This window comes from Helianthus annuus, chromosome 6 (genome assembly GCF_002127325.2).
Source record: "Helianthus annuus cultivar XRQ/B chromosome 6, HanXRQr2.0-SUNRISE, whole genome shotgun sequence".
Lineage (NCBI taxonomy): Eukaryota > Viridiplantae > Streptophyta > Magnoliopsida > Asterales > Asteraceae > Helianthus > Helianthus annuus.
In genome coordinates this window covers 94,639,925-94,712,013 of record NC_035438.2, presented here as the reverse complement: position 1 = coordinate 94,712,013, position 72,089 = coordinate 94,639,925, and the positions used below count along the sequence as shown (strand labels likewise).

The 72,089-nt window shown below is 37.1% G+C and overlaps 3 long non-coding RNA genes across 3 annotated transcripts; 2 read left to right on the top strand and 1 right to left on the bottom strand.

The window, feature by feature from the left end:
- Window positions 1-50,861: 50,861 nt before the first annotated feature.
- On the bottom strand, window positions 50,862-56,406 carry LOC110940774. Its single transcript, XR_002593532.2, has 7 exons — window positions 56,093-56,406; window positions 55,164-55,750; window positions 52,756-52,800; window positions 52,441-52,635; window positions 51,789-52,369; window positions 51,635-51,703; window positions 50,862-50,993 (listed from the first exon to the last, which is right to left on the bottom strand). It is a non-coding gene; the product is annotated as an uncharacterized LOC110940774 (long non-coding RNA).
- Window positions 56,407-64,630: 8,224 nt separating this feature from the next.
- LOC110882905 lies at window positions 64,631-67,181 on the top strand. Its single transcript, XR_004860866.1, has 5 exons — window positions 64,631-64,747; window positions 64,823-64,937; window positions 65,287-65,354; window positions 66,555-66,592; window positions 66,780-67,181. It is a non-coding gene; the product is annotated as an uncharacterized LOC110882905 (long non-coding RNA).
- An 84-nt stretch (window positions 67,182-67,265) lies between these two features.
- Window positions 67,266-68,799, top strand: LOC118479653. The gene is made up of 5 exons (XR_004859803.1): window positions 67,266-67,369; window positions 67,508-67,594; window positions 67,811-67,881; window positions 67,968-68,106; window positions 68,606-68,799. It is a non-coding gene; the product is annotated as an uncharacterized LOC118479653 (long non-coding RNA).
- The last annotated feature ends 3,290 nt before the right edge of the window (window positions 68,800-72,089 follow it).

Here is a 72,089-nt window from a genome sequence, read left to right as displayed (position 1 = left end):
AAACCAAATCATTGAAATATTGGGTTTCATACTTGGGATTTTTGTAAACATGTGCATCGTTTGCACATGTCAATTCTTGTTCGATTTCGTGCCTTAAATCGCTTTCTGGAAGGTTATACGCGATCTGATGTGTAAATATAACCAGTTTAATGCAACAAACACTCCAGAATAGTGACATAGGCTTAACATACCTTAAATAACCTTTACATAACTTAGAAATAAGTTTTGGATGGTTTGGTATGCCGAAATCAAGTTTGTTCGCTTACATGGACTAAAACTGACAAACTGCGAAAGTATGCCAATTTGAACTGTAACGAACAATCCGGAACTTGATCATAAGTTAAATATGCCCTAAATATCCTTTACATAGCTTAGAAATAGGCTTTGAGGTGTTTTGTGCGCAAAAATAAACTTTATGTTCATTCAGGGACTAAAAGCGTCAAAAAGTGCATAAGTTTGCATTTTCGCGCATATCTTACGTTCTGAATACATCCGGACATCCAAAAATTTATGTAAGCATTAAAATATTTTATTTTAGTGTTTGGCATAAGAAAATTCCATTCGTTGCGTGATTTGGATCGTTTTTGCGTTCGTTACGACTTCCGTCGTAATTAACCGAACAACGCAACCGTACGACCAAAGGAACCGACATCCGACATATTTTTGAACATGTTTTGAGTTTCCTATACTTTAATTTGATTTTAGAGTCTTGAAATGAGGTTAACGGGGCTTAAACGTGTCAAAAATGAGCCGAAATGCAAGATTCTGAAGTTCAGGGACCAAAATCGACATTCTGCCATAGTTATCTTAGGATGGGACCAAAATGAAAAATCTAAATTCCAGCTTGTTCCAGTTATTCCCCTCATTTGCACATGGTTTTAATGAAAATATGGGCTCCCATGGTTTCACAAAACCATGGGCACATGTGTACGGATGAGATCGAAGCTCGTTTTACGATGAACGATCCTAACGGTTCTAGATTTCCTATATATACCCACCTCCTTTCACTTGCAAAACCCACAATGATCTGATTTTGGCTCTCTAAGTTGAAGTTTATGCTTCATACCTGAGAGTAAATCGGATCATAGCTTGCGGGGACCTTTTGTAAGTATTCTTTCGTTCTTTTCATTCGTTTTTATCGTTAAAGTCAAACTGCGTTTGACTTTCTGCTTTGACCAGTTTATGGTCAACGCGAAGTTCATTTGAACTTCATAACGTGAGCGTAATCACGATGGTTATAGTCCCTAGTGACTATACCTACTGATTACCACGTTATCTAGGCTCAGTGACGAGTCGTAGTTTCGGCCAAAATGCGTATTCTTGCGTATTTTGTAACCAAACTACCTTCGGGTATCAAGACCCTTTGTCTTGATATCAAACCTGTTTTTAAACTTCGTTAAACATGTTTTAACATGTTTAACTCGTCACTTTTAGATTTGTGCTTGTCTAGGGTCGTAAAGATAAGCGATCTTAACAATCGCTTATACTTTCGAACCCGACCCATTTGGTCCATCACTAGGATCCGACCAAACATATTAGGTGACCATAGTTGTATAGGAATAACCTTCCGAGGTTAGACCTTATGGTCACGTCGTTTAAGTAGTTGTATGATAAGTAGTTCCTATGCCTTAGGAAAATTACCAAATGCCCTTTTCACGCTAAAATTCATTTTAAGCATATGTAACCTAAATTTTGACATCTAAACTGATTAGAAAATAATATTAGACATGTTAAGGCATATATTACTTGTCATAGGACTAGTTAGGCGTTCCGAACGCGTTTTACGCGAACGACGCGTTAAAGTAGCGTAGGCTACCTAAACGGGTCATATCGGGTCGTAAGAACTTAGGTTAGGTTTCATTTTAGTATGTAGGCTTTGTTAGACCATATCATATGAGTTCCAATACTCATTTGGTTTACGAACCCTCATACTATCCGATCTTCCGAGTTAGGTCCGGTTATTAATGTAGTTACCTATATTAGGTGTCGTTTGATTTCCGTGTTCCCTCTAGATTTGCTTGGTTATTGTTCAAGACTTCTAAGCACCCTCAAGTGAGTACATAGACCCCTCTTTTACCGTTTTTCAAACGTTTTGGGGTGAAACACATGTGCCTACTTGTTACTTTCATGCTTTCCATGTTTTCATATCATATACTTGCTATGTTCATTAGTACACTATTAGTACATGATCTCATTATGTTTTTATGCTATGTATGTCCATTGTGTGCATACTTAGTACATTTTTTTAAATTACATTTTGCTGCATATGCTCATCCAGCATATGGATACATTGAATTACATTTTGAACCGTTGTAACTATTTGACTATGTGAACCGTTGTAACCATTTGATTATGTGAACCGTTTGTAACCATTGAATTATGTGAACCGTTTGTAACTGTTGAACCGTGTGAACCATTTGTATCTGTTGATTGACATGAACCGTTTGAAATCTGTTTGAACCGTTGGGTTAGGGAAGCGATTAGGTAACGGGGCGGGTGTAATGTGCTAAAAGCATGGTGGATACGCCGCTGGTACTTTCTATAAATAAGTGCTTTTAACACATTATATATCGTTGCGTTATCTGGATCACTTGGGCAAGGTTATCAAAAACAAAGTTATACTATAAGGTTTTTCTAACAATATATATATACTATTCGAGTTTTTATTTCAAAAATGATTTCCAATCTGGGTTTAATTAAACAAATGTTTTTGGAGTTAAGAAGCATGGCTACGAGATTTTATAAATTATAATCAAATTGATTTGAGTTGGTTAATTATGTTTTGTTTCAATTTCTAATGTAATGTAATACATTTGATTTAATAAAACGAAACTATTTATTCCATGGTTGTGAAACAATGATTCTGTTACAACACTCCCTGACGTTTCCGCCACGTTTTGTTGTTTTACGTGGTCAGGGTGTGACAGAATGCTCTAGTATAGAGAATCCTGAGTATACGATACCCCGTTGTGTGTTGTTAGTAGTCGTTTTTGGAGCACGAGTAGGAGCAGGAGTAGGGAAACTCTACATCAACGTGCCGTAGATAGTTTTGAGGTATACTCTCGTTTAAGTTTATGTTTAGTTATTTATTATTTTTTTTAGTAGTTAATATTAGTTTTATTATTAGTAATAATATAATAGTAGTAGTAGTGTTAGTATTATTTTTAGGTACTAGGGTTATTGTCAGGGGCGGGTATTGGGTAGCCTAGCCTTAGTTAGGCATGGACTGATCACCCATGCTTAAACAAGGTAGGGTTAACCAATATCCAACCATGATAATGACTAGTTAGGTGTACCATTACCTAACCGAGGATTATGTAATTATGTCAGGACCTTGAGACATAACCCAGTATTACTAGCGGCTGTTAAGCAATTGCTAATCAGGTGAGTCATCATACTTGTCTTTTAAACTGTGATAGTATACTCGTCCATAACTGGTAATAATGAGAATGCTGCAGTATGCATGTGTCAATAGGGGTATATGGGATCCTATTATGCTTAATGAGGTGTGTCACTCTGGGAAGGGTAATAAGGTGTTGTACCCACAGGCACTTCGTGCTTATAAGGTCCAACGACACACACTCATACCTATGTGACGGCCGTAGGGGGACACAGCTGGAGGACTAGTATGTCTCTTGTACGGTGGTTTGTGACAAGTCAAATGTGACCTATAAGGTTCAATGAGGCCCAACCTGACTATAATGTGGTCACATGCCCATATTATGTATGCATATAATGTAAACTGTGGTCTGTCTTTATAAAAATTGTATAGTATGAGCTCACCAGTATATATCTGACGTCGTTTTGAGTATACTTATCTTAGGTGAGTCGTGAGGAAAGCTATAGGAACTACTTGACAGTTATGGAGTTTTAGAAAATCAAGGAGTTCTTAGTTGCCAAGTTTGTAAATAAATAAAGTGTTGTACTCAGACTAGTATAAGTTTTAATGAAAGTTTAGTTTGTTTCCGCTGTAAGTGTATCAATTGTGCATAATCACCCGGGTTACGGGGTGGGTGTTACAGTTGGTATCAGAGCCCGAGGTTTTGGCGAATTAGGTATTGTAGGAATGCCTAAGCTTTAACCAGTAGTTCTCTAAAGATTAAATAGCACACTCAGACTAGGCCAAATAACATGTTCTCAGGAAGAGTACTTGCATAGTCAATTGAGTGACGCTAGAAGAAGTAAAATATCTTGTGCCTTTTTATGTGCTATATATATATGTATATGTATATATATATATATATCTCTATGTGACGTATATAGTTGTTATATTATAATGATGTATCATACATAATAGTAACTCTTTATACTCATATTCCTATAGGAAGGAGACAATGTCTGAATATAGAGATGAACAAGGGTCTAGAAATAATCAGAATAACAGAAGGAGAGAGGAAGATTCTTATAGGACTCAAACTCCCTCTCACAGTGTCAGGTCCCGGTCTAGTACAAGCATGCGTCTAAATACTGAGGATATCCACAATATAGCTATAGAAGTGGCTAAGGTAATGAAGAATGCACAAACCGGTAATGTTAACCAATCTGGAGAACGACATGAAGAAAGCTCAGCAGCCTCCACGCCAGTACGAAGGGAAGGAATGGGCGAAAGGAAAAACACTATTGCAACCATGCCACTAGAAGGAAAAGGTGAATATTCCAAATCAAAGGAATGTACTTATAAGCACTTCATGTCCTATAAACCTCAGTCCTTTGACGGAAGAAAGGGAGCACTAGAAGCTCAAGACTGGCTGAACAGAATGGAGTCAGTATTAGACATATGTGAGTGTGATGACCGCAATAAAGTACGGTTCGCCGTACATATGTTTGAAGCTGAAGCCCTTCACTGGTGGAAAATTGTGGTCCGAACAGAGGAAAAGAAATGGTTAAGGAGATGAAGTGGGAGGAGTTTATTCATAAGTTTCTTGCTAAGTATTGTCCTCCCAGTGAAACCAAGCAACTGGAAGTGGAATTCTTTCAGTTAAAAATGGGAAATAAAACCTATCGAGAGTATGTTTCTCGTTTCAACGACATATCTCGACTGGTTTCTTATTTAGCATTGACCGAGGAACAACTGATCAATAGGTTTATTTGGGGTCTACCCTCTGAAATGAGGGTGTTTATCAAATCCAAATCCCCCAAGACTTTTGCAGAAACTGTTGAGGCTGGCGCCGTCATGGCTGCCGAGATGATTCTGCGGCAGGCTGAATCTCCCGCACCAAAAAGAAAGTGGGAAGAAAGAAAGGGGGACACCCAGAATAACAACTTTAAAAGGCCTAAAACATTTCCTCAATGTCAAATTTGCAAACTCTTTCATACAGGGGAATGTCGTTTTCCTTGTCCAAATTGTAAAAAGACGGGTCATGCTCTTCAGGAATGCAAGGAAAAGAAGAAGTGTTTCAAATGTGGAGACCCTAACCACATGAGATCTGAATGTCCCGAACTCAAAAGAAATGATAGGATACAACCAAATCAGACAAAAGGGCGGGCATTTGTGCTCACCACGGAAGAAGCCAAGACCAATACAGACGTTATCACGGGTACGTATCTCGTAAATGATGTATATGCGCGTGTGTTATTTGATACCGGTGCAAATAGAAGTCTAGTGTCGACTACCTTTAGACCTTACTTGAACCAGGCGTCCCAAACCCTAGATCATACCTTTACAGTAGAAATGGCTGATGGAAGTCAAAGAGAGATAGTTGACATAGTTAAGAATTGTAAAATAAGCTTAAACAACCATGTTATCCCTATAGACCTAATGCCTATGGGACTTGGAGAATTCGACATAGTCATAGGAATGGACTGGTTGACACCATATCATGCGGAAGTTATATGTGACAAAAGGATCGTCTGACTCCGATTACCCAACGGCAAACAAATAACAGTATCGGGAGACCACACTGACAAGACTAAGAACCTCATCACGATAGCACAAGCACATAAATGCCTAAGGAAAGGGTATGTTGCCTTTTTGGCATATGTTGTAAACACTATAGAAAAGCAGAAGGTCGAGGACGTGCCAGTAGTACAAGAATACCCCGAAGTGTTTCCCGATGAGCTCCCGGGACTACCATCGGATAGACAGGTTGAGTTTCGCATTGACCTAGTTCCCGGTACATCACCGATTGCTAAGTCGTCGTACAGACTAGCCCCGACAGAAATGCAAGAACTCAAGAAGCAACTACAAGAGTTGCTTGACAAGGGGTTTATCCAACCTAGTTCGTCACTATGGGGGGCACCCATCTTGTTTGTCAAGAAGAAAGATGGGATGATGCGCATGTGCATCGATTATAGAGACTTGAATAAAGCTACTATAAAGAATAAATACCCTTTGCCCAGGATCGACGACTTGTGTGATCAATTACAATGGGCAAGCTATTTCTCTAAAATAGACTTGAGGTCTGGATACCACCAAGTGAAAGTTGCACTATGTGACACCTCGAAAATTCCTGTCCAATTAAATAAAGACACGTGTCCTCTGTGACAGACGTGTCAGAGAAACCGGATTTAATAAAGAGATATGTGGTAGGACTTATTTAAAAAGGGGCGTCATGTATTTTAATTACCGCTGAACGACCCAAGGGCGACATGTTATTAAATCACCTCTGAGCGACCCGACATTTTATAAATCCCAAGATCCTTAAATCAGTTTATGATCATCTCGTACAAATACCGGTTGTTCTCAATAAATAAAGTTCATCTTTATTAAGGACTATGGAAATGAAGGTTGTTACTACTCCTAAATTTAATAAGATCCTTGTGATTAACATTAGTTATATAGTGGCCAACTTCTATAAAAACTTCAAGACCCATTCCTTTGAAATATCCGTCAATTTGTCAAGACCTTTGTGAATAAATGAAATAGGGGACATGTAAGAGTCTTCTCCTCATGCAAAGGTTGGTCAGATGGTCCCACAAGTTGCAAAAGATAGGCATGTTTCGGTTTTGTAAATGCATGGTCAAGACTTTAAAGTTGCAAAGTTTTTGTCTTCTGGTCATCTCTTACGGACCGCAAGGCCCTTGGCTTACGGTCCGTAAGCAGGGTATATAGATTCTGTTCCGCATGAACGGTTACGGACCGCAAAGCCCTAGACTTACGGTCCGTAAAGAAGGCACCTGAACTATGTTTCAGTAAAGTTGGTTACGGACCGCAAGGCATGTAGCATACGGTCCGCAAGAGGTCCTTACGGACCGTAAGGCCTCAAGCTTACGGTCCGTAAGACCGTCGCTGGCAGTATGTTTTGGACAGCTGCCTGTCCATTGCTTGTAACCGACTTAAATCGTAAATTTTGGTTTCTATGGGCTGCATAGGCTGTTTTTAGACCCTTAGGGACAAATGTAATGATCTTGTATCAACATTAGACTTGCTTGGCTTGATCCAAGAGTCTTGGGTTCACTATAAATAGAGCTTGAGTTTGATCATTTGAACTTGCTCATCTTGGAACCTTGGCTAAACATTCTCTGGAGCTCCTCTGGTCACCAAGTCAAATTCTTAGGCTCTCTAATCCATCTTAGGACTCTTGTAAGTGTCCTTAACCCTCTTTAATCCTTTCTAGCTTAGTTAATTAAGCAAAAGTCAAACCGTCGTAATTAAGGTTTGACTTCGTGATTAAGCATAATGTACTTTGTCTAATCACGAATTAAAAGTACCTTTAGGAAGGTAATTAAGTGGGTAACAAACCTTTAAAAGGGTATTTCCAGATTCCCACTCTAAGCATGTTAATTGTCGAGTCAAAGCTAATTAGAAAAAGTCAACAGAATGCTTATCTTTGAATTAACGCATAATTAGCAATGTAGGTTGTATGTAACCTGTTTGAAAATTTATATAACTTGGTAATAAGTGTAAGAACATGTTCCAACATGTTCAACTCGACAATTTTCTGTTTAGATCCGGTTCGGAACCGAAAGTCGCATAGTTTGACTTTCGCTTTGACTTTCAGTTCTGACCCGTTTTAGGCAAGTTTGAATCTGCCTTAGAGCTTCTTTTGGACCTATTAACATGTTAGTATATCCTCCTGTGATTACACAATATGGTTCATTAGATATTTAGTTCGTATGCATGTTTCCGCTAAAAGCCCATATGTTGACCATTATGCCCGAATGTCCAAGAATCATAATTTTTGAAAAATGTAAAAGGGTAGACGCCTTAGTTACTGAAATATAAAGTTGTCCCCAAAATTTGACATCAATTTGAGGTCTAGATTAAGAGTTATGCTTATTAGCGTAAATAGAGGCTTTCTTAGTAAATTATTAGCGTATTTGACGCATAGCCTATCTAAACCCGAATTTTTATGCCAAAACTTTATACCCACTGTTATAAAATAATATTTTGAGAATTTTAAAGATTTTTATTTATTTTTAGGCTGAGCATAACTAGAGGTTCTAAGCTTCTTTCGGCTTATGCCGGTTTTACCCTTTTCGGTCATAAAATGAGTTTTACATAACCTTTTGACCCGAAGCCTTTTTCCAACTGATTTGTTATATTAAATATCATACTTTGAGCCTTCTGGAAATATAAAAATATCAGCATTTCTTTTAAAACCCGGAAATGGCTCCAAACCGCCTTTTTAGGCAGTTTTACGACATAGTATATGTCAAAATAAGATTTTATATAAAAGGCCTAAAACCTACTGATATATTTTATAAAAAAAATATACATTATAACAGTAGCCTAAAGTTGGAAACTCAGATTTCCCATTTTACCCTTTTTAGCCTATGTAAAATTACTAAAATGCCCTTATGAGGCGTAATTGGCATATAAAAACATTTGGGGCATATTTGGGCATACCTTTCTGATATTACAACATATTTGGTGCATATAATCTCAGGAAACTTGCATATGACTTATATGGTTACTCGTTACGCACTTTCGCGTTCGGATCGGCTTATGTGACTAGTTCACACATATTAGCCGAAGCGGGTCAAACCATATCATCTAAGTCTCAAAATTCAGGATGTATTTAGTTTACCCATATTATACAAGTATCCAAGCTTGTAGGGTCTAAATCACATTCCTCCCCGGTTTTCGCATTCCTCGCGATTAAACCATAATTACTCTTTGAAACTAACCGGTCTAAGCTTAGGCTATGTTAAAAGACCCGTTAGGATTCTAATAGGTTATTATAACCTTCGTTCCAGAATAGGAGCCCAGTAAAAGACACGTGCATTTTTGAAATTGTGGTTATACTTGCTCAGGTAAATACTTTTAACTTATTTTCCCTATACGGGCTTGGGGGTACGGTATGTAATATACCGCTTGGTCGGGCGGTTGGTTCCATCTCATTAGTAGATGGGTATTACCAATGGGACCCGTTTGAAAATCTGGTGTTGTTTGTTTCTTGTACCTTTGGGAGCTTAATGACCATGTCCCGGATATCCTTGGCATCATTTTTGGCCACAACCTCGACAGTCGGGTGTAGGCGTACACCCGGTTTTATGTCTATTATTTTAAGGTATTAACGTTGGCTTCCCGCCGCGGACTTATACCATGTGGTGTGTCATTTAACCTTAAACCCGACACGACTCGGGCGACTGAACGGTCAACAAACATGTAAATCTTTTACAAGTTTAACTCTGCTTAATTATTCCCAAGTTATAAAATGTTTTGTGCCCTGTGCATTTAAAACCAATATTTTTAAAATGAGTCAGTTAAATTGTATTTACCAGTGCAAACTGACGTATTTTCCCCAAAAAGATTAAGTGCAGGTGCTATACGGAATAGGCTGGTTTCTCCTTAGCATCGTAGAGTCTCGCAAGCTTTTGGGATGCGTAATCTGTTGAACAATAACTTTCTTTTTACTTCGATCCGCCTGTGGATCTATTTTGACTGGTTGTGATACTTGATATTACAATTAATAGTTGAAATAAATCTATTTTCAATTGCTTCCGCTGTGCATTATAATTTGTGTTGTTTGACATATGATGATATCAACTACGTCATGGAATCCCCCACCGGGCCCACCGGTGACACGTGGAAATTAGGGGTGTGACAGGTTGGTATCAGAGCCAACACTGAGTGAATTAAACACTAGCCTTTTGTGTTTAATCTCAGTGCACAAATTTGCACATTCTTCGAGTTCCAAGTCTAGACATTGAACATAGGACAACTCTGCTTTGTTTTATTTTTGAGTCTTTTATAACTATATTGTTGTGGTTATCTAAATATTGTATGCAGGTCGTTATGCCACCCAGATTCCTTCGAGGTAGAGGCAAAGGACCCGTGACAGGTCATGATCACGAAGCCGGGCCTTCGCACCGGCGAACCCCATCCATTACTATGAGCACCAGCCCGCAAGAGCCCTGGAGACTCTATGTCGAACCAGGAAGGCGATCAGTATCCCTTAGCTCCTCTCCTTCGTACCAACATTCATTTGGGCCCAATTCTGAAAACGAACCCAATAACCAGCCTCCAGCTTTCATACCTCTCCAAAGATCCAATTCTCACCATTCTTTTGGCAGCCCAACACCCGTCTTCCAAAGCCGGTTTAACCCGGCTAACCTTTTGCCTGAACCCATGGGTTTTAACCCACTCGGACCGGGAGACCACTTTCCAGAGGAGAACGACATGGATGAGGATACTGACCCCGTGGAGCCAGCATCAGGAACGCCGAACCATCCCATCGAGATATCAGATGGGTCATCATTTCATGGATCGCCATATCGTGGTCCAGACAGCTACGAAGAAAGGTTCCGAAACATTGACTGGTACTTCACACCGTCTGAACATTCGCATCATGAGCAGCAACAGGATCCTTCAGTGGGTCATCAATTTGTGGCAGTCACGCCACCGCCGCCACCGCCAGTAGAGCCGCAGCAGCCGCCTCCGGAGCCACCAAGGCGAAGAAGGTCTAATGCACGGATGTCCGTGCGAGGTGGAGTTCGGATTGCTACTCCCCAGCCATCTAGTGGCAGCCATTATCCCCCACTTCAGGAGGAAGAAGACCCCTATGATGGTGGTCCGTCAAGCCCCATACCAGATGTCAACTCAGTACCTGTGGTACCACCTCTGGGTTTCGATAACCCGATTCCTGCATATGCTGGGTCAGCGGCGTACAACCCATTTGAGCAGCCGGCACACACCCACTACAACTACAACTACGGTTATGCAGAGGTAGATCCATACCTAGTAGCTCGGGATTACAATGCTCTTCATCCTGAAGGACCATATGGAGGGCCATGGACTACTGGTTACCCGACTTATGGGTACCAGCATCAGCCACCTCCTCCGCCGGTGTATCAGCCGCCTCAGCCACCGATTCAACAGGAAGTCCTTGAGAGGCTGAGCCAAGTCGAACAAGAAGTTCATGAAGACCGCAAAGAGCGGCAAGGATTCTTCAAGGGGCTGTCAGATTTGCTTAAGGGGAAATCGAAGAGGAGGGGTCATTGAAAACCCTTGTTACTTATTCGTATTGTAATTCAGTCCCTGCGTGGACTTGTTATTCCAGTATTCAGCTCCTGCGTGAGCTTGTGGTTTGTATTCCGCTCCTGCGTGAGCAAGTTTGGTTAGTTAACCCCTGCGTGGGTTTGTTCTTGTTTCCCGCCCCTGCGTGGGCATTTTCATTTATTTTAGTAGAAGTCCCGTTTGGGCAATTGTAGTACTGTCTTAAAACTATGTGTGAGATGTTTTAATTAAGTTTCTTTAATTATTGCATGCATAAATTACGAAAATAAATGAAATATTTAAAAAGGATCTGCCATTATAATTAATTGGTAAAATCTAAAGTGAACCAAGACCTAGCTTTGTAAAACAAAGCCAAGATGGTAGTTCCATAATTAGGTTAAGATCTATAATTAACATCTCAATTTAGGACTGTTATGCGTTAATTATTAAAAGAATCTTAGAGGTAAAACCTAGCCCTTGTGTTATTAAAACCTGGCCAAGATGGTATAACCCACATAATAGATTCCAAATTATTAACATCTAGTATGTTAAAGCTCTTGGCAAACTGTGAATCAGTAAAGTCACACAGGCCATGTATATTTGGGTTAATTTTAAAATTCCCTTAAATTAATTAACCACTTCTTCGAAAGTGAAGTGCCTGCGGGCAATAATTAAATGTCCTCCGTGACTAAGGACAGTGGTAGCTCATGACTCCCTGTTAATTAATGGTATAGAACTATGATTCGACCTAAAACACCTAGATATTGTAAAATCTTGGTTATTGAAATATCTTTATTGTCCTTGTGACTAGGCCTATGTGCTAATGATTAAAGTATTGTAGGATAATAACATCCTAATGTTTCAATAAATTAACCTAAAATGGCAATTTAAAACCTTGGTTAATAGAACATAAAATACTATAAAAGAGCCTTTAAGTAAAACCTTGTCTATTAATTATATGTAGTGTTGAAGCTACATGACTAGATCAGAGGAAGCCAATAGCCATCCGGTTGAGAACCGTGATGATGTAAAGTTTCTAGTAACCAGTGCCGAATTAAAAGCAATTGTAAATGAAGCAGTTGACAAAGCCTTAGCGCGACAGTATAGTGAATTCAGTGAAACCCACAGTAGAACCCTGTCTGCACCTCATGCTAAGCCAAAGAACCATTCTGAGGTTCGCAACAAGCCGCCACCTGCTTCTCCCAAACCTAAGAAAGATGAGGATCGTCATTCCTCCAATGAAAACAGTGTTCACCCTAAAAAGCTTGTGGTTGATGAAACCCCACGTGCTAAAGGCTGCACGTATAAGTATTTTGTGTCATGTAAACCTCGAGAGTTTACAGGGGAGAAAGGGGCAGTTGATTGTATGACATGGCTCGATGAGATTGAGACGGTGGTAGACATTAGTGGATGTGCTGAGAGGGACATGGTGAAGTTTGCATCACAATCCTTCAAAGGTGAGGCGTTGGCTTGGTGGGGAGCATTGATCCAGGCATCTGGGAAAGCTACCTTGTATAGTATGTCATGGGAGCAGTTTGTTGCTCTTATCAAGGAAAACTATTGCCCTCAACATGAGGTTGAGCGTATTGAATCTGAATTCCTATCCTTGGTTATGAAGAACCTTGATTGTCAAGCATACCTCACCAGTTTTAACACCTTATCCAGATTAGTACCTTACCTGGTAACCCCTGAACCAAAAAGGATCGCGCGTTTTATTGGGGGTTTGGCCCCTGAAATCAAGGCCAGTGTTAAGGCCTCGCGACCAGTTACGTTTCGATCTGTCACCGACTTATCTCTGTCACTCACCCAAGATGCAGCAAGACAGAGGGCTCTAAAAAGTTCGGAATCTGACAAAAGGAAACGGGAAGATGATAACTCTCACAGATCAAGCAAGAGGCATAGGGGAAACCGTGATGGTAAGAAGGGCTCCGATGCCAGGAAGAATGAGAATCGATCGGGCGATAGGCCCAAGTGCAAAACCTGTCAAAAGCACCATTTTGGGAGGTGCCGGTTTGAACAGGGGTCCCAATCCAAAAAGTGTGGGATATGCAAGTCCTCTGAGCATAGGACTCTTGAATGCAAGAAGTTAAAGGATGCAACTTGTTTTAATTGCAATGAGAAGGGGCATATCAAGACTAACTGCCCAAAGAACGCCAAGAAGGCTGAAGAAGGAAAGAAGACCAATGCTAGGGTCTTTCAAATGAATGTCCAAGAAGCCATCCAGAACGACAACGTCATAACTGGTACGTTTCTCATTAATGACGTTTTCGCAAGAGTATTATTTGATTCGGGCGCGGATAAATCTTTTGTGGATAGTAAATTCTGTGAACTGTTAAGATTGCCTGTTAAAACCCTTGGTGCTAAGTATGAGGTAGAGTTAGCAGATAGTACCTTAGAAACAGTCTCGACTGTGTTAGATGGATGTGCTATATCCATTAGGAACCACTCTTTTCCTCTATCCTTGCTACCCTTCAAGTTAGCTGGTTTCGATGTAGTATTGGGTATGGATTGGTTATCGCATAACCAAGCCCAGATTGTATGCAGTAGAAGGCAAGTAATAATCAAGACTCCATCTGGTGAATCACTCACCATTCAGGGAGATACTCGTCATGGATTGCCTAAGCAGTTGTCTATGCTCAAGGCATCCCAATGTTTGAAGAATGGCTGTGTCATCTATATGGCACAGGTAACCATTGATGAACAAAAGCCGAAGATTGAAGATATCCCCGTTATATCTGAATACCCTGAAGTATTTTCAGAAGAACTGCCTGGGTTGCCACCAGACCGGCAAGTGGAGTTTAGAATCGATATTATTCCTGGAGCCGCACCGATTGCTAGGGCACCGTATAGACTAGCGCCAACGGAGATGAAGGAATTGAGAACACAGTTAGATGAATTATTGGCTAAAGGTTTCATTAGACCTAGTTCATCTCCTTGGGGAGCACCAATTCTATTTGTCAAAAAGAAAGATGGTTCGATGCGTCTATGTATCGACTATCGAGAACTCAACAAGGTTACCATTAAAAACAGGTATCCTCTACCCAGGATCGACGATCTATTCGATCAACTCCAAGGGGCAAGCTACTTCTCCAAGATAGATCTGAGATCAGGATATCATCAGTTGAAGGTCAAAGAAGAAGACGTTCATAAGACTGCGTTTAGGACTCGTTATGGCCACTACGAGTTCCTAGTGATGCCTTTCGGGCTCACAAACGCACCTGCCGCATTCATGGATCTCATGAATCGCGTTTGCAAACCTTACTTGGATAAATTCGTCATAGTCTTCATTGACGACATTCTCATTTATTCCAAGAGTAAAGCTGATCACGAGAAACACCTCCGCAGTATTCTAAAGCTGCTTCACCAAGAAAAGCTGTATGCCAAGTTTTCCAAATGTGAGTTTTGGTTGAGAGAAGTCCAATTTCTTGGACACATGGTCAGTGAGCGTGGTATTCAAGTGGATCCCGCTAAAGTTGAAGCCGTCATGAATTGGCAAGAACCAAAGACACCTACGGAAATTCGCAGTTTCCTAGGTTTAGCTGGATACTACAGGAGATTCATCGAGAATTTCTCAAGAATTGCAGCACCCCTAACTTTGCTGACTCGCAAGAATAGTAAATTCAATTGGGGGCCTAAGCAGCAAGAGTCATTCGATACTTTGAAGCAGAAATTAAGTAACGCTCCTGTGTTGACGTTACCTGATGGTATTGATGAATTTGTAGTCTATTGTGATGCATCACACACCGGGATGGGTTGTGTGTTAATGCAAAAAGGCAAGGTCATCGCCTACGCGTCACGACAATTGAAAGTGCATGAGAAAAATTACACCACTCATGATTTAGAATTGGGTGCTGTTGTATTTGCACTAAAGTTGTGGAGGCACTACCTATATGGCACGAAGTGTGTGATCTACTCTGATCACAAAAGCCTGCAACACCTGTTCAACCAGAAAGAATTGAATATGAGGCAGCGACGATGGATGGAAACTCTAAATGACTATGATTGTGAAATAAGATACCATCCAGGCAAGGCCAATGTAGTCGCAGATGCCCTCAGTAGAAAAGAAAGGATAAAGCCAATCCGAATCAACGCCAAAAGCATTGAGGTCAGGAATGGTCTGCATGAAAGGTTGTTAGCTGCACAGAAGGAAGCAGTGCTAGAAGCTAATTACCCCAATGAGAACCTAGGAGTGACTGAAGAACAGTTATCCTATGGCAAGGACGGAATCTTGAGATTGAATGGAAGAATATGGGTTCCTATTTATGGAGGTCTTCGTGACGTCATCCTTAAGGAAGCCCACAGTTCTAAATATTCCGTCCATCCTGGAGCGGATAAGATGTACCAGGATGTGAAGGCAAATTATTGGTGGATAGGCTTGAAGAAGTCTATAGCCACCCATGTGGCTAAATGTCTGACGTGCGCTCAAGTTAAAGCTGAGCATCAGAAACCGTCAGGTTTGCTGCAACAACCTGAGATTCCCACCTGGAAATGGGAGATGGTAACGATGGATTTTATAACCAAGTTGCCTAAAACACCAAAGGGAAATGATACCATTTGGGTGATAGTGGATCGACTGACTAAGTCAGCTCATTTCCTACCCATTAGAGAAACTTTCAGTTCTGACATGTTAGCCCAATTATATATGGATAAGATAGTAGCTCTGCATGGCGTACCGGTATCCATCATCTCTGATCGAGATACCAGATATACATCTCACTTCTGGAAAAGTTTCCAAAAGTCTCTAGGGTCGCAGCTAAATTTTAGTACGGCTTATCATCCTCAGACGGATGGGCAAAGTGAGCGTACTATTCAAACCCTAGAGGACATGCTTCGTGCATGTGGTATCCATCATCTCTGATCGAGATACCAGATATACATCTCACTTCTGGAAAAGTTTCCAAAAGTCTCTAGGGTCGCAGCTAAATTTTAGTACGGCTTATCATCCTCAGACGGATGGGCAAAGTGAGCGTACTATTCAAACCCTAGAGGACATGCTTCGTGCATGTGTGATAGACCTAGGAGGAAGTTGGGATAGACACCTGCCTCTAATAGAGTTCTCATACAATAATAGCTACCACTCCAGCATTAAGGCTGCGCCTTTTGAAGCCCTATATGGTAGGAAATGCAGAACGCCCATTTGCTGGGCCGAGGTCGGAGATGTTCAAGTATCAGGACCTGAGTTAGTCCTGGAGACGACTGACAAAGTTGCCCAAATCACTGAGCACCTAAAAGCTGCCCGTGATAGGCAGAAAAGCTATGCCGATGGTAAGCGGAAGTCCCTCAAATTCGAGGTTGGCGATAAAGTTTTGCTCAAAGTGTCTCCTTGGAAAGGGGTAATGAGATTTGGCAAGAAAGGTAAGTTGAGCCCAAGATACATTGGACCATTCGAAATCATCGAATGTGTAGGATCAGTGGCTTATAAGTTAAACTTACCAGAAGAGCTTAGTGGTATTCACAATGTGTTCCACATCTGCAATTTGAAGAAATGTCTGGCTGACGAATCGCTAGTCATCCCGCATACAGATGTGCATATTGATGAAAACTTGAAGTTTATAGAAAAACCTGTGTCGATTGAGGACCGACAGGTAAAGAAGCTTCGGAGGAAGCATGTGCCCATTGTTAAGGTCAAATGGGAGGGCCGCAGAGGTCCTGATTATACGTGGGAGTTAGAGTCCACGATGAAGGAAAAGTACCCTCAGTTATTTCAATAAAAATCTCGAGGTCGAGATTTCTTTTAAGGGGGTGAGGATGTGACACCTCGAAAATTCCTGTTCAATTAAATAAAGACACGTGTCCTCTGTGACAGACGTGTCAGAGAAACCGGATTTAATAAAGAGATATGTGGTAGGACTTATTTAAAAAGGGGCGTCATGTATTTTAATTACCGCTGAACGACCCAAGGGCGACATGTTATTAAATCACCTCTGAGCGACCCGACATTTTATAAATCCCAAGATCCTTAAATCAGTTTATGATCATCTCGTACAAATACCGGTTGTTCTCAATAAATAAAGTTCATCTTTATTAAGGACTATGGAAATGAAGGTTGTTACTACTCCTAAATTTAATAAGATCCTTGTGATTAACATTAGTTATATAGTGGCCAACTTCTATAAAAACTTCAAGACCCATTCCTTTGAAATATCCGTCAATTTGTCAAGACCTTTGTGAATAAATGAAATAGGGGACATGTAAGAGTCTTCTCCTCATGCAAAGGTTGGTCAGATGGTCCCACAAGCTGCAAAAGATAGGCATGTTTCGGTTTTGTAAATGCATGGTCAAGACTTTAAAGTTGCAAAATTTTTGTCTTCTGGTCATCTCTTACGGACCGCAAGGCCCTTGGCTTACGGTCCGTAAGCAGGGTATATAGATTCTGTTCCGCATGAACGGTTACGGACCGCAAAGCCCTAGACTTACGGTCCGTAAAGAAGGCACCTGAACTATGTTTCAGTAAAGTTGGTTACGGACCGCAAGGCATGTAGCATACGGTCCGTAAGACCGTCGCTGGCAGTATGTTTTGGACAGCTGCCTGTCCATTGCTTGTAACCGACTTAAATCGTAAATTTTGGTTTCTATGGGCTGCATAGGCTGTTTTTAGACCCTTAGGGACAAATGTAATGATCTTGTATCAACATTAGACTTGCTTGGCTTGATCCAAGAGTCTTGGGTTCACTATAAATAGAGCTTGAGTTTGATCATTTGAACTTGCTCATCTTGGAACCTTGGCTAAACATTCTCTGGAGCTCCTCTGGTCACCAAGTCAAATTCTTAGGCTCTCTAATCCATCTTAGGACTCTTGTAAGTGTCCTTAACCCTCTTTAATCCTTTCTAGCTTAGTTAATTAAGCAAAAGTCAAACCGTCGTAATTAAGGTTTGACTTCGTGATTAAGCATAATGTACTTTGTCTAATCACGAATTAAAAGTACCTTTAGGAAGGTAATTAAGTGGGTAACAAACCTTTAAAAGGGTATTTCCAGATTCCCACTCTAAGCATGTTAATTGTCGAGTCAAAGCTAATTAGAAAAAGTCAACAGAATGCTTATCTTTGAATTAACGCATAATTAGCAATGTAGGTTGTATGTAACCTGTTTGAAAATTTATATAACTTGGTAATAAGTGTAAGAACATGTTCCAACATGTTCAACTCGACAATTTTCTGTTTAGACCCGGTTCGGAACCGAAAGTCGCATAGTTTGACTTTCGCTTTGACTTTCAGTTCTGACCCGTTTTAGGCAAGTTTGAATCTGCCTTAGAGCTTCTTTTGGACCTATTAACATGTTAGTATATCCTCCTGTGATTACACAATATGGTTCATTAGATATTTAGTTCGTATGCATGTTTCCGCTAAAAGCCCATATGTTGACCATTATGCCCGAATGTCCAAGAATCATAATTTTTGAAAAATGTAAAAGGGTAGACGCCTTAGTTACTGAAATATAAAGTTGTCCCCAAAATTTGACATCAATTTGAGGTCTAGATTAAGAGTTATGCTTATTAGCGTAAATAGAGGCTTTCTTAGTAAATTATTAGCGTAATTAACGCATAGCCTATCTAAACCCGAATTTTTATGCCAAAACTTTATACCCACTGTTATAAAATAATATTTTGAGAATTTTAAAGATTTTTATTTATTTTTAGGCTGAGCATAACTAGAGGTTCTAAGCTTCTTTCGGCTTATGCCGGTTTTACCCTTTTCGGTCATAAAATGAGTTTTACATAACCTTTTGACCCGAAGCCTTTTTCCAACTGATTTGTTATATTAAATATCATACTTTGAGCCTTCTGGAAATATAAAAATATCAGCATTTCTTTTAAAACCCGGAAATGGCTCCAAACCGCCTTTTTAGGCAGTTTTACGACATAGTATATGTCAAAATAAGATTTTATATAAAAGGCCTAAAACCTACTGATATATTTTATAAAAAAAAAAATATACATTATAACAGTAGCCTAAAGTTGGAAACTCAGATTTCCCATTTTACCCTTTTTAGCCTATGTAAAATTACTAAAATGCCCTTATGAGGCGTAATTGGCATATAAAAACATTTGGGGCATATTTGGGCATACCTTTCTGATATTACAACATATTTGGTGCATATAATCTCAGGAAACTTGCATATGACTTATATGGTTACTCGTTACGCACTTTCGCGTTCGGATCGGCTTATGTGACTAGTTCACACATATTAGCCGAAGCGGGTCAAACCATATCATCTAAGTCTCAAAATTCAGGATGTATTTAGTTTACCCATATTATACAAGTATCCAAGCTTGTAGGGTCTAAATCACATTCCTCCCCGGTTTTCGCATTCCTCGCGATTAAACCATAATTACTCTTTGAAACTAACCGGTCTAAGCTTAGGCTATGTTAAAAGACCCGTTAGGATTCTAATAGGTTATTATAACCTTCGTTCCAGAATAGGAGCCCAGTAAAAGACACGTGCATTTTTGAAATTGTGGTTATACTTGCTCAGGTAAATACTTTTAACTTATTTTCCCTATACGGGCTTGGGGGTACGGTATGTAATATACCGCTTGGTCGGGCGGTTGGTTCCATCTCATTAGTAGATGGGTATTACCAATGGGACCCGTTTGAAAATCTGGTGTTGTTTGTTTCTTGTACCTTTGGGAGCTTAATGACCATGTCCCGGATATCCTTGGCATCATTTTTGGCCACAACCTCGACAGTCGGGTGTAGGCGTACACCCGGTTTTATGTCTATTATTTTAAGGTATTAACGTTGGCTTCCCGCCGCGGACTTATACCATGTGGTGTGTCATTTAACCTTAAACCCGACACGACTCGGGCGACTGAACGGTCAACAAACATGTAAATCTTTTACAAGTTTAACTCTGCTTAATTATTCCCAAGTTATAAAATGTTTTGTGCCCTGTGCATTTAAAACCAATATTTTTAAAATGAGTCAGTTAAATTGTATTTACCAGTGCAAACTGACGTATTTTCCCCAAAAAGATTAAGTGCAGGTGCTATACGGAATAGGCTGGTTTCTCCTTAGCATCGTAGAGTCTCGCAAGCTTTTGGGATGCGTAATCTGTTGAACAATAACTTTCTTTTTACTTCGATCCGCCTGTGGATCTATTTTGACTGGTTGTGATACTTGATATTACAATTAATAGTTGAAATAAATCTATTTTCAATTGCTTCCGCTGTGCATTATAATTTGTGTTGTTTGACATATGATGATATCAACTACGTCACGGAATCCCCCACCGGGCCCACCGGTGACACGTGGAAATTAGGGGTGTGACACACTAGAAGACATACCTAAGACTGCCTTCAGGACTAGGTATGGTCATTATGAATTTTTGGTAATGCCATTTGGATTAACCAACGCACCTACAGTGTTCATGGACCTCATGAACAGGGTTTGTAAACCTTACCTCGATAAGTTTGTGATCGTTTTTATTGACGATATCCTTATCTACTCTAAGAACGAGGTAGAACATGAACAACACCTGAGAGCAGTCCTTGAATTGCTCAAGAAAGAAAAACTCTATGCAAAGTTCTCTAAGTGCGAATTTTGGATACGTGAGGTGCAATTCCTAGGCCACGTGATAAATGAATGTGGAATACAAGTTGACCCTGCAAAGATCAAGGCCATCAAGAAATGGGAAGTACCGAAGAATCCCACTGAAATCAGAAGATTTCTGGGGTTAGGAGGATACTATAGAAGGTTTATTCAAGACTTCTCAAAGATTGCAACACCATTAACCACACTAACCCAGAAAGCCTCTAAGTTTAATTGGGGACCTAAACAAGAAGAAGCTTTTAACACGTTAAAGCATAAGTTATGTAGCGCCCCAATACTGTCACTTCCTGAGGGAATAAAAGATTTTGCCGTCTACTGTGATGCATCTCACTATGGTATGGGATGTGTACTCATGCAAAGAGGCAAAGTGATTGCCTACGCCTCTAGACAGTTGAAGATTCATGAACGGAACTACACAACCCATGATTTGGAACTTGGTGCCATAGTGTTCGCATTGAAAATTTGGAGGCACTATCTTTACGGTACAAAGTGCACTATCTATAGTGACCATAAAAGTTTAAAACATATATTTGAGCAGAAGGAGCTCAATATGCGTCAGAGACGATGGATGGAGTTATTAAGTGATTACGACTGTGAGATCCAATACCATCCAGGTAAGGCAAACATAGTAGCAGATGCTCTAAGTAGAAAAGAGAAACCTCAACCAATAAGAATTCGTGCAACCAGAACAGAAGTTAAAACTAGTCTCTTAGATCAAGTTAAGAATATACAACAAGAAGCCTTAAAAGAGAATCATATTGTAAAAGAAAGAATGATTGGGAGACTGAAGATACTGACAATGGGAAATGATAATATCTTTAGGTTCAACAATAGGATATGGGTTCCTAATTTTGGAGGACTGCAGGATACAATCTTAGAGGAAGCTCATAATTCTAAGTATTCCATTCACCCTGGCAGTGACAAGATGTATAAGGATTTAAGGAGAGATTATTGGTGGCCAGGAATGAAGAGATCTATTGCCCATTATGTGGAAAAGTGCCTTACATGCCTTAAGGTGAAGGCAGAACATCAAAAACCCTCTGGATACTTGCAACAACCAGAGATTCCAGAATGGAAATGGGAGAAAATCACCATGGATTTTATCACGAAGCTCCCAAGGTCAAGTCACAGTTATGATACTATTTGGGTAATAGTGGACAGACTGACCAAGTCTGCACACTTCGTGCCAATTCGTGAGGATTATAAGATGAACAAGCTAGCTCAAATTTACATCAAAGAAATAGTCTCGCGACATGGGGTGCCTGTATCGATCATATCAGACAGAGATAGTCATTTCACATCTAAATTATGGCAAAGTTTCCAACAAGAGTTGGGAACCAAGCTTAATCTAAGCACTGCATATCATCCTCAGACGGATGGGCAGAGTGAACGGACTATTTAGACATTAGAAGATATGCTTCGGGCTTGTGTAATTGATTTTGGTTGAAGTTGGGACACTCATCTACCACTCATCGAATTCGCCTACAATAATAGCTATCACGCCAGCATCAAAGCTGCACCTTATGAAGCTTTATACGGAAGAAGGTGCCGAACTCCTATCTGTTGGACGGAAGTAGGGGAAGTCAACTATCAGGACCAGAAATCATTGTGGAGACCACAGAAAAGATCCAGCAAATCAAAGAAAGGATGAAAAGTGCTCAAGATCGACAAAAGAGTTATGCAGATCAGAGGCGTAAACCCCTAGAGTTCCAACTAGGGGATAAAGTAATGCTTAAGGTATCACCTCTGAAAGGAGTGATTCGGTTTGGAAAGAAGGGAAAGTTGAAACCCCGATACATTGGGCCGTTTGAAGTAACAAGCAAAGTAGCACCAGTGGCTTATCGGCTAAAACTTCCTGAACAACTGGCAGGAATGCATAATAATTTTCATGTATCAAATTTAAGGAAGTGCCTAGTGGACGAAGCCCAACAAATACCCCTGGAAGACGTACAGGTTGATAACAAACTCAACTTCATTGAAGAACCACTACAAATCGAAGATAGGAAGGTTAAAAAGTTACGCAAGAAGGAAATCCCGTTAGTCAAAGTCAAGTGGAACGCATGTCATGGACCCAACTTTACATGGGAACTAGAAAACATAATGAAAGATAAGTACCCTCATCTTTTTAAGTAATGACAAATTTCGAGGACGAAATTTTGTAAGGAGGGAAGGATGTAATACCCCGAACCTTAATGTGCTGGTTATAAATGTTTGAAATATGTAATTTATATTTCATATATTGTTAAACGAGTAAGATGATTGTGTGAAAGGTGAAATATCTTGGCAAACCTTGGCTAATATAGGAGACCGTTAATATTAATAATTAAATATATTATTTTTTACCTTACTCCGTTTTTAATGAAACTTAGGTTAAAACGTAGATAAAAATATGCTCGTTCTAATGACATATTCGTCGTTTTATAAAACATCATATTTTAAAAGTTATACAAGAAAAACGAGTTAAGCAGCTGAATTAATGTATATAAGCAAGCAAGCTAGCAGGTCAAGCAGGTAGGTAGGCACATCAATTGAATCCCATATCGACCAGAAAGGGATTTGAGTTGCCTGCTTGCTTCCTTTAAATAAGAGTCTCAGTAGTTTGTTTAGGTACCAGTTTCTTTAATGGGAATGCTCTAGTATAGAGAATCCTGAGTATACGATACCCTGTTGGGTGTTGTTAGTAGTCGTTTTTGGAGCACGAGTAGGAGCAGGAGTAGGGAAACTCTACATCAACGTGTCGTAGATAGTTTTGAGGTATACTCTCGTTTAAGTTTATGTTTAGTTATTTATTATTTATTTTTAGTAGTTAATATTAGTTTTATTATTAGTAATAATATATTAGTAGTAGTAGTGTTAGTATTATTTTTAGGTACTAGGGTTATTGTCAGGGGCGGGTATTGGGTAGCCTAGCCTTAGTTAGGCATGGACTGATCACCCATGCTTAAACAAGGTAGGGTTAACCAATATCCAACCATGATAATGGCTAGTTAGGTGTACCATTACCTAACCTAGGATTATGTAATTGTGTCAGGACCTTGAGACATAACCCAGTATTACTAGCGGCTGTTAAGCAATTGCTAATCAGGCGAGTCATCATACTTGTCTTTTAAACTGTGGAAGTATACTCGTCCATAACTGGTAATAATGAGAATGCTGCAGTATGCATGTGTCAGTAGGGTTATATGGGATCCTATTATGCTTAATGAGGTGTGTCACTCTGGGAAGGGTAATAAGGTGTTGTACCCACAGGCACTTCGTGCTTATAAGGTCCAGCGACACACACTCATACCTATGTGACGGCCGTAGGGGGACACATTGGAGGACCAGTATGTCTCTTGTACGGTGGTTTGTGACAAGTCAAATGTGACCTATAAGGTTCAATGAGGCCCAACCTGACTATAATGTGGTCACATGCCCATATTGTGTATGCATATAATGTAAACTGTGGTATGTCTTTATATAAATTGTATATTATGAGCTAACCAGTATATATCTGACGTCGTTTTGAGTATACTTATCTCAGGTGAGTCGTGAGGAAAGCTATAGGAACTACTTGACAGTTATGGAGTTTTAGAAAATCAAGGAGTTCTTAGTTGCCAAGTTTGTAAATAAATAAAGTGTTGTACTCAGACTATTATAAGTTTTAATGAAAGTTTAGTTTGTTTCCGCTGTAACTGTATCAATTGTGCATAATCACCCGGGTTACGGGGTGGGTGTTACAGCGATCGAGTTAATACCCGGTATTGTGGCAGTACCTTACTATTGGAAATTATAATTTTGGACTGTAAGAAATCGTTTTTGGAACGATTCGTCGACACAGAATGAATGCCCCTGAGCTAGGCTATTTATAGCCTGAATTTGGGTTTTACGCGGCCCGCATAAACCCACACATATACTTTACGCGGCCCGCGAGGCCGCCTAGTCTAGGCGTAGATCTGGTTGGTCACTAGTAGGTCCTCAGATAGTCAACACATGGTCCCGGAATACTTACCCCGTCAAACCTGAGTTGACGCGGCCCGCGTAATTTCCCTTGACAGCTTATGCGGCCCGTCTGAAACCCTAAACTTATCCGGTTTGATCATCAAGTTGTAGCGGCCCGCGTAAGGTTAAGCTATCCTTTATGCTGCCCGCCTAAAACTCAATTTTCTTGGTTTTCTTGGTTTTTCATGTTCAGTAGGGTTTTAGGGGTCTATAGGTTAGTTAGGGACATTTTTGAAGGTCCTTACATCCTCCCCACCTTAATTAAAATCTCGTCCTCGAGATTTATTGAAATAAGTGTGGATATTTGCGCTTCATCTCTGATTCCAGCTCCCAGGTGTATTCGGGTCCTCTTTTCGAATTCCACTTGACTTTGACCAGCACCAGCCGTTTATGTTTAAGAAACTTGATCTTTCTATCTTCTATCTACAGAGGTTTCTCCACAAATTTCAACTTTTCATTTACCTCTATCTCTGGAAGAGGTACTACCAGGGATTCGTCTGATAAACATTTCTTGAGATTGGATACATGAAACACATCATGTACTCCGGCTAGTTCTTCTAGTAGTTGTAAATGATAAGCAACTGGTCCTATTCGTTGAATTACTGGAAATGGTCCTACGTACCTTGGACTCAGCTTTCCTTTCTTACCGAATCATACAATTCCTTTCCAAGGAGAAACTTTTAAAAGTACCTTGTCTCCGACTTGAAATTCGAGCGGCTTGCGGCAATTGTCTGCATAACTTTTCTGGCGATCTCGAGCCGTTTTTAATCTTTCTTTGATTTGAGTTATCTTGTCAGTGGTTTCTTGCACAATTTCAGGTCCTGATAATTGACTTTCTCCTATTTCTGCCAACAAACGGGAGTTCGGCACTTGCGTCCATATAGTGCTTCGAATGGGGCAGCTTCGATACTTGAATGATAACTATTGTTATAGGAGAATTCAATTAGGGGTAGGTGATCATCCCAATTTCCACCGAAATCTATCACACATGCCCGGAGCATGTCTTCCAGAGTTTGTATCGTTCTTTCACTTTGTCCGTCTGTTTGTGGATGATATGCAATACTTAAATTTAGTCGGGTTCCCATTGCTTTCTGAAAACTAGTCCAGAAATGGGAAGTGAAACGACTATCTTGATCCGATACAATGGAGAGTGGAACTCCATGTAAAGATACTACTTTGTCTACGTACAACTTGGCTAACCTTTCCATGCTAAAAGTTTCTTTCATGGGTAGAAAATGAGCAGATTTGGTTAATCGATCCACAATTACCCAAATTGCATCATTACCTTTTCTGGTTTTGGGTAACTTAGTAACAAAGTCCATTGTTATGACTTCAAATTTCCATATAGGCATTTCTAACTGCTGTAGTAGACCCAAAGGTTTCTGATGTTCTGCCTTTACTTGTGAACAAGTAAGACACTTAGACACATATTTAGCTATGTCCTTCTTCATACCTATCCACCAGAAATTATTTCTTAAATCTTGATACATTTTATTGTTACCGGGATGCATGGTATACCTAGATTTATGTGCTTCTTCTAAAATTTTATCTCTTAATTCTCCTTGCTTAGGTACCCAAACTCTTTTCTTATGGAATCTCCAAATTTCATCATTTCCTTGCTCCAGTTCCTTTGTATATCCTTTCATTCCTTCAGCATCGTCGTTGATTGCTGTTTCCTGAACTTTCTTCAATTGTTCCATTAAATCTAATTGCAGATTTAATCTAAGCATACGAACTCGTCGTTGCTTCTCATGATACTTACGACTTAAGGCATCTGCGACTACGTTCGCTTTTCCTTCATGATACTGAATATCACAGTCGTAATCAAATAGGATTTCCATCCATCTTCTTTGCCTCATGTTCAATTCTTTTTGCCCAAATATGTACCTTAAGCTTTGTGATCCGTATATATAGTAAACTTACTTCCATACAGATAATGCCTCTAAATCTTAAGGGCAAAAATTATTGATCCTAATTCTAAGTCATGAGTTGTATAGTTTTCTTCATGCTTTTTCAATTGCCTTGATGCATATGCAATTACTTTTTTGCGTTGCATTAATACACATCCTAATCCTAACTTAGAAGCATCGCAGTATACTTCAAAATCTTCCGTTCCTTCTGGAAAGGCCAGAATTGGAGCATTTGTTAACTTTTGCTTTAGAATCTTAAAAGCCTCTTCTTGCCTGGGTCCCCATTCAAACTTTACTGCTTTACAGGTTAGCTTAGTCAATGGCACAGCTATTTTGGAAAAATCTTTAATAAAGTGCTATAGTATCCAGCTAATCCTAGAAAGCTTCTAATTTCCATAGCTGTTTGCGGGACTTTCCATTTGGTGATTGCTTCTATCTTAGAAGGATCTACGTGAATACCTTCGTGATTTACCATATGTCCTAAAAATTGCACTTCTTGCTGCAAGAATTCACACTTCGAGAATTTGGCGTAAAGCTTTTCCTTTCTTAACAAAGTTAAGAGTGCATGCAAGTGCTCACGATGTTCTTCCTGACTTTTGGAATAAATAAGTATATCGTCAATAAAGACAATTACGAATTTATCCAAGTATGGTTTACAAATCCGATTCATCATGTCCATGAATGCTGCAGGAGTATTTGTTAATCCGAAGGGCATGACTGTGAACTCATAATGACCATACATAGTTCTGAAAGCAGTTTTAGGTATGTCTTCCTCTTGTACTTTCACTTGATGATATCCAGAGCGCAAATCTATCTTAGAAAAATACCTAGCTCCCTGTAGTTGATCAAAAAGATCATCGATCCTAGGTAATGGGTATCGATTCTTAATTGTAACCTTATTCAGTTCCCTATAATCGATACACATTCTCATCGATCCATCTTTCTTTTTCACAAACAACACTGGTGCTCCCCATGGGGATGAACTAGGTTGTATAAATCCTTTGCTTAGTAATTCATCTAACTGCTTTTTCAATTGAGCATTTCTGTGGGTGCTAACCGATAAGGTGCTTTGGCTATTGGTATAGTTCCAGGAATTAGATGAATCCTAAATTCTACTTCCCTGTCGGGTGGTAACCCGGGTAATTCTTCTGGAAATACATCGGAGTATTCTGAGACTACAGGAATTTCCTTGAGTTCCTTTCCTTATGTGGTAATGATTACTGAAATCATATACACCATTGCTTGTTTTCTTGAATAACTAGCCAACTTTATTGTTGAAATAAATTTCAATGGTTTTCGTGGCTTATCTCCTGTAATTAAAATTACTTCTCCTGTGGGGGTACGAATTTCTACGGAATTTTTATCACAAAGGATTCCAGCATGGTTGGCTACTAACCAATCCATTCCTAACACTACATCGAATCCTGCTAATTTCATAGGTAATAGTTTTGCAGAGAATTTATGACCTAAGAGTTCTATCTTCCCTTCTTGCAAAACCTTATCTATGTTAGCAGAATTTCCATCTGCCGTTTCGACTGTAAAAATCTGCCTAAGATTGGTTAAGGGTAACTTAAGAGCTTGGCAGAATGAAGTATTTATAAAACTTTGGTTTGCACCAGAGTTAAATAATACTTTGGCATATACGTTATGAACTAAGAACGTACCAGCTATCACATCCGTAATAAGTTCCGCCTCCTGAGTAGTCAATTGGAATGCTCGTGCATTCTTCTTGAGAGTTCCGCCGGTCGGTTTAGCTTTGTTGTCTGCTGGTTTAACTAGCTTAGGGCATTTTGTTTGAAAATGTCCAGTTTCTCCACAGTTGTAGCAGATTATTGTTTTTCTTCTACATTCTTCTTCCCGATGTCCTATAGCTTTGCAAAAGTTGCAGGTCACGTTGCACCTTCCAAAGTGTTTCTTCCTACAATTTCTGCAGAAAGGAGGATTTGAGGATTGCCCCTTTCCTCGTTTCTTAGTATTACCCACACGAAATCCTTGGGTAATCTTTTGAGCCAACTCCTTCTTTAGATCTTCTTCTCTTGTGCGCACCAATTCATCAGTTAGGGTATTAGCTAATTCCACAGCGTCGTCAATGGTGCGTGGTCTCACAGCTTTAACGATATTACGGATTTCGCTAATTATCCCCAAACATAGCAGGAAATAAGTACCGGTTCTGGCGAAGCCAGGGTTGGTACCACTCTCACATACTCGAAGAATGTAGAAGTATACCCCCGACAGTCTACACCCACCATACGATGGCTCAGGAACTTATTTGCCATTTGTTCCTTTTCATATTCGGGACAGAATTTTCTTTCCATTAACTGCTTAAATTCTTCCCAATTCATGGCATAAGCCACATTTCTTCCTTTGGCTTGAAGTACCGTATTCCACCATTCTAGCGCCCCTTCTTTGAAAAGGTGCGATGCATACATAACCTTATCCTCTTCGGCACATTTACTTATCGCAATTACTGCTTCAGTTTTCTCTAACCAACGCAGTGCCGCAGTTGCCCCTTCATTGCCTGCAAATTCTGCTGACTTACAAGCAAGAAATTATTTATAAGTGCAACCAGGCGTTGCAGCTTTCATTTTCTTAAGAAGTGGGGCTTGCCGTGGATCATTGTTATGATTATCATGATTGCCGCCTCCGTTTACGCTATTACTAAAATTATCTTCCTGAGTACGTTTACTAGGGATGATTTGTTGATGTTCAGCAGGTTTCTGGGCAGCTGCCAGAATTGCGGGAATATCATTGGCTATCCCTTGAGCAACAATATTCTCGATATCTTGCTTAGTCATAAATTGATTTTCCTGATTTTGCTCGGATTGGCTTACTTCATTAACTGGTTCATTACCAGCATTTTCCATCTGGTAATTATTATAGGTGTAAAGTATTAGTGTCAAATAATTGATAATATAACAAAACAATTGCACATAATCACATAAATCTTTCAACACACGTATAGTCAAAATTGTCGATTTCTCGACTTCCATTTTTATAGATTATATTTGGCATCTGTACACACTGTTATCTTACAGAAGTTTTATTTCTATTTTACAGAGTTATATTTTTGTTACTACGGTTATTATACACATACAACCTCCCAACCCCACTATTCTTTTGTCAGCTGTCATTTTAGTAGCGACGTTCTCTTTCGTCGTATTTCCAGGAAATTTGTTCTCCCATTTCCCGGATCCTATTCCCTGTGCCTATCAGCTCTTCACCAAACTGGCGGAGTTCGGATAAGTTTTTGTTACTCATCGGTGGGTTTGGCATAGGTTCTGGGTCGAACTGAGGGAGAAAGGTATAAGGGCTATTTAGTAGGTTTTGAAACTGCTAGTCGTTAGTCCACCATTCGTCCATTCCTCCTAAAGGTTGGGCGTGGATTAAAGGGTCTGGAATAGCTGGTTCCAAATTTATTGGAAGTTGGGTTTCATCAGAATAAGGCTAGAGGTTATTGTTAATAGGCCTGATGATGTCACAGCTTGCCAGTATACGATCTAATTCTTCCTGCAATGGAATTCCTCGATTTGCCTAGAACTTTCCCCAATTTCTTTTCCTGCTTGCCTATTCTCTTCCTCAATTTCTATTCCTGCTGGCCTAGAACTTTCCCCGATTTCTTTTCCTTTATCCAGAGGATCTTCTATTTTTGGAATTCTCCTAGTTGCTGGTTTCCTCCTACGTACTTTTCTCCAGCCTACATATCTTCTTCTTTTCTTAAGTTTTGCTTTCTCTGGAGGTGGAGCTTGAAATTCCATAGGTTCCTCCACATCGGCAAAGTAACCAGTGAAGTCGCTGGAAACTTCAATTGGCACAGGATAGAGATTGAGATTCTGAAGGGCTTCAGATAACTCATTCATGCTGTTCAGCATATATGCAAAATGCACAAAAATGCTAAGTTAAAATTTTATAACAAAATTTCACAAATAAACATTTAAGTATTATTGCATATCGTGTGATTAATTTAATACAAAAGACACTGAGACTTGAAGCACACTAGGGTTTATCGTGATTTATTTATTTACAGGATAACTTTTTAGAGTTTCTGGCTTGTAGGTAATATAGGTGCTACTAATGATTTAGAGTCCTGATAGTTTTAAAAGTTGGTATTTACTGCTACAGTTGCTAACATATAAAGATCTGCCCAATTTTCATCTAATTTGTCTTCCCAAGGTGGATTATTTCCTATTTCCTGGGTTTCCGGATTAAACCTCACTTTCTTTGGTTGGGATTTCTTTCCTTTCTCCTGACTTTTCCTAATAATCAAACTTCTTTTATTGGGAGAAAGTGGCTTTTCAAACTGGGCTTTACGAACAAATATTCTTTCATCCATATCTGCTGGGTATTTTGAGGAAGTTCCTTTTTCCTTAGGTGAAGTATCTAATTTATGATAGATAGCCGAAAGTCTTTGTTTACCCATACTGTAACTAATAAATAATCAGTTAATAAAACACATAATCACAGAATGGCAATCAGTAAAATTAAGTATTTTGTTAAATAATTAATTGGCTTAAATCAGTGGCTCTGATAGCACCTTTTCCTGTCACGGCCCTAGCCCCGGTTTGACCCGGTCAAGAGCCGCGGGACAGGAAACCCCGTGGTATTTAATTTAGACGACAGCGGAAGTCTTTAATACAGGATCTTTTAATACTAAAAATGCCCGTTTACTTTATTACATAATTTAGGGATGAAACCCTGTAATATACAATAACGTGATTTCACTGGGAAATCCTTATTTCACAAAACACGTTTCTTTATTTATTTATATTGAGCCACTTCCTTAAGCTTGTAGTGCTTCACGGCACTTTTCTTGGATCACAACAGATCACCTGAAACATGTTTGGAAAAGTTTTTGTCAGCGGGGAAATACTGAGTGAATCATTCAGTTTATTGAAAACGACACATTTGTTATAATTTACAGTATTAAGAGCGATTACAATTGTCCCTTTCTTATAGTTATCTGGTCCAGTTGTCACTCGACCGGATCTATGACTGTGGTCATATCATTATTGGGTCCTGTCACCCAAAAGTGACGTATATCACTATTTAGGCTCGCTCACCTAAAGTGATAAAACAACAGTAATGTGCACAATACCCCACTTACTGCCAGTAACTTAAGATTAACAAAGACTTAATCCCTGTAATTATAACTTTGAAAATAATTTGGAGTATTGTAAAACAGTTGATAAAAAGAGAATGACTCACATTGCAGATTTATGCGGGCGGAGTTTAATCTACTGATTAGCCTGTTTAACCTAATTTAAATAACAATGCACACGAACTGGGTTAGTAACTAATACAACATTTACGTCAATTCACGAGATTAAAACCCTCACAACAAATGACAAAGTGCGATACTTAAACATCCATCGGATTAACGACGAATGACAAAGTATAAACCCAATTTGAGCAGCACTTAAACATTCGTTGGATAGTTTCAGTGGATCGGATGTTGAATCGTAATAGCGATCAAGTTAATACCCGGTATTGTGGCAGTACCGTACTATAGGAAATTATAATTTTGGACCGTGAGAAATCGTTTTTGGAACGATTCGTCGACACAGAATGAAAGCCCCTGAGCTAGGCTATTTATAGCCTGAATTTGGGTTTTACGCGGCCCGCGTAAACCCACACATATACTTTACACGGCCCGTGAGGCCGCCTAGTCTAGGCGTAGATCTGGTTGGTCACTAGTAGGTCCTCAGATAGTCAACACGTGGTCCCGGAATACTTATCCGGTTAAACCTGAGTTGACGCGGCCCGCGTAAGTTTCCCTTTACAGCTTACGCGGCCCGTCTGAAACCCTAAACTTATCCGGTTTGATAATCAAGCTGTAGCGGCCCGCGTAAGGTTAAGCTATCCTTTACGCGGCCCGCCTAAAACCCAATTTTCTTGTTTTTCTTGGTTTTTCATGTTCAGTAGGGTTTTAGGGGTCTATAGGTTATTTAGGGACATTTTTGAAGGTCCTTACATTTCCCATTCGAGAAATACCTTTCTCTATAAATGACAACTCCTGATCATTTGACAAACATCCCGAAATCTCTGACTTCTCCCTCTAGAACTTGCACATTGCATGTTCTATTCTTCACTTACACAAACACTATCACATTGCATGCATCACTTCAGAGTTAAATCTTTTTCAATCCTAAGACCAAAGAAATTGATAAGGGAGTGATCCCACCCTACGTATTGCATACGTAGGGGACTCGTAACCTGCGTTAGGCAAAACGAGACTCTTGAAGCCTTTTGCCTAACCAGCCTCCTCACTATACTCGGTCTCATATTTGTTGTAGCAACAAGTTGGCACCCACCGTGGGGCTACACCACTAAATTCATCGTTGAAGACCAGTAGTGTAGCTCCAATTTCGACAGAAATCGTCATGTCTAAAGGCGAATCCCCGGGAGAGGTAAACCAAGTTCCACGTACCTCTACTCCCAGCACTAGCCAAACTCCAGTGACTGTGCCTACCTCGTTTTCAACTCCGGGGAGCACTCCAACAGGAGTCACATACCCCGATTCCTTTCCTTTCAGACGCCAACCCCGTCCCGTTCAGGAGTCCCATCTCCTAATGTTGGTGCAACAAGCACTCCCACACGCATCGACCTAACACCGTAGGGGGTTGCAAACAATTTCCTACAGTTAAGGTCTCTCCTTAACCAATACGTGAATAGGGAAAGAGACAAAGGGGTGAGAATTAGGCTGGATTACGATGATCCAGAACCCTCATTGTCACCTGGGCCACCTGTTCTTCCTTTTACAAGCTCACAGCCTGTTGTGTCAAGAAACGAAGCGGGTCCCAGCCACCCTCCACCGAATCCAAGTCCGTACACGTTTACAAGGCCGGATCCAACATCCTTTCCTTTATTTTCTTCTCAGCCAGTGGCAACCAGTGCATCATTGGGACACGAGTTGAGCTTGGATCAGTTACTACAATCTCCTGTTGCAAGCATGCCACCTCCTGTGTCTACCACATGGGAGCAAGCCTTATCTGTTTGTCACACCCCGATATTTCCACGTATTACCGGTGGGCCTGGTGAGGAGTATCATGACGTAGTTGATATCATCATAGTCAAACAACACAAATTTAAATGCACAGCGGAAGCAAAAGATAGATTTATTTCAACCAAACAAAGTGTAATATAAAGTATCACAAAAAATGGCTAAAACAGATCCACAGGCGGATCGAATAAAAAGGAAACTTTGTTCAACAGAATTTATAGGCATCTAAGCTTGCGAGACTTCTATTTGATGCTAGGAGAGACCAGCCTATTCCGATTAGTACCTGCACTTAGCCTTTTTGGCAAAATATGTCAGTTTACACTGGTAAATACAATTTAACACTGACTCATTTTGAAAATGTTTGAGAAATTGATTTGAATGCACGTGGCACAAAAGATTTTATAACTTGGGATAATTATTTATATATAAACTAGTAAAAGAATTACATGTTTCTTATACGTTCAGTAGCCCGGGTTGAATACCGAGTTAAAGATTAATAGACACACCACATGGTATAGTCCCGCGGCGAGTTATTCTCGTAACCGGCGGTTATACCTTATTATTTATATATGCAAAGGCGGGTGTATGCCTACACCCCGTGCTAAGGTCGTGGCCATTCAATGAATGATGCCAAGGATATCCGGGACATGGTCATTAACCCCCCAAAGGCTTTAAGCAAACAAAACAATTTAAACGGGTCATATCAATAAATTAACCTTCATACGATCAAAAATTCAATGCCCGACCAAGCGGTATTTTATATACCGTACCCCAAGCCCGTATAAGGGAAAATAAGTTAAAAGTATTGTAGAATCGGTTTTGACACCGTACGATTGCGTAACGACACGTTCAACGTGTGAAATCCGTGAACGTGTGTGACCGAACACACAAGAACGTACTAGAACCGTGATTCTATTGAATAAGAAGACGTGTACAATGCAAGAATCACGTGAGAGAACTTTCTCTCTCTAGACTTTCTCTCTCTAAGCTTGGATCACCTAATTCCCAAATGAGCAAAAGTCTTAACACTAACACTATAACACCCTATTTATAGGCCAAGGCTATTATTGAAACTTTTCATTAATTACAAGATTGCCACCTTGCCTTTTGACTAGATATAATACTTTAAAGACTCGTTATCTTCAGTTTCTCGCTACAGCTCGGATTGACGAATGTTAGTGCGTTATCTGTCTATCGCCTCCGTCAATCTAGTCCGTAGCAGAAATCGAAGAAAACGAGAGTTACATTGTTATTTTAGTATTAGTTAGTCAAAAAGGCAAGGTGGCATAACTGTAATTAATGAGATTCCTCATTAACCCCTTGGCCTATAAATAGAACTCTAGGGCTTCTAATTTAGAACTTTTGCCATTTTCACATCTTGGAGAGCTAGAGGCTAGAGAGAGAAGCTAGAGAGAGAAAGTTTATTGTTCGTGATTCAGGTGCTGTACATTTTCAGATATATTCGATAGAATCACAGTTTATATTACATCACGTGTGTTAGCTCGCGTTCGTGTACGAATTCCACACGTCACACGTTCGATTACGCAATCGTTTCGGAGTCAAAACCGGTCCTAACAAGTGGTATCAGAGCAGGAGCTCGATTACACTGATCTTTCACACGATTTTGCACAGGATTACATCAAATTCAGATCCGATTTCATCTTCTTCTTCATCTTTTTCATATTTCTTACGGTTTTTACTGTTTTTCGTCGAATCGAACAGGTTTTCACGGTCCGTTTCAGCTGATTTTTGGATATGTTGTGCGTGTATACCTGATCTACAACCCTACCAAGTTTCAAATCGAAACTCCTAGCCGTTTAGGAGAAATCGAAGGATTTCAGTTCGTTTTTGCGTCACAAAACAGGTCCGCTCATCCAACCATACAGATCCGCTCCAAATTAACAATTGAGGTCCGCTTATTAGTCAAAAGTAGATCTGCTTATTGGTTTCGTTGAGGTTCTCTCCAAAATAATTGTTATGGTCCGCTCATTGTTCAATGTTATGGTTCGCTCATGGTAACTGTTTGTGGTTCGCTTATAGAGTTCAATAGATTCGCTCATAAATATGGTCAACAGGTTCGCTCTTAGGAACACGACAAGTCCGCTTTTTAGTCGTTTTCTTCATACAGTCTGATCTTGCAACAGTTGTCGGCCACTCTTTACAAGTTACAGTTACAAGTTGGATAGTTGGCCCAATCATAGTTATCGGATGATTATAAAGCCCAATCAATGAAAAGTTGATGTTGGAATTGTTGTGTTTCATCATAAGTTGCCGTCCAAAATGAAGGCCCAATAAGAGTTCATATTATTTTGTATTATTTTGTAGGTTGCCGCCCACTAAAAGTGAAGCCCATAGTTCATGTTATTCAAATAAAGGTCCAATCAGTTACTACAATCACCAAATATTTGGTTCAATCAACAAGTGATAAGTGATTGCATGTCAGAACATTAAGTTGACCCATGTTTGATTGTCGGCCATCATTAGCTCACTTTCAAAAAGTGGTAATAGTCCATTAAAAGAAATCGGCCCTATAGGAATAAAGTGGTGAGCTTAAACTGTCAGTATCGGCCCTATAGGATTAAAGTCGGCCATTTTCATGAAAGTTGAAAATTGTGAATTGGTTGTTATCACGGCCCATATGTTAAAATCGTATAAGTGAGTTGGCACAAATTGATATTGTTTTGATACTATAAACTGGTAGCAATTAATACGTGTTGTTATAAAGTGTGCCGCCATTCACCGAATGTTTTTAAAAACATGTGAACAATAATTGTCGGTTTTAAGTGAAGTGTTGGACCAATCAGCAGTTTTGCTTCTTTGAAGTTGACATTTGTGAATTGTCGGCTTTTGCTTGTTTGTTTGTGGATCTTATTAATGCAGCCCATGTGTTTGGTCTATGTCATCGGCCAAATAGTTTGAATCCATAGTGGCAGCTTTCATCATTGTTCTCGGCCCAAGATCGTTTATAGTCTCGGCCCAAATTACGATCAAGTCTTAAAGAAGCCCAACAGAAGTGAATTGTTTGTCTAAGTGTCTTCGGTTCAATTTGAATTCATTTTGTCCCGATCAAGTCTAGTCATGCAGTGATTTCACTTCAACTATATTGAAACAAGTCCGCGAGTCTTCGACACGAGTTCTAGATCAATTCCACTCTCACACTTTGACATAGTTAGTTCATTTTTTTTTAAACTGATCGTTTGATTGTTTTGATTCAGGTTCTTGTAATTGAAGAAATTCGCATCATGGTTGAGGAATTCTACAACACGTTTTTCAACGCGTTCACGTCCGAATCGACCGAGATTGCAAATGTTACCCCGAAAACCATTACGAAAGCTATCAACGAGAATATCAAGCATGATAACTTCTATGGGACGCATTCAAAGCCACCAACTCTTGATAGCATTGAAGATTATATCTGGTGGAAAGAACGTTTCATCAATTGGGCAAAAGCGTATGCGCATGAAAGCTGGTTATGTCTGGAGTTTGGATACGAAAGGCCAAAAAATGACAAAAACGAAGAACTACCATTCAAGAGTTTTACAAAAGATGACAAAGCAGAATTTGCTGCTGAACAAAGAATGATTGCATTGATCCAGTCAGCAATCAGAAATGATATATTTGCTTTGCTTACTCATGATGGATCGTCAAAGTCGGTTTGGGAAGCTTTATGAGTTAAAGCTGAGGGGGGAAAACAGATTCGGAAAAATAAAATTGCTTTACTAAAAAAAGAATTTGATCTGTTTGATAATATAAAAGGAGAGACAGTGAGACAAATGATCGAGAGATTCTGTCACCTCAAAATCGAACTTGAACGTTTTAAAATTGATAAAACAAGAGAGGAACTTATTGATAAAGTCATTGAAGCGTTACCACGAGCAGATCAATGGCAAACGTTTGTTTTTATCTTAAAAAAAGATGCTTCATATGATGAAATTTCTCTTGATTCTTTGTTTGAAAAGATTGAAAGTCATGATCTGGAGTTACAAAAGCAGAACAAGATGACTGGTTCTTCACATCAACAGAATGTGGGCTTGTATTACAAAGGCAGTGTACCTTCTGATAAAGGCGTTGGTTCACCAAAAACAGCATTTAGTGGTGAAAAGATGAAAGAACCGTCAACAACGTCAACAAGTCATCATTCTGGATATCATTCATCTTCAAAGACAAATTCTGAGGAAACAGAAGAAATTTTGTGCAACATTGCTCTTAAACTGAAGAATTCTCCAGCAATGAGCATCAATGCAGCGAAACAGCAAATGAGTTTTCTTGCATCTGTCCTGGAGTCATATGAAGGTCTTGTAGCTGGTAAAATTGGAAACTCCGAATTGACCAAAGAAGACTACGACCAGATTGATCCGGAAGAAATGGAACTCATTGACATCCGTTGGTGTTTAGCTAGTTGTATTCGTCGCGCTCAGAAGTATATGGAGATTACCGGGAAACAATCGCTTGGAGGTGCATCAACAAAGCTTGGATTCGACAAATCCAAAGTGACCTGCTTCAGATGCAAGAAAAAAGGTCATTTCAAAAGAGAATGCAGAAACTCTGAAGTTGCTGAAGGAAATGAACGTCCTTTCAACGATGACTATTATCGAAAGGCGATTTACCATCGAAGCAGAGAAGAGCCAAAGTTGATTGAAGATAAACCGAAAGAAAAATCAAGAGCTTATGCTGTAATTTACGAGGATGAAGGCTATGATTGGTCTGCAATTTGTCCAGAAGAAGATCGTTTGGAGAATGTTCGAAAAACAGCTCATGGGAGAGCTATGACAGAGGAAAGAAAGTTTGTTTTTGTTGCTGAGATTCAAGATGAAAACAAAGACAAAGCCACTGCTGAAATCCATGAAGAAAAAGTTGAGATCAAAGAGAAAACTCGAGAAGAGATCTTGAGTGAGAAGACCTACAGAGAAAGAAATGTGGTCTACAATAGAATGGATGACATGCAGGAAGAGTATGAAAATGCTGTCAGCAGTCGAAGATGGGATAAGAAAACAGAATGTTACTACAATAGAGAAGGAGAACCGGTTGTTCCAAAGAAAGACATAATTTTTGATGATGTTCTTCTTGCTGTCCCGTTGAGAGCCGAATACTACAGAAGAGTGATGAAAGATGATGCATATGTTAAACAGTATGAAAAAGATATCAGATATGCTATGCTGTCATGTTTGAGAAAAAGGGATGAGGAAAGAATGAAGAAAAGTGTTGAAGAGATGGTGAACAATCTGAAGAAGGTTGCTGAAGAAGTTGAAACAGAAGCTGTTAAAGTTGAAGTTGTGAAAGAAGCTGTTACTGAAGAACAGCAAATTGAAGAAGAAGTGAAGACAGAAGAAAAGAATGAGAATGAGAAAGATGGTGATGATGGTGATGAAGTCAGTATTGAAGAGAAGCAAGATAATGCTGAGATGAAGCAGGCAAAAGATGCTGAAAACACCGAGGTGCCAATCACTGAGGTACATTCTGATTCTGAAGTCTTAAAATCAATTGAACAGTGCAAGAAATGCATGGAACCATGCAGAGGTTGTACTGACAAAGATGAGCAATTCAGAACAAGAGAACTTGAATTCATAAAAATCGAAAACATTTTCAAAGAAAAATGCAAAGAGATGTTAGAAAAAGAAAAGGTTTTTAACGAAAAAGATGAAAAACTTTCAGGAAAATGTACAAAGCTAGAAAAAGAAAATGAAGTTTTGAAAGAAGATGTTTTGAAAATGAAAAATGAATGTTCACAAAAAAAATGTGGTTCTAGAAATGAAAAAGGAATATGACTCAATGAAACTATCACATCATGTTATGAGAGAGTCATATGATAAAATAAAAGACGAAATGAAATATGCTCAATCTAGAATGAATTATCTTTCTGAAACAACCAAAGAGCTTAAACGAATGTATGCTATAAAACAAGATGTTGTTAATTCCTATATTGAGGATGTTGCTAAGTTAAAGCGACAGATTGCTGATTTAGAACAGGATAACAACAAGTTAAAAAGTTACCACGTGTCGTCATATGTGCTTGAACGAATTTTCAATATAAAACCGGGAGATAGTGAGTCTGAGCAAACCAAGAAAGGCATTGGCTCAGAGTTTCATCAAGTTCCACCACCGGAAAAGTTTGCATTTTTTGATGAGGAAAAGGTCGAAAAAGCTTTCAACATGGTAGACCAATTGCCAGACAACATTGACATAACCTATTCCAAATCTGATGATTCTCATGATTCAGAGGTGGTAGGTAAAGTTGTTGAAAGTGTGTTGAAAGAAGAGTCGGTTGATACAGGTAAAACTGAATCACAGGATGAAGATGAAGGAAGTCTTCATGATGCATATCTGAAAAACATCAAATCCGAGAAAAATTTGAATGATGATTCAAAGGGATTGGTTTATACCATGATTGGATCGGACAAATTATTCTTAGATGTTGTATTCCCGATTCAGAATGTGATTTCAGAAAAAGTTGACAAAGTTTTCAAAATGGTTGAGATTGAGAAATCTGAGATTTCAAAGTTTGTCGGTAAGAGTCATAAAGGTTCATATAACAAACCTGGTTTCAAAAAGAAAAACATGAAGGCTGGGTTGGGTTATAAGAGGAAACAACATTGGAACAAAAATGAGATGCCAAATTATCAGGCAAAAATGAGTTTTGTACAGGGAAACAGTTTAGCTGAAGAAAAAGAACTTAAAATTGGACGACAGTCTAATGCTGAGTTTGAGGCTCAAAAGCAAAAGCAACAACCACAGGTCAAAGATGTGTCCATGAGAACATGTTTTAAATGTGATCAAAAAGGATATCTTGCACGCAAGTGTCCAAATTTAAAACCTGTGGATGTTGATAAAAAGAAGATTGATGCTGAGAAACAAAAATCTGAGAATGTGAGACAAAGGTCAACCAAATTTAATTCGAAACAAACTTGGAGGTATAACACAAACAAGTTTGCTTCAAATCAAAATTGGAAATCAAACCAGAACAGGTTCAATTCAAGACAGACCTGGAATTCTCCCACACCCAGATTCAGAACAACACAAAGTTGGAAAACTTCAGTTGATATGACAAAACCCCAATAGTTTTGGAAACCACAAGTTGTTGTTCAAAACCAAAGTGTTCAAAAAGATTCACATTTTTACAAACGTGGTACACCGAAAGGTCAAACATGGAGTGTTAAGAAACATGTTGATTCGGTAAAAGATGAGAACGTTGAAGTTAAAATTGAGAAAGTTTTTGTGAAAAATGCCAATGAATTTCCAGCATTGAATGAAAATTATTGTGTTGAAATGCCTAAGGTTCAATAGACCTGGGCTAAATTGTTCAAGTAATTCAATTAGTTGAATGTGCAGGTGCTCAAGGAAACTGAAGATTGTGAGATTGAAAGTTGGAGCAGCCTGGCACATGAAGAGGAAGCAGAGGCTGCTGGACCCTGTGTTGGTTGAAACAGGGAGTTTATGTGTTTTCTGTACATAAATAAACAATATTTCAAAATCCTAAAAATTTGAAAAATTAAAAACCAAAAATATGTTTTTAGTTTGTTAAAAATTGAAAAAACCAAAAATATGTTTGTTTTTAATTTTTGTCAAAAACAGAAAATTACAAAAATATATGTTGATTGAATACGCCGAAACCCTCATGGCTGAACAAACATGATTACTTTCACCAGATTGAAAAACGGTTTTCAAACTATAAAAATCAATGTGTTGTAAATCATGGGGGTACTTTATATTAGTTTTTCTGTAATTCGGTACATGAGAAGCAGAAAATGGATGGCGAGACAAAGCTATCTACATCGGTTATTAAATTTTTTTTAATGGTTTTGCATTTTAGGGGAGAAAAATTGTCAGAAAATACAAAAACATTAGAAAATTTGAAAAAGCCAAAAACATGATAAAATTCAAAAATTGAGTTTTTGCGTAAAAAGAGGATATGATAGTATATCAGTAGACAATTACAGTATGCTAAAGAAATGTAATGATTAAATAGCGTTAAACAGTCTCACTGATGATATGTCGATAGGTTTTTATACACTTAGTAAACTTTTTCGGGATATAAGCCTAAATTCAAACACTTGCTTATTTTGTGGGGAACACTACTTGGATATATAGGTAACCCCTGAAATCTTGTTTGAACGGTCTCGTATTCTGATATACTAGGTTTTTATACTCTATGATGTCTGGGGTATTATTCCGGGACTTCTGCTGATTGGAAATTCTGACCTAGTCCTTGGATAATACTTTCACCGAATGCTTGAAACACAGCATAAACCCTCAGCATGCAGATGAAACAATAAAATTGATAGTCGCTGTTGTTGTAACTAAAAGATCCTCTAAAGGGGACATACTAAAAAGTCGAAACTGATATCTCTCTGCGCATACGGAAGTATCGACCTGAGATCCCTCAGTCCTCGCATACCTAATTTATGTATAGATATCATTGTAGTATTAATCACCTGTAAGACTGAATATTGGGATTCTGGATACGGGAGTATATTCAAGAGGTGGGACACATGAATGAGTTTAAGTTCTTAAAACATATAATTCGTATCCTGAATCAGTTGAAATTTGTATGAAAATTTAAGTGGATCAGTATATCGACAATCTAAGTGAATTGTTTAATTCTTAATGTGTAATTAAGCTCAACGGTACTTGTGACTTGTCAAAAACTGATATGATCCTCTGACGCATACTCAAACAAAAATATTGTCTGTAAATATGTTTGTACATATTTCTTTACTGCTTTATATTTTCAGAAAATACAAAAAGATTTTGATTTCTGCTTTATTTTCGATAAACCGATGTCTGAGTTGCTGAGTTTCAAAATCTAAGTAAGCTGATTGTGTTTCTGAAAATAAAACAAGTTCATTAATTTGATACTTGAACTAAAATAAAAAATTTCAAAAACAGTTTGTGATATCTCCAAGGTCATTAATTTGGACTTGGACGATTAACTGTGGGGGAGTTGGATTCTTTAAAACTGCCAAATATGTAAAGATTGTTGATAGGGGGAGTGATTTAGAGAGTTAAATAGTGCCAGATTACGGTTTCTGGAAAATTGAGTGTTCAAAACGTTGTTACTTATAAATGTCTGAGTGTTGCAGATGTTATACCAGACTACGATCCCGAAAGTCGAGTCTAAGGGGGAGTCTGAAGACGAGCTCAATGCAAACGGAAGCGTACAAAGAGCCAGGTATCATTCCTGGAAGAGCTTGTAACCAGAAAGCAAGGTGTCGATCCCAAAGCACGGAAGCTTGACGAAAGGGGGAGCCTGATGAAGTGAAGAGTGTACCGAAAGAGGAAGCTAAAGCTGAAGACAGATCCAAGGGGATTCTGTTTGAGCAAGGGGGAGTCTGTGTAGCTGAAGATGTTAAAGCTTCAAGAAGACTCAGAGAGAGAGAAAGAAAAGTCGCTACGAGTTTGACTATAGATTGACTACAGCAATATCCAAGGGGGAGTCTGTTAGTGCGTTATCTGTTTATCGCCTCCGTCAATCTAGTCCGTAGCAGAAATCGAAGAAAACGAGAGTTACATTGTTATTTTAGTATTAGTTAGTCAAAAAGGTAAGGTGGCATAACTGTAATTAATGAGATTCCTCATTAACCCCTTGGCCTATAAATAGAACTCTAGGGCTTCTAATTTAGAACTTTTGCCATTTTCACATCTTGGAGAGCTAGAGGCTAGAGAGAGAAGCTAGAGAGAGAAAGTTTATTGTTCGTGATTCAGGTGCTGTACATTTTCAGATATATTCGATAGAATCACAATTTATATTACATCACGTGTGTTAGCTCGCGTTCGTGTACGGATCCCGCACGTCACACGTTCGATTACGCAATCGTTTCGGAGTCAAAACCGGTCCTAACAACGAAGGCGATAGACATTAATGCACTAACAGTCTCCCCCTTGGATATTGCCGCGGTCAATCTCGTAGCCTCTTGTCTTTCTCTTTCTCGAACAGAATCCCCGTGGATTTGTCTTTAGCTTCAGTTGCTCCCCCTCTTGGTAGTCTCTTTCTTCAGGCTCCCCCTTTCGTCAAGCTTCCGTGCTTTTGGGATCGACACCTGGCTTTCCGTATACAAGCTCCTCTAAAATAGTTATCTGGCTCCTTGAATGCACACTCCCCATTGCGTTGAGCTTGTCTTCAGACTCCCCCTTAGACTCAGCTGTCGGGATCGTAGTCTGGCTTTCATTAGCCGCATACCTGCATATACTTTAACCAACAGTAAGATTTGACTTTATGCTTATCACTTGTATTTGAAATGATTAAATTGGTTTCAAATTAATGAGCCATTTATCCATTTCAAACACAATTCTCATTTCCAACAAACTTCCCCAAACTTCTGTTCTTCCTGTTTAGCACTTAGAATTTTGAATATCGGCTCTCCAACATCAGTTGTCGAAAATCTTTTTGGATTTTTCAAAATTTCATGCTAAAACACACTAAAATATTTTTGGATATTTGTCTTTAATGAAAAGCAGTAAAGAAATATTTACAGATAATATTTTTGTGAGTTTGTGAAAGAGGATCATATCAGTTTTTGAGACACATCACAAGCACCGTTAAGCTTTTAGACATTTTAAGTTCTAAACGATTCACGTTGATTGACGATATAATTGTCCTCTTAAGCTCAATCTAAAAACTTTCGTAAATGCTTACCGATATGTTAAGGTATATTAATTTTGCACTAAATTCTTATAGACCCCACGATCTTAGCATATCCCCTCATCATGCAATACACTAACTCAAGTAATGCTTTTAAACTTTCATCAAGTGTGATTTGTGCAAAAATAACGCAGAATGTTTAAACATTAACAATCAGGTCAATACTTCCGTATACACAGAGAAAGTCCAATGTTTAAACAAAATAAGAAAATAAAAACAAGTTGAAATTGTTTAGGCTTTAACAACCAGGTCGATACTCCCGTATACGCAGAGGTGATCCAAAGCTTAAACGAAACACGAAAGAAAATAAAGCAGAACGTTTAGGCAATAACATCCAGGTCGATACTCACGTATACGCAGAGGATGTCCAATACTTAAACAAAATAAAGAAATAAGACAAGTTTAAATCTTTGCAAAATAAAATGCACAATCACAGCGATTTTTCAGCAAAGTAGTGAAAGCTCACAAACTTAACCAGTTTTATGTCTTTCGACAATCAGTGATTACTGAGTAGGCACACAATCAAGAAGGACAAAACTAAGTACTATGCTTTCAATCATGTTTCCCACTACAACTAGGCTTTTTCATTTAATTTTGTATCATTATAGCAAATCTACTAGTCTAGCTGAGCCTATCGTCACATCTTTAGTGAGACCGTTTATCACATTTTAACTTTCCATTTCTTTAGCGTGCTGTGATAGTCCACTGATGTACTATCATTTTCTCTTTTTTCACAACAAAACTCATTTTTGATTTTTTCAATGTTTTGAATTTTTCAAATTTTCTAATAATTTTTTTTTAAAAAAATTTCTCCCCCTAAAATCAAAATTATATTTCAAATTTTGATTTTCTGGGAAAATTTGAAAAATAAAGCTGTAAACTATACAAACAGAATGACAAACTGATGAGAATTGCCTCAATTCGCCATACACGTGGCTTAAACAGTCAGAACTCCCCCTGACAACAAACTATTTTCTCATTATGATTTCAAAACACTTAAGTTTGTTTTAATCAAAATGGTTTTTTCCGGAAAATTAGTTTTGTGTGTCGTTTCACAAACATGGGGATTAATTCATCACACTGTTTTCAACTTCTTGTAGGTTTATCACAAACACAGTTACCGACAATCATACCACTTGTAAGATAGTCAAATCAAGTACAACTTAATGTCCTTGATTAACCACTTGTAAGACGAAATATCACAGTTACCAACCTGTGAATTTCTCAAGAAAGATGCCGATTCCTACTCCCCAATTACCAACCTGGGAGTTCCGGCAAGTCAGGTTTTTCATTTAAACAGTTTCACCCAAGCCTGACGGTCCTTGGGTGCTTTTGAAATTCCTTTTGACAATGATGGAAAATTTTCATCATTCATTGTCAAACCGGAATCACCACTTTTTACCTCAACCAATGGCTCCTCTAGTTTTGACAAACCAGATTCATTACCTGAACATGGCTCCTTTGACTTTGATGAGTCAAGATCATTGCCAACAACTGGCTCTTTTGTTTTAGAAGAAACAAATTCATCACCAGGAACTTTTCCTTTCTTCACACTCCATTCTGTCCTCAGATTTGCATCTGATGAATTCGTTTTGCTTGATTTATCATTCTTTGGAGAGCAAGACGATTTATCAGAACTCTTCTCTGATTTTCTTGTTGTATCCGAGGACAAAATCCTTTCAAGATATTCCCTCGCTTTCTTTCTTTTCTTCCTCAGTCGGTTTTTCTGTCCTTGTGAAAGCTTCACTTTCTGTTCTTTCACTTTCTGTTCTTTGGGCTTTTCTTCGACCTTGACTGATTTCTTCATCTTTTCCTCAGATTCAGCCCTCGATCTTTCCATTGATCTCATTGGGCAATCTCTGGCAATGTGCCCTTTGATTTGGCATTCATAACATCTTCTTGTCTCAAATCTCTGTCTCTGGCAGTTAACAGCAATGTGTCCTTGAAAACCACAGTTGTAGCACACCCTGTTATCGTACCAATCTTCACCATCAATCCAAACACTCAAATCATAACACTGATTTGATTTGTAGTACTCATGACTTCTCCTATAAGCTTGATTTGACGCTTGAGCACTGTGGTCAAACCTGCACCACTCATTACCAACTTTTTGTGAGTTTTGATTTTTAAATTTTTGTGGTTTTTCATAGTGATTGGATAACTGATCTGAAAAGCTATTATTTTCATTTTTAAAATTTTTCAAATTTTTAGCTTTTTGTTTCTGTTCTACACTCTTCTTAACAGGTTTTTGCTTTGAGCATTCTCCTATTTCAGTAGATTGCAAAACAGTATTTTTAAATTTTTCTTTTCATTCTAAAAATATTTTTCTTTTCTCATTTTTCTCATTTTCATCATCAGTTTTATTATCACAATCTTCAATTTTGACTTTGTCAAAATTTGTGACACTGTCACTTATTGGAACAGCATTGATCGGTTCTAGACACACATATGGTGCATAAGTCACAAAACCTTTCAACTTATTTTCTAACTCAGCAATTTTATTCCGATCACTTTCAGCTTCTTTTTCAAGCTGAATGATTTTAGCAAGATGAGAATTTATTGCAATTTGTTTTTCAAGATTATTTTTACGAAAAATATCTTTCTCATCTTCTAAAATCTTTATTTGATTTTGAAAATCTTTTTCTTTTTCTTTTAAAAATTTGTTTTCCAATGTCAAACTCTCCACATCCTTCAAGAGTTTGACATTGTCTGATTCAAATTTATCACATTTTGAGCACTTCTCGGACATCATTCCAGCTTCAGCTTTCTTCTCAGTCTTGATAGCTGAAATTTCTTTAACCTGCTCCTCTACCACTTGAACATTTTCTTTAGTAGTTGCTGCTTTATGAGTCTTTTCTCCTGAATCAGACTTCAATTTTCTAATCTTTTGGAACTCAAGTTCTTGAGCTTGAATCTTCTCGACGAATGCACTAAGGTTGAGATTAACATAATCTGAATTGTTTTTCAACACCAGCAAATAAGTACCCCACACATCCTTTGGTAAAGCATTCGCTAACTTGTCAACCCACTCCTCATTTGTTTTGTTAATGTTCAAATTTTTCATCTCTATATGCAACTTAGCATACCTTTCGATCAATTCTTTTGTAGACTCTCCCTTGATACCCTTAAAATTATCAAACTTGTTATGTGCAACATAAAACTCAGATTCCATGTTTCGGTATTGATAGATTCACAAAGACAGTTTTTCAAACGATACGAAAGTTCACACAGTCAGATGACTATCCGATTGAATGGCAAAAATCCGATGACAACGGATCGGGTGAGGATTCTCTTGTGCGTGTATCCGATGCTTTGAATTTGAATCACTTTGAATCACCTGAAACAATTCAATCAAACGATCAGTTTAAAAAAAACTGAATATGTAACAGTGTGCGTTTGATGAAAACAATCTAAGACTCGTGTCGAAGATTTGCGAACTCGTTCCAATGTTGTTCTGACGAAATCTCTAAATGAATGAACTTGATCGGATCGAAATGGATTCAATTGGGTTTACACTGATTAGGCCGTAAACATCATGCTGATATGCTTAAATTTGACCTTGGACAAGTCAAAGAGGCTTATGATACTCTTGCCAGGTCAATTAAAATGATCCGAAAAGAGAGTGTTGAAAATGACAAAGCAACAAAATTGGCTAAAGCAACACTTTTTGATAAACAAGTTGAGGTTAACTTTCATCTTGACACGATCGCTTCACTAAAGAAAGAGCTTGAATTAGCTAAAATTGAAAATGAAAGGATTGATAAAAAATTGATGAGTTATGTGGCTTCATCTTATGTTCTTGAACAAATTGTCCCACAGCAGCCACATGCTGCACCAGTCTTTAAGAGCGTTCCACCCCCAATGTGGACTCATTATACGCAAAAATATCCAGATGGGGTGGAAGGTGCTTTGAATCTCAAGTTGAGATCAATTGAGGATGATTTGCCTGAAAGCATTGATGTTACATTCTCAGCATCCGACACCGACAATGAATCACAGGTCATCAAAACCGTTGTCGATCAGGTGTTAGATGAGGAGAGTGATAACTCTGAAAAGTCTCAATCTGAGAAATCTGTTAGTGAGTCTGAAGATGAGGGTAATTTCTTGGATCGTTTCATAACGAAATCGGACAAGAGTGCGAATGATGATCCGATTATGGTGGTATACACTATGATTGGAACAGACAAACTTTACTCCGATTTCGAGTATCCTCTTCAGAACGTGAAGTTTGAGAATGTTGAGAAAGTTTTTAAGTTGGTTGAAATGAACATTGATGAGGTTAACAACAAAGAATTCTTTTCAAAACCTAAAAAATCGTTTGTTACATCACGTTCTACCAGTTCGGGAAAGAAAGAGTGGGAAGGAAAGGGTAATAACAAGAAAAACAATTTTAAAAACAAAGGGATCGGTTTTCAGAAGAAAACGGATAAGCAGGTGGTTAAGCCGAAAGAGAAAATGAATGATATCTTTGTTGCTGGACCGAGTGTAGATGATGAAAAGGACTACATCTTTAGTCAAAAGGCCGTGGATGATTTCAATGCAGCGAAAAAGTTGAAAGAGGAGACAGTCAAATCAACTTTTGTCGAATATGACAAAAGAGTCTGTTATCGCTGTAATGAAATCGGGCACATGGCAAAACAGTGCAAGAAAGTGTTTGAGAAACCTGTTTTTCAAAAACCAATTGTTCAAAAACAAACTGTTCAAAAACCTCGACCAAAATCATCGATTGATACAAATGGTAAAAAACCAATGGTTTCTCCGATTCGCATTCTAAAAAGAGGAGAATCTTTGATGTCCGAGGATAAGCCAAAATCGAACTTCGAGATTGGTGAATCTTCCAAGTCTCACAAGACTTCAAAAATTTATCCTAAAACAAAAATGTTTGAAAACCAATCATGGGTTGCGAAGTCGAAACCATCTGTCGAGGTCAAAAAGATGGAACATGCTTTAAAAAATGAAACAATGGTTTTAAAAGATGATGTTGTCGAGTTTGAAAATGAACTTGATAAATTTCTTGCTGAGTTTCCCCCGATTAACAACAAAGTAAAACCAGTTGTGAAAGATGATGTTCCTAATGTCACATTTAACTTTCCTAAAACAGATGAGAAGTGTGATGTAGTGTTTGGTACTGTTTCTGAGGTTAAGAAATCATGGGCGTCATTGTTTGAATAAGTTGATTTAATGTTTGCAGGGGCTGCCCAAGTCTATTCTGTCGAAGTGGATCATGGACAGTGGTGCATCGAGACACATGACAGGGACGCTAGCTCTTCTTTACGACGTCAAATCAATAAATGGAAGTTATGTGGGCTTCGCCGGAAATCAAGGCGGGAGAATTGTTGGACAGGGAACATTGGTGTCATCTCATTCGAGAAAGTGAACTATATCGTAGAGTTGGAAAACAATTTACTTAGTATTTCGCAAATATGTGATAAATCTTTCAGTGTACATTTTACAAAGAACGAGTGTGTGATTTTAAAACCGGGGTTTAAAATCCCTAATGAGATGGTGTTGTTGCGCGCTCCGCGGGAGAATGACCTGTATATTCTTGATATGAGCGTTGCAACACCAACAACTCATCAAAAACAATGTTTTGTGTCAAAATCAAAAGCAACGGAAAAAGAAACAATTATGTGGCATCGAAAGATGGGCCACATACATGTTCGTAAAATGAATTTTCTAGTGCACAATGATTTGGTAGAAGGTGTAAACTTAAAGAATTTTCACTTGTCTGATGATTGTGTAGCGTGTAAAAAGGGGAAGCAGACTCGGAAGTCACACCCACCGAAGATACTTAATTCGATCAGGTTACCTCTTGAGAGATTACACATGGATCTCTTCGGGCCTGTCAATGTAAAGAGCATCAGTGGAGATTTATACTATATTATATTAATTTTATTAATTTATTTTTGCTTTATTTATTAAGGGTGAAGGGAGTGGTTACCTATTTGTAATAGGTAAACTCCCCATTCACAACCCAATCAGACAGTGCTACGTCAATTTACCTATTTTGTTTACCTAATGTTCAAAAATGTTGGCGGTGGTTTACCTATCTTGTATTAGGTAAACTATTATTTAAAAAAAACATAAGTAAAGCTTCCCCCAATCATAGGAGGCAAAAGCTGACAAACACCACTTCCCCTCATCAGTAAAGCTTCACCGCTCACCCCCTTTTACCGATCGGTAAACACCATCGGCGGCGGTGTTACCGATGGTGTTTACCGCACCACTCCGCTCACCCTAATATACTTTTATGAAAATGAGTAAAAAGACTAAACTACCCTAATGTGATCAGATTTAACAGAGAATTTTAACTAGGTTAGGGATAAAGGACATAACGTGTAACAATAGGAAACATCAAGTACAAAATTCATAACGTGTAACAAAAGCAAACGATAAAGGACAAAACTTTCAATTCAGAACAAAGTAAACATTTGGTCAACCAACCACACCAACCTGTTTTTACTCTATAGTCAGCATATTTGACCACCACCTCTTCTTGGCATGTGTGATGTGTATTGTGTATGATGTATCATTGACTACTGCAAAAATAAAAAAGAACAATCATATAGATTTTTACCAATTCAGTAGCTAAGATCAAATGATTGACTATAAATAGAAAATGCAAAATTGCGAATCAAGTTTGAGAGACTACAAGTTCTCCTGTTTGAATAACATGGGTCAATTCAACAGGGGTGCAACCATTGACCATATGAGTCAGACGTCCAAGGGCAAAGCAATTGTGGTTTTGCAAGTTAACCACATATTAATCTAGATGATCATTTATAGATAGTATCTTACGAATGCATATCACACAAATCTACAAAATAAGGAAAGAGTTAATTTAAAGTCAAGCTTTTCTGAAAAGAAAGTCTGTTGAAAACAAAATGCCTACTTAGGCATTTCTGCCTTGTTCAGCAAAACCCCAAACAATGTTGTGTAATCATCCTACAAAATAAAATAAAATAAAACACAAAAGCAATCAATATGTTCTGTAGTAAAAATAAAACATTATATACAACCCAGATATAAATATGTTAATGCCCTTTCATTTATTAGTTTCCTTGTTTTTCCTTCTTACTGGGCATTATTTTAACAATGTCCCTCCCTCTTCATGCCCATAGGGATGGTATAAGGGCATTATCAAAACCGTTCACGTCCATATAGTGATTAAAAGTATAACCTTGCTTTGAATTTTTCAAGTCATTGAAATACAATGCTTAAGCAATCTGACACAAGCGTCCACGCTATCCTACAAAATAGAAAAACAAAAAAGCAATCGGAATGCTATAAGCAACAATTAAAGCTTGAATGTAATGATAATTAAATGCTATAACCTTGTTAGCCAAGTAATAAAGTACGTCGAGGCTATCGGCAGGAATGGAGCATAACACAAGAGCAAAGGCCACGACAACTTCATGAGTAGGAAACTGCAGAAAGCGTTGTTCCGAAAAACACAAATGTAAAAGTAAAGTTTGTTAGCAATGAATTGTCTCCTGTATGTATACAGAACAGATTGTTTTTAATGCTAAGCTACTAGTGAGTGTATGATTATAGAATCTGCAACGGCTCCATCTTGCGCCATTCCATCATTAAGAAATTCCAGCTTCATTGATTGTTTTAAGTAATGGAAAAACGTATAAACGGTTGGAAGACAGAATTTCCATTTTAGTGTTTCTGACAAATCAATTTCACATTTATTCAAATCTTCTTCAGTGGATAAATGAGCGGCCCATTGCGAGAGATGGAGATCGCGTCTCTCAACAACCTTGAAGGCCATTCGAACACAAACAACCGCCCACAATTTAATATAATTTGGATCCTCCAACAAGATTTCAGCGGCTTTTGACAAAAAGATATCAAAATACTGTGCAGCAGTAACACATGTTTGTGGTTTAGTTTTTAACTCTCTACAGGTCTGTTCAAAGAAAAAACAGTCCAATTAGTGAAGGTCTAGATTTTGATAGTAAGTACTCAAGCAAAACTAACCTCGCAAACCATCATATCGAGCTTTTGCCATGTTGCGGTGGATATCAAGTGTTTTATGGTACGACTTTAACTCAACACCCAGTGACATAGTAACCATGGCATCATGATGGGTTTGTTCATAAAAATGAGCACAAGTTTCTTCCGGGAGTAGTAGCCAATTATCAAGACCAATAAGTATAGTGCTAAGTTTATTATCTGTTCAAAGGGCGAGACTTATTAAAAAAAATCAAAAAGTGCGAGATTTATTAAAAAAATAAGAAAAATCAATAAATAGAAACTAGATATTTTACGAATTCATTAAAAAATTATACTAACCAGTCTTTGACGGTGGTTCGTCCTCTCCATTGGTTGACATAGTCTCTGAGCAATACAACGAGAAATGGAAACCGAAAACAATTACAAAAAATCGCTTACAAACAAATTTTCCCAATAAAAATAAAATAATTATAAAGTAATATATCAAGTGAGGGAGGTTCATTTGAGAAGAATCTTGTTAAAAGAAGAAAAAATGAATTAATCTAGACCCTATATTTTTTTGATCAATGGTTGTGAATCAAAATATTATTTTTGTCCACTTTTAATTAATACTTTAATTACTAAGGGTAGTATAGACATTTTGATGTAGAATATTAATAAATATTTTAAATAGTTACTCAAGTCTTATTAATGCAACCATAAATTCCTCCTTCACCATCATTATATTGGCTCCTAAACAGATTTTATTAGAAGTAACAAAATTATTTAAAAATTTTGTGTCCTATGCATATTTTATTACGAGCAAAATTATTTAAAAGTGTTTGAATCATACACATTCTGTATCCTACACCAAAATATTGTTTTAATGGTGTAGGAAACGTTGAAAATGTAAGATCATGTGCAGAATTGTTTTTATTGTGTAAGGTGCATAACTATTTTATAAGATAGGCTCATTAAATGATTAGAGTTCATTAATTTGAATAGCAAAAATAAATAATAGACTCATTAAATGATTTGTTTAAATTACTTTTGTATCCTTTACTCTTTTTATTCTTAATTTTTAATTCTTCTTATTTGAACTCTCCACTATATCAAGTTTACCCCAACCATTCAACCATCTGAAAACTGCTCGACATCAGGGCCGGCCCAAGCCCAAGTATTTTGAGGCTTGGGCCTTGGGCCACCAAATCTATAGGGCCTCCATATTTAAAAAAAAATATATATATGTATATATATATATATATATATATATATATATATTATATGGGTATGGGCTTGTCTACGCTGCGCTGCGAGGAGAATGAGATTATTAGATGAAAGAGTCAGTCTATAGTCGTATACAATTACATCGTTTAGGGAGGGGAACTGGGGAAGAGAAACAGTCGCTGCAGCCGCCGACAATACGGGGAAGATAAATGGTATCGATCGACTCACACGCTGTTCCGGAAGAAATTGTGTTTTTGATCATTTATGATTTGTTGTTGTTTCAGAAGTTAGGGCTTGGATTGGAGTTAGGAAATGATGAGTCAGTTCAAAGAAGAAGAGAGAAACTAGAAAGCCATAAGGAATCTGCTTAAACTTCCAGAGAATAGGAGGTGTATTAACTACAACAGTTTGGTAATTTTCCACTTGTTTTGTTGCCTTTTTGTTGAGTATTATTGTACTAGATCGTCGTTTATACGGAATTTTGTTACCAATATACATAATATATCTCATGTTGTTTACTAAACATGGACCAGAATATGTATGCACAAACTTCTGGACATTCGTTTGCACTACTTGCAGTGGAATCTAGTAAGTACTTTACATGCTTTTTGTAGAAATTAAGTGCATTAATGTGAAATTTCAGTTTGTATGTTAAGTATGTCGTTTAAAATTTCAGCTCATATTGCTTATAGAATTATGTTAACTATTCTGGTAACTGTTGCGCCGGCCGAAAGAAGCTTTTCTCAAATTGTTTTCTTTTCTTTTTTTTTTGGGGGAAAAAAGGCCACAAGCTTTTACTTCGCCTTAGGCCACCAAAATGGTTGAGCCGGCCTACTCGACATAATAATCATGACCATATACTTTTTTAACACGAATTGCTTACTACAGTATTCAACCCTCTGAAAACTGCTCAACATAATAATCATAACCATATATTTGTCTAACACGAATTGCTTATTACAGTATTCAACCATCTGAAAACTGCTCGACATAATAATCATAACCATATATTTGTCTAACACGAATTGTTTATTACAGTATTCAACCATCTGAAAGCTGCTCGACATAATAATCATAACCATATATTTGTCTAACACGAATTGCTTATTACAGTATTCAACCATCTGAAAACTGCTCGACATAATAATCATAACCATATATTTGTCTAACACGAATTACTTATTATAGTATTCAACCATCTGAAAACTGCTCGACATGATAATCATAACCATATATTTGTCTAACACGAATTTCTTATTACAGTATTCAAGCATCTGAAAACTGCTCGACATAATAATCATAACCATATATTTTTCTAACACGAATTGCTTATTACAGTATTCAACTATCTGAAAACTGCTCGACATAATAATCATAACCATATATTTTTCTAACACGAATTGCTTATTACAGTAAAGGTTCAACTCCATGTATCTAAAACAAATCTGACCTAAAAACAACAAGCAATAGAACAACTAAAATACGTAATTATGCTTCAAGAAATAACTATAAAGTTAGAGATGAGCAAAAAAGATGCGTACGTGATTTAGGATCGAGAACTCAGAACCCTAGCCGTGAAGCTGCAGGCTGAACAGGATGGTTAGCCCCAATCGTTCGTGCACTAGAAGATTGGTGGAAGGGTGAGAGAAGTCTTTTATAAGGAGCAATCAGTCTGGGCATCTTTGACTTAAAGCTTTTTGAAACAGCTTATTTACTTGTTGGCATTTTGATCAAAGTCAAATGATAAATGATGTTTGAGATTGAAGATGTATGTATGGAAAAAGTCATAAGTTCTAAAAAGTCAATTCATATTTGTCACGGCCCCCGACCCCACCCTGGACGGGAGCCGCGAGCAGTCAAGTGGTACCGGTGGTTATTTTAAAAACACTGCAGCGGAAATGTTCATCAGGACCGTGAGTTAGGAAAAATATCAGGGTTTAGAAAACACCGGATTTTATTTATTAAATAGATGGGATAAAATCATGTTTTGAAAGGTAGCTTTAATATGGGATATACCCGAATACGTAAAACAACGTTTAATTTAATTTAATTTATTTGATAAAATAAGCCACTTCTTTAAGCCTTTCGGTGCCGTCTCGCCACTCTTGTTCCAATCTACTGTAATTACCTGAAACACGTTTTAAAAACATTTGGTTAGCAGTAAATACTGGTGAGTTCATTCATTTATACAAAAACACATTTGTTACAATTCACAGTATTAAGAGCGATTACAATGTTTATATATCAACCAATTACCCCTAATCGGTATTTATCACTCGACCGTATCTGTGACTATGGTCATATCACCCCTTGGCTAACCCGTTGTCCAATGGTTATGGTTATCAAGTAATGTATATAAAACCCCACATACCGGCAGTAATTGAAGATTACAAAGACTTAATCCCTGTAATTATAACTTTGAAAATAAATAGGGTTTTGGAAACAATTTGGTAAAAAGAGAATGACTCACCTTGTTAGCATATAGTCTTGATTTAACATGCCTCCTGATTCTATGTCTTCTGATAACTAAGCATCTATTTTGATTGTAAGTGTATAGTGAAGAGTTTCTGGTAGTTAAACATTTAGTTTAACAGAGTGGAATACGTATTAGTGTTAAACCCGATCAAACCTAACGATGGTCACGAGATCAAAACCTTAACGAAATTCACAAAGTATAGTCTTATTTAGACAACACTTTTGCATTCGTCCATTGGTTTCCGAATCGATCGGACAGAATATCGTATTGGTGATTATTGGTTAGAATGCCAACGTATAGAGAGAAGAATAGAAGGAATGAGCAAGAAAGAATGAAATCCTAGGCTCTTATTTATAGGTAGGAAACATGAAATTTCTAGGAAGTTTCCTATATACTTTCTAGGAAATTACATATACTTTTCTAGGAAGTTACCTATACATTTTCTAGGAAGCTTCCTACCCAAATATATATACATACATATATATATATATATATATCCTCTCGCTCCTTCCTTGCACCTTCCTCATATATATCTATTTAGGTATTTAATTTACTTAGTTAATTAATCTTACTTAGCTTAATTAATCTTACTTAACTGATTAGTTAATCTTGCTTAACTTAATTAATCTTACATAACTGATTAGTTAATCTTACTTCACTTAATTAATCTTACTTAACTGATTAATTTTCCTGAACGGTTTAATCATGTAATTTACTTAGCCGATTAATTAATAACATAATTAGCTGATTAATTAACTTACTTAGCTTGCTTAACTACTTAGTTTCCTTTCCTGTTAAGTTTCCTTAGCTATTAAGTTTCTTAACCGCTAAGTTTTCTTAACTGCTAAGTTTTCTAAACTACTAAGTTTTTCATAACCATTAAGTTTACTTAATCATTAAGTTTTCTTAATTACTAAGTTTACTTAATCATTAGGTATTCTGGTTTAGCAGCCTTCTGGTTATGAGTTCTAATTTCTAGATATACTGGAACTCGTACTAGAGTATTAACTCAATTCAACATTAACGATAATCACGAGATCAAAACCCTCACAATGAATGACAAAGTATAGCCAGATATTGGCAGCACCTAAACATCCATTGGATCGGTTTTAATCGATCGGATACAATATGGTACCAGTGATTAGAGTTATTACCCTAATAACAGGCAGAGTTTCAGGTTTAGGGGGTATAATACAGGAGTATTATAGCATTATACGTTTATAGAGAGAGAAAAGAATTGAACGAATTGAAATGAAACCATCAGCTACCATTTATAGGCTGATATTGGGGCGAGTCGCGGCCCGCGAGGGAGTCCGGGTCGGAGTGAAGGTTGCTGAGTCATGGTGTGGTCTTGACACGTGGACGACCGCGTCCCTCAAGCTTATCCGGAAACCCTAGGTCTGTCGCGCCCCGCGAAGACCTTTACTTAATCTGTCGCGCCCCGCGACCGAGTGAAAAAATTTGTTTTCTTGGATTTTTATGAAAAGTAAGGTTTTATTGGTTTGGGTTTTCACTTACGGAGCGTTTTAGGACATTTTGGTGCGAGTCGTTACATCTTCCCCACCTTGTTTAAAAATCTCGTCCTCGAGATTTACGGGAACAATTATGGATATTTTCTTTTCATCTCTGACTCTAGTTTCCAAGTATATTCTGGTCCTTGCTTTGAATTCCACCTTACTTTGACCAGAACCATTCTCTTTGCTGTGAGATTCTTATCTTTGACATGTAAGGTCTTTCAATTCATTTACCTTTATATCTGCCCAACATACTGGATGGTACCTTCATCCATAAAGTGCTTCAAACGGGTAACACTAATACTTGTAGGTCAATTATTGAAAAAATCTTATGAGTGATAAATGATAGTCCTACTTTCATCAATATTTATCGCACATGTACTTAACATGTCTTTGTATGTTTGTAGTGTTCCTTCACACTGCTTAAAATAAGTCGGGTTAAAATTTTCTGAAAAGTGAAATTACTATCTTGGTTTGGTACAATTATAACGGGATTCTCTGTAATGAGACTATTTCGTTCCCACACAATCTTAACTAAGTGTCTTATACTAAAAGGTTCCTTTCATTGGTAGGGATTTGAGCAGACTTGGTTAGTTGATCCACAATCACCCAGATTGTGTCGTCTCTTATTTTGGGTAATTTGGTAACAATATCCATTGTTATCAATCTCATTTCCATACTGATGTCGTTGAGGTAAGGGTTCTAATGTTTAGTTTTAAATTGCTAATAAACAAAATACTTGTAACTTGCTACACCCTTCTTCATTCCTATTTATCCGCAATTTAATCTAAGAGCACATACTTATTTCGACTTCTTATGAGACTTATGACTTAAGGTATCAACTACTACATTAGTCTTAACTTTGTGATATAACAATTGGTGTTGTTCCTAGTCTAAGATGAATTCTGAGTTCCTCCTTATGATCGGGTGAGAGTCCAAGATCTTCTGGGAAAACGTCAGAGTATTTCGATATTACCAAAATTTCTTTAAGTTCCATGCCTCTAGTGTTAATGAACTTCGAGACCATATACGCTATGTCTTACTTCCGTGCATAACTCGCAACTTTTATCACAGAGACGAACTTTGTCGGCTGGTCTGTCTTGTCTCCTTGTGGTCACTTCTCCGGTTGGCTTGCAAATCTCAACCTAATTCAGCAATCACCTCAGGAATCATCGTTGCCATTTGTTCCTTTTTATGAAGCAAACATAATTTTCCTTTCTGCCAGTTCTTTTCATTCTTTCAATTTCGTGGCATACGTCGTGATCATGTGTTGTGTTTTGAAGATCGGGTCTTACTATCTTAATGTCCAAATGTTGAAGCATACATTACTTCATTCTTCTTAACATATATATTAATGGTTTGGACAACTTTAGTCCTTTGCAGCCCATGTATTTCGTAAGAGCTTCTTTATTACTGGTAATCTTAGTAGGATTATAGGTGAAGAGTCTTTGTAAGTGCAGCTAGTCGTGGTTACTTTTATCTTCGCAAGAGTTCTTAAAGAAAGTAGAATTACTCTTATTAGCGTAAGTTTTTAGACGTTTTGTGCCTAGCACAACTTTAGCTACAGGTTTCCGAATGCGTTAATAATCTAAGGTAGCGCAAAGGGAATTCTTATACTTTCGATGGCGTCCCAACATAAAGGGTTCACATCGTTCATCTTGTCGCATGAGTCACGAGACGAATGATCAAATGAAATAGTTTTTGATATCGGAATTATAGATATATACAAAAGATTCCTGATAAAGAAATCTGAAATTATTATTGGCACACATGCTTGTGATTTATTTTAAATTGTCAATTCTTATGGTTTTTAGATTTCCTTATAGATATACATATCTATATAATCATATTTTTCACATTCTGTAATATACAAACCTTGCATAATGTTAATGTATTTAAAAGATTCATATTTCCAAAACAAGTCAGATATCAAGTCATGATACTATTTAGGGAATTCTGTCACTTGTTTGTCATATCCTATAACCCATCTTACCCGGTTCTCGCATGAGAGGTAACCCCATCTTACCCGGTTCTCGCCGAAGAGGTAATTTGTATTTCCCATAAATAGAATTTTCTCAATTCATGATTTAAAAATGAATCTTTTATTAGGGCCTTTATCAAAGAACAAGGTAATTAGTATTCACATGACGGATCATATTCCAGAATCAAGTAGTACCAATAAACAAGAAATAACAGTGGCCAAGTGTTATCGCTTATTTACCATACTTACAACGTTCTAGTCATCATCCTCACGGTATACCAACACCCCTCACACTTTATCTACGTAAGTAATTAGCTTATCTCAAAGCTTATACTAAGGCATTTTTTTTCTTAGGTTCAAGTCTAAATACTATCATGCATGCTACCGGTTAATAGCAATTCTCTAACTCTTTCGTTTAAGCTTAGGTATTATTACAAATTTACAACACCTAATTGCTTAAAACATTGGCTCTGATACCACCTTCTGTCACGACCCCCGACCCCACCCCGAATACGTAAAACAACGTTTAATTTAATTTAATTTATTTGATAAAATAAGCCACTTCTTTAAGCCTTTCGGTGCCGTCTCGCCACTCTTGTTCGAATCTACTGTAATTACCTGAAACACGTTTTAAAAACATTTGGTCAGCAGGAAATACTGGTGAGTTCATTCATTTTGTACAAAAACACATTTGTTATAATTCACAGTATTAAGAGCGATTACAATGTTTATATATCAACCAATTACCCCAAATCGGTATTTGTCACTCGACCGTATCTGTGACTATGGTCATATCACCCCTTGGCTAACCCATTGTCCAATGGTGACGGTTATCAAATAATGTATACAAAACCCCACATATCGGCAGTAATTGAAGATTACAAAGACTTAATCCCTGTAATTATAACTTTGAAAATAAATAGGGTTTTGAAAACAATTTGGTAAAAAGAGAATGACTCACCTTGTTAGCATATAGTCTTGATTTAACATGCCTCCTGATTCTAAGTCTTCTGATAACTAAGCATCTATTTTGATTGTAAGTGTATAGTGCAGAGTTTCTAGTTTCTGGTTGTTAAACATTTAGTTTAACAGAGTGGAATACGTATTAGTGTTAAACCCAATCAAACCTAATGATGGTCACGAGATCAGAACCTTAACGAAATTCACAAAGTATAGTCTTATTTAGACAACACTTTGGCATTCGTCCGTTGGTTTCCGAATCGATCGGACAGAATATCGTATTGGTGATTATTGGTTAGAACACCAACATATAGAGAGAATAGTAGAAGGAATGAGCAAGAAAGAATGAAATCCTAGGCTCTTATTTATAGGTAGGAAACATGAAATTTCTAGGAAGTTTCCTACCCATATAGATATATCCTCTTGCACCTTCCTTGCACCTTCCTCATATATATCTATTTTCATGTATATCTATTTAGGTGTTTAATTTACTTAGTTAATTAATCTTACTTAGCTGATTAATTAATCTTACTTAGCTTAATTAATCTTACTTAACTGATTAGTTAATCTTGCTTAACTTAATTAATCTTACTTAACTGATTAATTAATCTTAACTAACTTAATTAATCTTACTTAACAGATTAATTTTCCTTAACGGTTTAATCAAGTAATTTACTTAGCCGATTAATTAAATAACGTAATTAGCTGATTAATTAACTTACTTAGCTTGCTTAACCGCTAAGTTTCCTTTCCTGTTAAGTTTCCTTAGCTATTAAGTTTCTTAACCGCTAAGTTTTCTTAATTGCTAAGTGTTCTTAACTACTAAGTTTTACATAACCATTAAGTTTACTTAATCACTAAGTTTTCTTAATTACTAAGTTTACTTAATCATTAAGTATTCTGGTTTAGCAGCCTGCTGGTTATGAGTTCTACTTTCTAGATATACTGGAGCTCGTACTAGAGTATTAACTCAATTCAACATTAACGATAATCACGAGATCAAAACCCTCACAATGAATGGCAAAGTATAGCCAGATATTGGCAGCACTTAAACATCCATTGGATCGGTTTTAATCGATCGGATACAGTATGGTACCAGTGATTAGAGTTATTACTCTAATAAAGGGCCGAGTTTCGGGTTTAGGGGGTATAATACCGGAGTATTATAGCATTATACGTTTATAGAGAGAGAAATTGAACAACTTGAAATGAAACCATCGGCTGCCATTTATAGGCTGATATTGGGGCGAGTCACGCCCCGCGAGGGAGTCTGAGTCGGAGTGAAGGTTGCTGAGTCATGGTGTGGTCTTGACACGTGGACGACACGCGTCCCTCAAGCTTATCCGGAAACCCTAGGTCTGTCGCGCCTCGTGAAGACCTTTGCTTAATCTGTCGCACCCCGCGACCGAGTGAAAAATTTTGTTTTCTTGGATTTTTATGAAAAGTAAGGTTTTATGGGTTTGGGTTTTCACTTACGGAGCGTTTTAGGACATTTTGTTGTGAGTCGTTAGAGTATTAGTAGGTTCCACACTCAATAAGATAATATGCATCAATAAGAGTATCTATACAACCTAATAAAAGTCATACCTAGGGGACACATGTCCCCCATCTATGGCCTCTAAACCTCATTTTCCCACTATTTTTGCAAACCCTTCATTCCCCTCATGTGAAACCCGATGCGGGATCCGGATACACTATTCGGGTCATCAACGTTCCATCCATATTTAAAGCTTGAAACCGTTCATTGTTTCCATTCTTCTTCTTCTCGCATACGCTTCGAGATTATTAAGGTTTTTTTTCCTTTCTTTCTCTGATTCTTTTCTTCTTCCTTCATTCAATCCGACATCAATCTTTCTATAGCAGATCCTTACCCACACCATCATTTCAATCTCCCTATCAATACAATCAAAGATCGAATTGATCTCCATCAAAGCGTTCAGATTCATCTATAGCTCACCGAAATCACAATTTTTAACGATGAATGTTACCGTTTAAAATCGACGTCTCCGGTTGAAGGGTCAGAATAGAATAACAAATCATTTTCATGATTCCCAAAATTGTAAGCTCCATCTCTCACTCTTCTAATTTTGTTTGGCAGTTTATCATTGCGATTTTGGATGAGATTCTAAAACTTTTTACTATTATCTATCAAAGCTCATGATTATGCAACTCTTTCCTTTGATTTGTTTCCATTGATTATTCAAGAGCTACGTTTTGGATTTGAGATCTAATATGTCAAATTTCTTATGTAATATTAGCCATTTTGAAATTTCATTATGAATTTTGGTAATTACAAAAATCCGTATCTATGGATTTGATATATATTATATTTGGTTCCAAAGTCTATTTATCTAGGGTTTTTTCAATAATCTGTCAGGGCATGTTCAGAATTATATAAAGGAGAATTTGACAAGAAGGATAAATTTAAATACGAAATTAGTCAATGTGAAATAATTACTTTTCTGTGTTCTCTCAAAGGAGTGAAGATTAAGCTATTAATAAATTTAGGACTCAAATATAGTTTAGACGTTTAGCTTTGTTAAAATTTTCCCAAATTTGATATAATTGAGCTTTCACCATAAACGAAGAACTCGAGTACCTTGGGCATTTTCTACTATAGTACAGTTTTTGTTCTATAAGGTGTGAGATGCAAGCAATTTGTTTTACTAAGGAAGTGTTTAACCTACAATGACAATACAAACCTATCATTTTTGTTAATTTATCATTGTATCAGTTATTGTAATATTGTTTTATGTTTTTAACTTGTAGGACATAAAACAGTATGGGGCTTCACATGTTGATAAATATGTTTGATTTACTTGAGTTGGTGGCTTGGTTGGTTCTAATGTGCAAAGGTCATCAATATTACACACATGTGACAACTCCGTGGCAACATTCAGTTGTTAACTAGCACAAATTGATGTTATGGTCATGAACTACAGATTTTCCAGCTGAGCTTAACTTTCAATGAAATCATATACAACTACTGAATTTTCCATGTTGTGTTTGTTGATGACAGGGCATCTTCTTGGTCCAATGGGGTATCACCATCTGTCAACCTCTTTTTTCCAGTTCTTGGAATTTTTGTATTACTTGACAATTTACTTCTTTTGGATGGGTTGGCAACAAAAACCAAGGTAGAATCACGTTGATATAAATTCTCCTATATATTCTCCTATATATTAAAAGAGAACTAAATGAACAGTAAAGATAATTGAATGAATATAGTAATAAAAATTGAATTTAATGGATACTAACATCACTAATGAATGAGCTGGTATCGGGTACCTGTATCGGTATCAAATTTACCAAACCGGGTATATTTTCGTTACCGGTTCGACACCGGTATTCATCTGTTTTTACCCTAAAATGTCGGTGTCGTACCAGTACCGGTACCGATCCGTACCGTACCAGGTATATTCGGTACCGGTACCCACTTTTCGTGATTTCGACAACGGTATTTTCCGTACCGGTTCGTACCGAGCTCATCAAATCCCGTAGCAATTCAAGTAATTGCACAGTTTATATTACTTTTTATACACACAGTAAGTAAACTGTATTTAGTTTGAATGAGTTTTATATACACAACAACTTATTTTGTTTTATTTTTTTGTCTTTTCTGTACTGAATGAATTGTAGCATTGAAAAAATTACGATTTTCCCCTTGGTTCAGAATTACGTTTTCACCCTCAATTCAAAATTACGTTTTTCCCCAGTTCAAAATAAAATTATGGCTTTCCCCTAGCTAAAAATTACGATTTTACCCCCGCTAAAAATTAGGATCTTGTCATCGTTTTAGTTTTCCTTTCTAACAAAACTATAGTACTGTTTTTTTTAATTGGTTGAGAATTATTCGGCCATCGCCCCGCAACGCGGGCGGAGCATCAACTAGTTATAGTGAAATATTCATTCTTGTTGTGTAGCCATTGTTGGTAGAACTTACTCCATTGACAGGGGTTGCTAAAACTACCAATCAGATTTCAGAAACAATCATGATGGAGGTAATATGTTTGTACCAGTTATGTGCTTTTATTACTCTTGATCATAATGTATTTGTAACGTGTTTGTAGCAGTTATGTGCATTTATGCCCTGGCTCACATAAGGTATTTGTATTCCCGAGTCTACTTGATATGTCCCCCAAGAAGGCATTTGTGGTGCACAATGTATACGTCTCTACAATGCGGTCAACAAAGGTTAATGATATTATTTTAACTCTGTTTACATAAGGTATAGTTTTTATAAACATAATAACATAGTTTTATGCTCAGATAGGTGCTCTAATTTCTCATGGATCTATAACCTATTACGCGTGTATTGGGGAGAGTACTGATACATACCAGAGCCCTTAAAGGATCTCGCAGCCATCAACAATCGCTTAAACGGGTATGTAATCAACAATATGATCACTTTGTTTGTTAAACCGATGAGGTATATACAGGTCGGTTGGTCTGGTACACATTGTGCACCTCAAGTTGAAATGGTGACCACATATTTCTTTCATGGATTTGCCGACTTTTATACATGTTGGTCTAAGGGGAGAGGCTATGAATGTCATCTCCTCGAACTTTCTTTTGCTTATTTAGTTTAATGGCCATTTTGCTTGGTTATTTGGAACCGTATATTTTTCTTTCTTTTTTAAGTATGTTGGAATATTTGGAAAGATTGAATTGTTATTACTTTTTAATTATTTGCAGTTATAATATTGGTTCATATCAATCATATTTAACTACAGGCGAGCTCACAGTGAGGTGCACTCAATGGGTCATGCTTCTCATTTGTTCATAAATGGAGAAGACTCAGGTATGTTTTTTCTTTTGTTACTAAACATATATATATATATATATATATATATATATATAGGGTAAGATTCATGCGAGAACCACCTTTATTGCGAGAACCGCGAGAACTAATGTGAACACAACCAAAAATAGCTAAAAAAACCTAACCCCCACCCCCCCCCCAAAAAAAAAAAAAAAACCTAAACCTCCGTCCCCCACCCCCAAAACCTAAACCCCCCCCCCACCCCAAGCTAATATTCTAAAAACTAAACCCCCAAAAAACCTAAAAAAAAAATCAAAAAATCACAAAAAATTTTTCTTAATATTTTTTACATTAAAATCGCTACTTTTAGTAGCAAAAAAAAAAAAAAAAAAAAAAAAAAAAAAAAAAAAAATTGGCTACTAAAAGTAGCGATTTTTTTATAAAAAATACTATTTTTTTTTGTGTTTTTTAGCTATTTTTTGTTATGTTCACATTGGTTCTCGCAATAAAGGTTGTTCCTAACGGATCATTCTCATGCGAGAACCACCTTTATTGCGAGAACCGCGAGAACCAATGTGAACACAACCTAAAATAGCTAAAAAAACCTAACCCCCCCTCCAAAGCTAAATGCTAAAAACTAAACCCTCAAAAGACCTAAAAAAACCTAACCCCCCCCCCTCCCCCCACTACAATGCTAAAAACTAAACTCCCAAAAAACCTAAAAAAATCTAAAAAAAATCAGAGAAACACACAAATTTTTTTTTAATATTTTTTACACTAAAATCGCTAATTTTTTTTACATTAAAAAAGATTAATTTTTTTTGGCTACTAAAAGTAAAAGTAGCGATATTTTATAAAAAATAGTAAAAAAAAAGCTTTTAGGTGTTTTTTAGCTATTTTTAGGTATTTTTGATTGTGTTCACATTGGTTCTCGCGATAATATTCACGTCCATTCCTATTCCATGTGGTAAAGGGTCACGCGGGATCCATTTCCATTCATTCGGGTTGAATTGGTTCTTCTATATAAACACACAACCCGGAAAATTTTTTTTCTCAATTAGGGTTTCTCAAGCCTCTCTCCCTCTGCTCTCTAAGACTCTTCATAGATCTACATATAATCCATCCGATTCAAAGTTAGATAATCCATATTTCTGATAAATATCGTGATTTATAATTCCAATATGTAGATCTATGTTTTCCTGCAAGATCTGATTTTCATATTCAATCGTTTTTTTCTAGGGTTTCATAACAATCGAGCTGTTTACAACTACATCAAGGTATGATTGCAATATTAAAATATTATTATGATCTTATGTTTTCTTTGTAGAACCAACATAGAATTTTTCAATATTTACTGATGATTGTTGATCTTGATTTTTTTCATGTTTTGATTTGTGAATCGTTTGATAAATGAGTTTTAATAAGGATTGCATATGTGCATTTGTTTTGATTTTGAAATTATAGATGGCGATGGATGTATTAGCGGTAAGCAAATATTCTTTTCATAATTGTTAATCATTTGTTTGTTCTTTCCTTTATTTGATTTCTATTATTTAAATGTGCTGATTTGATGCTGTCTTGGGCTGTTTTGTGTTTATTTGGTGCTTTTTCGGGCTGAGTTGCAGTTTAAATTGATAGGGTTCTAGTACTCGGGGGAACCAATTAATGGCAACTCAATCCTCATTCAACATTCAAACGCTCATTTTACGGATCTCTGGTATTTGTTCTAACCGTAAATATGTTATTCTTTATATATGTTACTCAAAAACGTCATGTGTTCAATTGATACATATATCTGATTGAAGTTTTTTTGGTCTTAATGTTTAGTATAAGTTTTTGATCTTAATGTTCTTCATGTGTTCAATTGATACATATATGTTATTCAAAAACGTCATATGTTCAAAAACGTCATGTGTTTAATTGATACATCCCAGTGGTAAATGCGAGCTATAAAGATGAGAAGAGTTTTTGCTTATAATAGAATCATTAATATGGTTGTGGTTGTGGCGATCAATGGCGGTATGATAACCCCTGTGCTCTAGGCTGCTGACAAGGTTTGTTCATGTGTAGTGATTTGATGTGCCTTTTTATTTATTGAATCCGAATACCATTATTTCATCATGTCAACTTTGCTAAACTTTTGTGGTTGATTTTTTTTTTCAATTTTAATGGGTTTTTGTTTTATGCTATAGTTGGATCTTTATCTGCTATCTTAGAAGTGGAAGGAGCTTGTGGAGAAAGCACGATCTAAGAAACTATAGCCCACGAGTACAACTCGGGTAATAACCAAGTTATATTAGTTTCAATTGGTAATTTGGATTTTGTTTCTTTACAAAAACTTGTGGGCATAATGGTATTCACTTATTTGGTTTTGGTTGCATCGACTTTTACTGTCTCTAACTTAGGCATGGAAATAAATAGTTTAAGCAACCTGGCACACACCTTACGTGTTTTTTAAATGTTCATTTTATTTTTATTTGGTTTATGTTTTGAAGAACATGGATCTTGCTGAACGGTTGTTGACAAGAAAGTCTACTTACAATCTTGATATGCTTATTCGATAGAGGTTGGTCTACTATTAACATATCCAAATTTTAACATTTTTACTCCTATTTTTAGGTTTTGTTATTTATATTTTTTATATTTATATAGGGTCTGGCATTAGATATCCAAAGTTCTTTGATGCATTAAGAGATTTGGATGACCGTCTCACAATGGTGCACCTGTTTGCTGTCTTACCTGCCATTGAATGAGAAAATATCCAAGCAGAAAGAATCCACAACTATAGAGGGTATGTGTTGTCTCTTTCTGTGATGCTTTGACTTCACAATTTTGGACTTGGCAATTGATTTAGGGCATTAAAATTAGTCGATCACTAAAAGCTGAGTAAACTATCATGTACTCAGATCTACTAATGGAAACCACGTATAGCATGTATTATTTTTAGTAGATTTAGTAGATTCGGCATACTTATGGTTGTGGGTTTGATGAAATTGGCGAAAGGGTCTACATTGAATTTCAATTTGAATTGATAAAGACAGTTTTTTCATGCAGACCAAGTGTTTGCCAAAATGTCTCTAACAAAACTTACTCATTGCTACAAGAACAAAAATAACAAAGGTTTTAAAGTGAACTTTTACCACTTTTTAGTTTAAATATTAAGGATTTTGGAGTGCACAGCTTTATATTAGTCGAATAAGTTTGACTTGGTTTGAGTTGTTACCCTTCCAATTGTTCAACTAAGTGATATTAGGTGTATGATAATTTATTTAATGTGTTGTCTTTTATAGGGATGGTCGGATGGAATCTCCGGTAGTAAGGCCACTCGGTGTGGGTTCGGCTTGGCCCATCCTGGACCGTCGCCGGGCCTCAACGCCATCCCGGGTGGTCCATCGTCGTCCAATTCGTCTAGGTTGGGACGCTGGAGACGGTCACAAAAGGACAAAAAATTCATCCGTTTGACAACAACGGCTATTATTTAAAAACAAAATTCAATTTTAATTTAATATTATCCAACGGGCAAATTGTTTAAAACTCAAAAAAAATAATAAATTTACATATAAATACACTCAAAACACCCCATTTTTTACCCCCGTCAACCAATTCTCTCTCACAACTTTATACAATCTTTTACTTTTTATATAATGCTTCTACTTTTTATAAAACTCTCTACTTTTGCCATGGATCCATACAACACGAATAAATGTTAAAAAAACTAGATGAATTTAAAAAAATATATGAATTTAAAAAAATAAATAAGTTAACTATGTGGGGTAGGGTCATCACCCATTTCCTTGGTTCCATTCTTGGAGGGGCATTCTCCAAGGACTATGACGTGGCGTTGAGGTGAAGGGTCATCCTTCAAAGACTACCCTCTCCCATATCGAGTAGGCTAAAAACTTATTTCCAAATGTTTTATAGCTACATGCATCAACATAAGATGGCCATGTGTCTCCAGTTTTCCATAAGGTTAGTAAATATCTCACACAACTTGTTGAAAAGAAAAAAAGAACATTTTCTTTGTATTTTTAAGACTATATATTAAATTTCTTATTTTACGTCCTGCCAAGCAGGGGCGGATCCATAGGTATCCTAGGGGTTGCCCGGGATACCCCTCAACTTTCTTGGCCAAGTGCTATTTTTTTCTTCTCTGTTCATACCCTTGATCAAATTAATATTAGGATATCCCTAAGAACCAAAGGAAAACACTAGAAGTGAAAAATAGGAGATCAAAAGATGGATATCATCATTGTGGATTTTTTTTGCTTTCCAGGTGATGAAGTCTTAGCAGAGAAAGAAGAAGATAAACAGTACTGCTTTTAATTTATATTTATTTTATGGCATTTAAAAAGGACAGTACATTAAGCAACAAGCAAGTTGACTAACAACATGTTTTAGTCAAAGCAATTTTATGGTTTGTTTATTGTTTTTCAATATATTATTACTATATATTATTACTATATATTATTATTATTATTATTATTATTATTATTATTATTATTATTATTATTATTATTATTACTTTACTATATATTAATATTAATATTAATTAATATTAATATTAATATTAATTATTATTATTATTTATTATTAATTATTATTAATTATTATTATTGTTATTATTAATTATTAATTAATTAATTAATTATTATTATTAATTAATTATTAATTATTAATTATTATTATTAATTATTATTATTAATTATTATTATTAATTATTAATTATTATTAAACGAATTGAAATGAATAGTGATTTTAATATTATAATAATATATAGTTTTTTTATACTTTTATTATTTTAATATTATAATAATAGTTATTTTTTTTACTTTTTAACTTTAATCCTTTTTTTAATATCACTGGTTGGGATAAATTTGGTGTCAACCGGTATCGAACCAGTACTGGTATCAAAAATACCGGTACGGTCCTGTTCGGTAGCAGTACATGAAGGTAAAAACCGGCACTAATACAGAAAACGCCAAAAGTTGGTGCCGAATTGATATTCGAAATCTTTTGGTTCCGGAAATTCAGTGCTGCTACCCGGTACCATTTGCTCATCGCTGATCACGGTTATTATACAACATTTTTTTTGTTTATTTTATAAGAAATTTTTGTGTTAGCTTTAAAAGTGATAAAGTAATTGAGTTTTTGTTGATTTCTCTGGTCTACACATAACCTTTAAGAAATGATAAACTAATTTCGTTTTTGTTTATTACTCTGCTATACATTATCGTAAGTTATAATTTTGTGTTTTAACTTTTAGTGATTAATATTATTTATTTTATACATTTAATATATACATCTTAATGAAATTATCAGTGAATACACTAAGCAACTAAAAGTTTCTGGTTTCGTTACTGGATTTTAGGTTATAGTAAAGTTACTAACTTCTGCTGTCATTGTGTATTTGATTGTATAAATGTACGGTAAAAAATATATTGTATGAATGTACGGTCAATAAAAATTGGGATACCCCTGAATTGTTCTTCTAGTTCCGCCACTGCTGCCAAGTAATTTTTTCTTGAACTGTTAGACATAAAACGAGTTCATGGGCGTTGCAGATTCAGAAATCGCAACTCAGCTGTAAACAATTTGTATGATGTGGTGGTAAGGATCAAGAACTCTTTCATGATGACATCATCTACTTTTTTACCTTTCACAAACTTTAGTTTTGGGTTCCTTGATTTCTTTTGTATAAATTACACTATTACACGGAAGAAATGAACAGTTCAAAAGTCACCTAAAAATGTAATCTTATAGTAATGTTGACACGCTTAACTATTACTATATAAAACAATTGCTGTAGGCCTTAGCTACACTACAAAAAATTGACCAAAATTTAAAGCTTATTTACGGCATTACCATAATTTCTTTTTGTACCAACTTCTAATAGAGAAAGGACCAGAGAATCGTACTACCCAAAGCTTGCCACATGGTTTTTCTTTCTCTTGAAACCATTTTTAGTTTTTAGAAATATGCATATGTAGTAAAAAAATGTTGGATGGTTATACGAAATTTTATAATTATATAAATTTAGATAATTTCAAACGTATACACACAAGGATTTTTTATGCATATACTAATTATGTATGGTATTTTAACTACCAATATATTTTAATTAAAAAATGAAAACTTTTATATCATAATTTAATTTATTAAAAAAAATAGATAAATTGCCTATATTAACATTAGACGTCGTAAGTTTTTCTCACGGTTTTGCGTCCCGTCCTAACACATATGGTTACTTTCCGAGCCACATGGATATTCAACCTTGGTGTTCACTTTAAGAAGTTTGTAATTTGTAATATTTAGGAGGTTATATTGATGTTCGTTTTAAGAAGTTTCTTATTTGTAATATTTAGGAGGTTATATGTGTTAAATTTACATTTCTGGTGAATTTCAATAGGTTTCCACTCATTGCGGATTAAACAAAGCATAACCACAGTAATCGAATCATTCCAAAGTAAATGGATGAAATTGCCACCGTGTTGGCCCAGACGGTTCAAACAATCGTATCAACAAACACGAATACGATCAACAAACACGAACACGAGATATTGGGGGGGAAAAACCCGCGACTCTTTCTATTCAATCAAACGAACATACGAACTTACAAAAAAAGGGACAAATAAAAACATTAACCTAGACCCCTATTTATAATACTACTAAACTTGTTCTCCAAGATATTATTAAACAATAACCTTTCCTAAACCAATTACTAAACTTTCTCTCCAAGACTTACCTAAAATAAACCAAACTTTAATAAAACATATT